The sequence below is a fragment of the Lycium barbarum genome, chromosome 7 (assembly GCF_019175385.1).
Source record: "Lycium barbarum isolate Lr01 chromosome 7, ASM1917538v2, whole genome shotgun sequence".
In the NCBI taxonomy this organism is placed as follows: domain Eukaryota; kingdom Viridiplantae; phylum Streptophyta; class Magnoliopsida; order Solanales; family Solanaceae; genus Lycium; species Lycium barbarum.
Genome location: NC_083343.1, coordinates 129,996,826 through 130,068,914, shown reverse-complemented (window position 1 = coordinate 130,068,914; position 72,089 = coordinate 129,996,826). Strand labels below are relative to the sequence as shown.

The following is a 72,089-nucleotide window of genomic DNA, read 5'->3' as shown; positions in this document are numbered from 1 at the left end:
TCAACTTGTATTCTTGAAGTCTTTAGAAAGTAGAATCATGTTCAAAGAAATAAGATTGAGGATTAGGAACTAACTCTATTTTCTCATGTTCATATTGAGTCCATATTTCGAGATTTTCAACTATGAAATCATGTTCGTCATAATCATCACAAAATTATTCTCATTAGAATAGTTACAATACTTATCGTTCGATAAACGAAACAATTAAGAAAATCCGGGAATAACGGGCCCACCTCGGGTCAAATGAGGTGGCGTACACGATTTACATACGTTACATTTCATGACGTCACTTGTGAGAGTTTTAAGGTAGTCGGGTCCTATTTGTGCAAGTTCTAGATCTTTAGGCAATTTTTTCAACATTTCATTTAATATTTAATTCAATTCTACTAAATGAAAAAGGGTCAACTTCAAACTCGGATTTCTAGGAATAGGATTGTCCCCGAGGCTCGTATCCACCCTATTATGTCTAAGGCATGCCAAAGAAGGAAGGGTGAAGCCTTACATACCTTTTCCGCTTCATACACGTCTCCAAAATCAAGTTTCAAGTTCGCCAAAATCTACAATTTGGTCACAATTACAAAATGTTAATTGTAAGGCTTTAAGATTTCAATCTTAACCAATACTTGTCTACAAAAATTTGGGCAGCATCTCCCCTATACATACAACATCCCCGAGATTTAACTCGGCTCAAATATCAAGAACCATACCAACAACAATATCAATAATCATCACAAAACACAATATAGCATAACTAGTCTCCTTTCCAACATAGTGTAATAGTTTTCATTCCAACTTCACATTTTCAATTCAATACCAACATTCTCATATTCATTTACTAATCAAGGTCACTCCAATACAATTCGGAACATTTCATATCATTTTACAAAATATTCACAAAATATACAAAATATACAAATTTCCCACCAAACCATAATCCATCCAAAACTTCTAATCTTCAACATACATATTCATAACATATTTCCACCTTCCAATCTCATCAACCATAATCATAATTCACATCTTAACAACTTCATTTCCATAATATCACAAAATCATTCTAAAGTGACATAATCTTCTACATTCCAATTCAATACCAACTTAAACCATTTAACCTTCATTTACATTATAAGAATCACAACAACATAACTAACATATTAAACAAAATTAGTTCATTTCCATTTTTCTATCTCCACACCACATGGCCATAATTCCCACTTCCAACTTCAACCAAATTCATTCAACTTTCATTTCCAACATAAGGTCCACCACAACTACAACTAGAATACAACATAAAATTCAACTTATCTTATTTACACAACATTACATACACATGCACACATGCAAACCCACTTTGTAAACTTCCATATTTTCATAAATTCTACTCATTTCTACATACTACAACATAAACCAACCTTCATAACATAATAAAAAGGGATTAATTCTTATCTTTTTCTACAATCTTCTTCACTTGACCAAGTTGTCAACTTGAAGAAACAAGTGCTCTTTCTTCCAAAATAATTACACCAAGTTGTAAAGGACCCTTGAATTAGTGGAAATACCACAAGAAAATAATTTTTGGAGAAAGATTTCAAAGGGGCAAAAATTCAAGAGCTTGGCCGTATGGCCATTTTATTTTGCTCTTCTTTGTTCTTGTTTTTCACCTTCTAAATTTTTCTTGAAAGTTCTATGATAATGATCCCCTTTTATCTAATTAGCACATGGAAAAATTAATTAAATCTCATGGGCTTGCCAAGCCATGGCCTAACACCCCCTTTATTTGGGCCTCAATTTCTTTTTTTTTTGTGTCATGGGCCTAACTCGGTTGGCCCCGAGTTGGGCCTAGCCCACTGACCTTTCGACCTTAAAACGTTCATATCTCCTTGCACCGACGTCACCTGAGAACCCACAACCTATGGTTGGAAAGCTAATTCAATTATTTAAAACTTCTATTTCTTGGTATTTTTCCAAATTCCAAACTTATAATATCGCTTTTTCCCCTAGAAGTCAGATCACCCGAAAACGTTTTCTTAAAAATATTCGTTTGGAGGACTTCCACTTTGATTTGGCCCAAGGGTCCTTCTTGAGTTGTGTTTAACTTCACATATGTGATTCATATGACTTGTAACATGTTTCAAAAAAAAATCTTGACGTGTGGGCCCCACCTCAGCTTACAAATAATCCGACGTTCAAAAATACGGGATATAACAGCCACCTAATTATTTTAACGGTGAATTAGGACACCTAATTATTAACTATGATAAAGCTAAACTAAATTCCGATTAACGGTCTACTCAACTTAATGATTCTAGGTAAGGGTTCTAGATATCCTAATGAGAAGGTCTTAGGCATCCATTAGAATCCGTTAAATACGGTTACCAACCAAACTTATGTTAATATAAAATAGTCAGGAGTATGTAAAATAATAGATTGGTAAAGACTTATGAGGAATTTTATATAAATGTTTTAGTATGAACAATTAGGGAATTTACATTTAGGGGTAATACTAGGTTGAATGATTTGAAAACCATTTGATAGTTAAACGATAGAAATTATTAGAAAACTTTAAAACTTTTATTCCGCTATGTTCCTGGCATCTTAAAGAAAATTGTTATAGAAAATTAAAAAAAAAATGATTATAATTTGGGGATTAACAGGTAGCCCCTTTTTAAAAAAAAGACTGATTTGACTCAAAGTTCCTAAAGTTTAATTGTGAATAAAATAGACTCAAATCTAATGAATGAGCTAAATCTTACAGTTTTCTTTTTTATCACGTTATTTCTGAAAATTATGAGAAAATTTATTTATCTTTGCACAATAACCTATTTTTTTCAAAAGAAATTCAAAAAAAAATATTCAAATCATTATAAATATCTTCAGCTTCCTCTTTAAAAAATATATTATTGATTTTGAAGCTTTTAGAGTCATAAACAAATGTAGTTAAACCATTCAGGAGGTGAGCTCAATTAAGTTGCGAAAATAATAATAATACTTCTCAAGATTTTATAAACTAATATCCCCATTACCCCTCTGACAGTTAAAGTATTCTAATGTTTAAGGCCAGTAGTTCTAAATGAGTAAGATATACAATCAAAACTTAAGAAACAAATGAAAATCCCGGGGTTTTCCCGGTGTTTCCGTTCAGGAGTGTTCGAGAGAACAAGAGGAATGAATGGAAATGCGCGTTCGAGGTACAGTGGTAGCATAGTCTCAAAATGAGACTGCTCAGACAATGAGTCTTTATGAAGACTCCATTTCGCTCCGAAGTGTACATGTAATAAAAAAAGATAAAGATTAGCATAGAATTATCATATGATAAAAGATTTCGTTAAGAGGCATACAGGAAAGAAATAGACTAAAGCTCCAATTTAAAGAAAATTTAGACTAAAGCTCCAACCAGGGAAAGCAGCAGCGAAACATTTCAACAACCAGCAGCTCGTAAATAGACTAAAGCTCCAACTTAAAGAAAATTTAGACAAACAAAGGGACTACTACCGTCCTTATTCCAGTGTCGCATAAGATTAAAAGGGCTACTAGAACCTTTAATCATGGCAGACTATTAATAAGACCATTTTAAGTGAGAAGTAAACAAATAAGACCAGTTTGATTTTAAACTGTTCATGTAAGCTGGACTTCACTCTTCTCAATCCATTCCAAGTACAAACAAGTATAATCACACACTTCCTAATCCTACTCCTAATATACTATTCAGTTTTATAGTTAGATTAATTTCTCATTAGCAACTAAATGATGAAGAATGGACAGAAAGCTGCACATAAACAAGTGAAAACTGTGTCATATAGGTTATTCCTTTTTAGTACGACAAACTTCTATAAAGGAATCAAACCAACTGGTTTTAATAATCCTGTGATGAATCCTAAATTCATAAGTCCATGTATGGTCTCACAAGTTACTGTCATAGACAATTTCAATCTTAAAACTTTATTAATCAGGATACTTTCCCTTGAAAATCATTTCTTTCTTTAAACGGAGATTTCATTATGTGCTAAATGTTTATCATGTTACAGGTCAACACAAAAACAGTACAATCAGTTAATCTTTTTTGAAATCCCTACATGGCAGTTGGCTTCTAAGAGAAAGTTTCAACACGGAATATCAACAAGAGCAAAACTGTATCTAGGTTGTAGATTTTGTATCAAATCAAACATTTCTAGATATCCTTTCCTCTATTATTCAGAGTAAACAAGCAGGAAGTTTGATGTGTAAATGAGATGAAGACTTGCACAAACTCAGCACCTCACTCTATAGTGTAATGAATTAAACTTGGGCATTCCACAAGGCTTCACTCAAAACAGTCTTAGCATGTGGATTAAGAATTAGTTACAAAGTTTAAGTACCACAAAACCAGAAAAAAAAAAAAAAAAAGAGTGAATATTAAACACAGAATCATCAAGACCTCTAGAATTTAGAAAGAACAAAGGTATAAAATATTTATTTTAAGTTCAGTGTCAACAAGGTTGCATTTGAAACTCATTTAAGTCACTATATAAACAGAATCCTCCCCTTTTAAGCCATTTCATAAGCCAAATTAATCAAGACAACAATTGAACCCCAAACCATATTTTAAAGGGAACATAACCTCCATATTGTAGAACAACCCATGACTTTACAAAGTTAAATACTTAAACACCTCGTCAATCAAATTTCTTAACACAGAATCATAAAGAGTTTCTTTTCTTTTTTTCTTTTTTTTTTGGAAAAAGGGGAAGTTTAGACAATACTTCTCTTACAGGTTCATAATCATCCTTTTTTTAGACAAAATAGTAAGACAACAACCAAGAGTAGATTCTCAGTACTTATGACTTGTGTGTATTATGCTTATGAACTGAGTACAACCTCTTATTTCCTTTAAGCTCACACTACGAACACATAACTCTCAAGACTGTTCATTCCTTTCGGTAGATTGACTCTTGTCACTTTAAGAAAATAGACATGACTCACAAATATCATCACTAACATCAAGCAATTCACACATCAAATTAAAAAAGGAGAGTGTTTAATCAGCGAGCCTTATTTTGAGAGGAAAACAAGCCTGTTATATATAAAAAAAAAAAAAATCAAACTCATGAAAATGTAGTCTCATTTTAACCTCCTTAGATGACTTTAAATGAATGAATCAAAATGGACTTCCCAATTGCTAATTCTTCAACTCATATTGACTAAGACTAACACAGATCTATTTTAACTTAGTTTTAATCCAAACTAACTCATTTTTACAAACAGATAGCTTAACAGGATTATGACAACCTACTAAATCATAATCTGATTAGCAATTACACAGAAGTAAATAGATTCTTAAACTTACAGCAAAACAATATGATTTTCTAATCCTAAAATTTATGCTAACATACAACTAGAAAATAAAAATACAGAAATTAAAGGAAATTAAAAGGACATAACAAAAATAAGAGAATATTACCCACTGTTTTATCAAAATAAGCGACAATGAACAAATTTATGCCTTGTGTAATCGGACAAATATTTCTCTAAAGATAATAAAGGATTTACCAGTTCTTGCTTTTAATCAAACGAACAGAGTACAGGACTGGAGGCAGCGATATTACAACAAAAATTAAACAGTACTGAAGATAGCACAACAGGACTATAACTGAACTGAAAAATAATAGCACAATGATACCAACACAACACCAAGAATAATAACACGGAAACAAAACTGAAAATACTAATAACACCACAACCAAACTACAAAAACAATATGAGGGAGAATTACTGACCTTCCTCGAGTGTAGTGAACAGGGGCCTTCGGTCTCGGATCTACACTCGAACGCGAACGACGCTCGACTCTTTTCGATTGCAACCCTCAACACACCCAAACACAACGAAACAAAAGAGAATTTAAAACAAATGGAAATCAAACCAGACTTAACGGAAACTCTACCTAAAATTGATTTCTTAATCAAACGGGACTAAGTAAAAAAATAGACTTAATTCGGAATTTCTGTCTCCAGACCCTTTTTTTTTTCTTTTTCCACCCCCGTTCAACATTGAGATGGGGTTCTTTATATAGAACCCCAAAACCCTAGATCCCATCCCTGTTTTTTGTTGTGAGGCCAGTCGAAATGGAGGGAAAAATCCCTACAATATTGAATCGGCCAATCACGGACAAGAATTCAAAATCACAAATGGACAAATCCCATTAAGGGATCTCAGATGAAAAAGCAGAGAAAGGGGAGCCACTCACCTCTTCAACGGTTGAGGCCTGACGGGGAAGGACGAGCATTAATTCCCCTTCCCCAAAACGACCATGCATGGTCTGTAGGATCGAAGGACCTCTGCGAATTTGCTATTTGCATCGTGGGCCGGGTCGTTGAAATGGGTAATGGGCTGGTTATTAACGGGTAGTGGGCTGGTTCATTTAATGGGTAGTGGGCTGGTTTCATACAATTTAAGTCTTAGCCCAAGTAATTTTAGGACTAATTATGGGCTGAATATTATGGACTGGTCTGAAAATATTTGTGGGTTGATTGGGCTCGGATTTGGACGAATGGGCTTCTAAATTTAAATGAAGGACCCATTTTAATTAACTATATATTAACGCGTGCTAAAATATAAAAAAGTATATATTCATTAGTACTCATATAAAAAAAAATTATATGATATCGTAATAGCCGTGTGATAATATTTTTAAAGTTTAACAATAAGTAAATGCTATTGGTTAATTGCCTAAAAATGAATGTCATGCGTAAGATGTTAAAAGCGATCATGGTGATTGCAATAGTAATAATAATAATAATAATAATAATAATAATAATAATAATAATAATAATAATAATAATAATAATAATAATAATAATAATAATAATAATAATAATAATAGTAGTAGTAGTAGTAGTAGTAATAACGGTAATAAAAATGATAATAGCTAATGAATATAACTGAATTATGAAAAACGGCGATATTAACAAAAGCTAAATTGTAATAAAAAAAATATAAATAATTGTTCTTAAGTTATAAAAATATTAGAAGCGCAAATAGATATTTTGGAAGAAAGACGAGACAAAATTGGGTGTCAACAACTTGACCCTCTTTGGCCGGTAATGATGAAAGAATTTTCGGGCAAAGACGTTGACTTAATAGCCTATTTTGTCCCGACTAAAAGAGTTTGGGAGACGATAAGGATAAAGAAAATTTGAGAGGATTGTGGCTGAACTCCGGTCTCCGAGTTGCCTACATATCTCGGGCTGCACGAGAATCAGACCGTGTGTAGTTCTAGGATAACTATGACACCTATGAATAACGAGTCTCGATTAGTGCGAATCTTTGAAAAATATTGTCCCAGTGTCGAATTATGACGACACTGGGTATTATGATCGAACTTGAGAATTCATAAATATGAATATGCGTGAACTCGATGATCGGTTATTGATGTAGGCGAAATATATGGGGGTAGCGATGAGCGTTCGAGGTAGACCCTTGACCCATGTCGGGAAGTCTGAGTACCCTTTCCAACGAATTGCCCCAGTTCACTGCCGAAGAAATAGTTTCACGTTGCGCTAAAGCTCCTGCGAAACTTAAACTAGATAAAATAGTTAGTAAATAAATATCGGAAGTAAAGCTATGTAAAATAGCCTTAACTAAGGCTGATGCAAATGAGGTTTTAGGCCGATGATTCGTGAAAATGATGCCTTTGGCGATGGTTAATGAAAATGAGGCCTCAAACCGGATATGAATATGAGGCTATTTAAGCCGAATGATTTATGAACAATGAGGTTTTCTAAGCCGGCATAATGAGGTTTTCTTTAAAACCCAATGATTGATGAAAATGAGGTTTTTAAACCAACGTGATTCATGGTGTAAAGCATTTATGCAGTGCATTTAAAGCATTTGTGCGGTGCGTGTGCATTTGAAAGCATTTATGCGAAGCGGCTGAAAGCATTTGTGCAATGTGTGTGCGGTGCAAAGCATTTTGAAGGCAGTTATGCAATGAATGTGCGGTGCATTTGAAAGCAGTATTGCAATATGCGTGCGGTGTACTTGAAAGCATTTATGCAGAGCATTTAAAGGCAGTGGTGCAATGCATATACTGTGCATTTGAAAGCATTCATGCAGAGCATTTGAAAGCGGTAGTGCTATGCGTGTACAATGCATTTGAAAACAGTAGTGTGATTCATGTGCGGTGCGTTCGAAAGCATCTATGCAGTGCGTTTGCAGGGCATTTGAAAGTAGTAGTGTGATGTGTGTGCAGTGCGTTTGAAAGCATTTATGCAAAGCATTTGAAAACAATAGTGCATGTGCAGTGCATTTGAAAGCTGTTATGCGGAGCCTTTGAAAGCATTAGAAGATATTTGTGCGTCGACATATTAGAAAAAAATCATTTGTAAGACTTATGCACTAATTTATCGTAAATTTTGAGAATTTGAGAAGCATAATTTCTCTTAAATGTTATAAGAAAGCTCAAACTGTTCGATGCATAGTCCTTGCAAGGCTGTAAACATTACATATTTCAGCTTCCGCAATTTGAAAACCTGCACTCAAAGAAAATTTATAAGTTTCGGGGGATGTTGATTCGCGTTGACTTTGAAGATGCTGCTCTTGACGCTTCATACTCCCAACTTTGTCTGGACTTGTAACCTCCGCCTATTTCTAAGTCTTGGCCAATTAATAAAACTATTTGATTAAAAATCACATTATTTAAAAGGGAAATGTGCATAAAAAATATGTATATAGTGATAAATAATTTCTGTTGAACTTGGAACTGTGACACATTGTGAAACAAAGCGAACGTCCTTTCTCCAAAGTCTTTCCTTTGTCTGGGGACTCTGTTGACCATACACTCTTTCATGTCTCTCGATGTCGTCTTGCAATGATGCTTTTAAAATTGTCCAGTTTCTGGTATAGGAGGACATTGAACTTTAACATGACGAGACCGAGCCTTATATAGGCTTCCTACGTATCCCACTAAGGGAATCAGGTCAAGCGTAGTTCAAAATATACAAGGCAAAATAAAATTGAGGTTTTCTAATAATGTGACTGAAGCCTATGTAGGCCGCCTACGTATCCCACTGCGGGAATCAGGTCAGGCGTAGTTCATGTTATAAACAAAATGGAAATTTTGGAAATTTCTATCTTAAAAGACCAAACCCGATATAGGTTTCTTACGTATCCCGCCGAGGGAACGTAGCTTTCATCACATAGAAAGACATTACAAGATATTACATATAAAATAAATGAAAAACTCTTAGACGTAATATCTCTTGACGACATCTGCATTGATAGATTTCGGCCACACTTCGTCATCCATTTCTGCTAGAATTAGTGCTTCCCCAGTCAGTACTCGATGAACCATGTAAGGCCCTTGCCAGTTAGGTGCAAATTTTCCCTTAGCTTTATTCTGGAGCGAGAATATGCGCTTCAACACCAATTGCCCCGGTTTGAACTGTCTCGGTCTTACCTCTTATTGAAAGCTTTGGCCATTCTGTTATGATAAAGTTGTCCATGACAAATTGCATTCAGCCTCTTTTCATCAATGAGCATCAACTGTTCATATCGATTTTGTATCCACTTGGCATCACTCAACTCAGCTTCTTGGATAAGTCTCAAAGATGGTATCTCTACCTTTGCAGGTAACACAGCCTCTGTCCCATAGACCAAGAGATAAGGCGTTGCCCTAGTTGAAGTTCTAATAGTGGTACGATAACCGAAGAGGGCCAATGGCAATTTTTCGTGCCAATGTCTGTAATTATCAACCATCTTTCGCAATATTCTCTTGATGTTTTTGTTGGCTGCTTCAACTGCTCCATTCATCTGAGGTCTGTATGGAGTGGAATTGCGGTGAGTGATCTTAAATGTTTCGCAAATCTCACGCATCAGACCACTATTAAGATTAGCTCTATTATCTGTTATAATTGTCTCAGGAATTCTGAATCGACAGATGACGTTATTGCGCATAAAGTCTACCACCACCTTCTTCGTCACTGACTTGTGCGAAGATGCTTCTACCTATTTTGTGAAGTAGTCGATGGCTACCAAAATGAACCTATGTCCATGTGACGCGGCTGGCTCGATAGGACCAATGACATCCATGCCCCAAGCTGTGAATGGCCACAGAGAACTCATCACATTTAACTCATTTGGTGGGACTCGAATCAAATCGCCATGAATCTGACATTGGTGACACTTTTGCACAAAATGAATGCAATCTGATTCCATAGTTATCCAGAAATAGCCAGCTCGTAGAATTTTCTTAGCCGGAGTAAAACCATTCATATGAGGCCCACATATACCGCCATGCACTTCTTCAATCAACTTGACCGCTTCTTTAGCATTAACACACCTTAACAATCCTAAATCTGGAGTCCTCCTATAAAGGATTTCTCCATTCAGGAAAAAGTGGTTCGCTAATCTTCGGAGTGTTCTCTTCTGATCACTGGTTATGCCTTCTGGGTAGTCCCCTGCCTTGAGATACTTCTTAATGTCATAGTACCAAGGTTCTCCATCAGGTTCTTCATCTACATAGAAATAATAAGCTTGATGATCTTGCACATTCACCTTGATAGGATCTATGTAATTCTTGTCCGAGTGCTAAATCATTGAGGACAAGGTTGCCAAAGCATCAGCGAACTCATTTTGAGCCCTTGGAACATGTTTGAATTCCACCTTGATAAATCTCTTACACAGATCTTTCACGCAATGCAGGTACGGAAGTATCTTCACGTTCTTAGTGGTCCATTCGCCTTGTACTTGATGAACCAATAAGTCAGAGTCACCTATAACCAATTCATGTCAACGGCCATTCTGACTCCAAGAATACAAGCCATATATTCTGCCATATTTTTGGTGCACGGAAACCTGAGCTTTGCTGAAATTGGATAATGCTGGCCTAACTCCGAAATTAAGACTGCTCCAACGCCAACTCCTTTGGAATTTGCAGCCCCTTCAAAGAACATTCTCCACCCTGAATATTCTTCTGTGATATCTTCTCTGACAAACAACACTTCTTCATCAGGGAAATAAGTCTTAAGGGGCATGTATTCTTCATCTACAGGATTTTCAGCAAGATGATCGGCTATTGCCTGCCCTTTGACAGCCTTTTGGGTAACATATACAATATCAAACTCACTTAGCAAAATTTGCCATTTGGCTAACTTCCCAGTAGGCATAGGCTTCTGAAAGATATACTTGAGTGGATCCACCCTTAAGATAAGATAAGTAGTATATGCAGATAGGTAATGTCTCAACTTTTGTGCAACCCAAGTCAGGGCATAGCAGGTGTGTTCCAACAAAGTATATCGGGCCTCATAAGGTGTGAACTTCTTGCTCAAGTAGTATATTGCTTGCTCTTTCTTTCCCGTTTCATCATGTTGTCCCAACACGCATCCAAATGCATTTGCTGACACAGACAAATACAATAACAAAGGTCTTCCGGCTTCTGGAGGCACCAAAACAGGCGGATTAGACAAATATTCTTTAATCCTCTCAAAGGCTCGTTGACAATCTTCCGTCCATTTGGTAGCAGTATCCTTCCTCAATAACTTGATTATTGGCTCACATATTACTGTCGATTGTGCTATGAACCGACTAATATAGTTGAGACGACCGAGGAAGCTCATCACGTCCTTTCGACTCTTTGGGGAAGACAAGTCTTGAATAGCCTTTATCTTCGAAGGATCCAATTCTATGCCCCTCCTGCTCACAATAAACCCCAACAGCTTCCCAGCAGGAACACCAAATGCACACTTTGCGGGGTTTAATTTCAAATTGTATCGCCTCAACCTGTCAAAGAACTTTTTCAAATCCGTCAAGTGATCTGAACTCTTTCGTGACTTGATGATGATATCATCCACATAGACTTCAATATCCTTATGGATCATGTCATGAAAAATGGTAGTCATGGCTCTCATATAGGTGGCACCTGCGTTCTTGAGCCCAAAAGGCATCACTCGATAATAGTATACTCCCCAAGGTATGATGAATGCCGTTTTCTCAGCATCTTCTTCATCCATCAGAATTTGGTGATATCCTGCGAAGCAATCAACGAATGACTGCAACTCAGTCTTCGCACAGTTATCAATAAGTATATGAATATTTAGGAGGGGGAAATCATCTTTCGGGCTAGCCTAGTTGAGATGTTGATAATCCACGCATACCCTGACTTTGCCATCCTTCTTTGGTACAGGCACGATATTGGCTAGCCAAGTGGGGTACCTTGCAGCTCGGATGACCTTTGCATCAAATTGCTTGGAGACTTCTTCCTTGACTTTTCAACTCAAGTCCAGTTTATTGTTTCTCTTCTTTTGTTTCACCGGAGGACAAGCATGGATCAATAGGCAACTTATGCGAAACAATGTCTGTGCTTAGACCCGACATATCATCATAAGACCATTCGAACGCGTCTATATATTGTCTCAAAACTTTGTGATGGAGTTAAATGGACGCTAATTCTTTTTTCCCTCACGGTTTCTGAATCTCCCAAGTTTATGGTTTCTGTTTCATCCAAATTTGGTTTTGGTTATCCTCAAAATGTTCAAAATCCTTAGATAACTCTTCAGGTTGCATGTCCTCTTCATATACTTCAGAGTCTTGTTCGGCACTTACTATGGGCTCGCTTGTTTCATTACGTGTCACATTCACAGTATCAGCAGATTTACTAGTTTGATTGCTGAAAAATAAAAGAAAAATTAATTAAATAAAGACGGAATGAGAAATAGAAAATCATAGTTTGGATTTTGCATTTAAGCTTTCAAAAGTTAGAGGCAAAACATAACAAAAGCATAAACACGATTCAGGCCTCAATTTTGAATCGCGTTGTTTCATCAAATACTAATACAAATCATCTACCAAGACTCCCGGAGAACCGGGGCGGGGTACAAGTCCAATTGTTCAAAACATCCCTAGGCTCAGCATCCCAGATAGTTGGAGTTCCAGGGCAATCATCTAGAATCACGTTGCATTCAGCTTCTTCCTCGGCAATGAATAGATTCTTGAGACCTTCTGCGAGGTTGTCTTCAGCTGCTTCCTCTGATACTTGGGTGACAGATGCCTTGAAGAATGACTGATTCAGGAGAGGGACAGGCTTTTGCAAGGGAATATCACATTTTCTTTTGAGACTAGCCAATGAGATTTCTTCAAGAGTGGGTTCGTATCCAAGACCAAAAGTATCCTTCTGACCGGGTAATTAAACTGGTTCTACTATTCCATCCAAGTTCATCCCGAGACCTTGACCAGGCTGGAAACCATTCTTCAACATTTCCCAAGCCACCATCATAAGCACACGTGGCAATTTTACCCTTTCAGCTTGAGTAGTACACATGGTTTCCTTGATATGGAAGACAGATCTATCTAGCCTTTCTACACTTTCAATAACAGGAATTGAGTTTTCGGGATAGATCGGATTATTTCCTTCTCCATGGATCACAATTTCCTGATGATTCCAGAAAAATTTCAAATTTTGATGCAGGGTAAAAGGGACTGCACCCGCAATGTGGATCCATGGCCTTCCTATCAGCAAGTTGTAGCTGGAGGATATATCCATCACTTGAAATTCCACCGTGAACTCCACGGGTCCAATTTCCAATACTAAATCAATCTCTCCTACGACACCTCTTTGAGCTCCATCAAAACCTTTAACTCTCACATGACTGTCGCGAAGTTTCCCAATATCAATTCCTAAAGCTCGGAGAGTAGTGACCGGACATATGTTAACAGCTGCACCCCCATCAATCAACACCTTGGAAATGAACTTGTCCCTGCATTTGACTATAATATTCAGTGCCTTGTTGTGCCCCAAACCTTCAGGTGGCAACTCATCGTCATAAAAAGAGACTTTGTGGGCTTCGAGGACTTCTCCAACCATGACTGAAAATTTCTCACTAGAGGTTTCAACTGGAACATAAGCTTCATTCAGTACCTTTACTAAAGCGTTCCTATGAGTTTCAGAATTCATCAACAATGCCAATAAAGAAATTTGGGCTGGTGTTTTCTTTAGTTGTTCGACCACAAAATATTCCTTAGTCGGCATTTTCCTCCAGAATTCTTCGACTTCAGCCTCAGTCACAGCCTTCTTTTGGCGGTTTTCTTTACTCGGTGCTCCTCGTGCTACCTCCTCGGGGGCATAACACCGCCCAGATTTAGTCAACCCAGCAGCAACAGTTTCTACAATCAATTTTCCCTTTGCTTTGTTCCTTTCATCAGACTGATAATTCCAAGGAACTGCTTTAGTGTTGAAAGAAGGTGCTTGAGCAACTAAGGCCATGATCCTAGGCCTTGGAGTAAGCACTTCCACTTCAATTGGTGTCCTCATTTGGACTGTGATTACAGGAGCAATAAAGGTTGACGATTCAACCTTTTCCTCTTTTTTGACCGGTACAATAGTCCCTTCCAAATCACAATCTTCATCAATGGTAATCATGTTCACATTTGCATCACCATGATTGGGCAGAGGATTGTTGTTTATATTTGGGGGAGCTCCTCTGATCTGGATGACTCCTTCTTTGATTAATGCCTCGATTTTATCTTTGAGAGTAAGGCAATTTTCAGTATCATGTCCGGCAACTCCTGAGTGATATGCACAATGTTTAGTCCCGTCATACCATCCAGGAAGGGGGTTAGGAACTCTTCCCTGAATCGACTGGAGTATCCCTACGGTTCTCAACCTTTCGTATAATTGGGCTAAGGGTTCGGCTAACGGTGTGTAAGTTTTGGTTGGTTTTCCTTCAAAGTTTGGGCGATGTATGGGTGCATTTTATGGACGTTTTTGTGGTTGGTATTGGGGTTGGGGCGAGTAGGTCGGCTGGTATTGTGATGGGCTTTGATAGGCGGGTGCTCGAGGTGGGTAATGTGCTGGCTGGGTATGGTAAACAAGATGGGGAGTGGGTGGAGGTTGATAATAAGGTTGAGGGGCTTGGGTGTATTGGCTATAATATGAAAGCTGGGATGAAGGGTATTGGTAGGTTAACATCTGGTTTGGCCTACATTCTTGGATGGTCATAACCGTGGACATTCCGTCGCTCTTCTTCTTAGCTGAATCTGATTGAATTGCCTTATTTGTTGCTTGCAAGGCTGCCAGATTTGTGATTTTTCCCGTCTTGATACCTTCTTCTATAAAATCTCCCATCCTAATGACTTCAGAAAACTTTTGTCCGATGACACTTATCAGTCTTTCATAGTATGTGGCATCTTTTAAAGATTGTACAAAGAGCGTCGTCATCTCACTTTCCGCCATTGGGGGCTGGACCTTTGCGGCTTCTGCTCTCCAACGCATAGCATATTCTCTGAAAGTTTTTGTTGACTTCCTCTCTAACTTCATCAAATAGAATCTGTCTGGGACAGTCTCAGTGTTAAACCTGAACCTATCCATGAATTCTTGCGCCATCTCTCCCCAGCTATGCCATTTCTGCGGATATTGGCATGTGTACCAATCAAGCGCTTCTCCTGTCAGGCTCTTTATAAACAGTTTCATCCTAATGGCTTGATCATTCCCTACTCTCACAAACTTGTCACAGTACGATCTCAAGTGGGCCCGAGGATTTCCTTTTCCATCAAACATATCAAATTTTGGCACCTTATATCCAGCAGGCAACTCAATGTCGGGATGAATACACAGATCCTCGTACTCAATTCCTTCACATCCCTTGTGGGTTTGGATGCTTCTAAATGCTTCCTTCAGACTACGAATCTCCTTTGCCACATTCTAGTCTGCTTTCGCCCTGGCTTCCCTTTCCATCTCCTCATAAGGATCAGCATCTGGATGCTGCACGGCCTGCAATTACGTAGTGAAAGGTTGGGCTTCTGCTACATATACCGGTGGCACATACTGCGTATTATGGTTAACGGTGTGTGTCAATGGTATGTGTTGGGTTGCTTGGTAACTTTGGGTAAGTGGGGTAGTTTGGATAACTGAAGGCTGAGGAATATAGGGCGTGGTGAAAGGTAACGGATTGGCTTGTTGAAAGTTAACTTGTTGTGGGTTGGATTGTTGCGGGTTATTTTGTTGCGGAATGGTTTGTTGTAGGTTAGTTTGTTGCGGGATGGCTTGTTATGAGTTAATCTGTGCTGGGGTGGTTTGTTGTGGATTAGATTGTTGTGAGATGGTTTGTTGCAGGTTAGTTTGTTGCGGGATGGGGGGTGAATTAGTAGTGCTTGGATTGACTGTGTGAAGTGGAGGGTTTGAGGGAAAAGGCTAAGGGGCGGGCGAGTCAACAGGCGAAAAGGATGGTGGGATTGTCGCACTTGTTCTTTGCTCATGATGAGGAGCGTTGAGGTTAATGGACAGGTTGGTGAGATTTCGCAGTCGCTCAATTTCACTTTGTATGTTGGCCATTTGCTGCATTAATTGGGCGATGAGTTCATCATTCCCTCCTCCCGAAGCCTCAGGTTCATCTCTCGGAACGGTAATAAGTCTCAAGCCAGTCTGTTCAGATGCACCTGAATCATTCATATTGTTGGATGCTCGTGCTTTTGATCTTGTGAAGTACGGGTGATCCGCCAGTTCGCAGTCAACACGAATCAACCTTTGGGGGGAATAATCAAAATAAAAGAAAACCTTCAAAAATGAAGAAAACTGCGTTAGTATAGTGCGAATGATTGCTTCTTTAAATAAAATAATGCGAACATTTGACAAATAATGTTGAAAGAAGCACATATTACATAGCAAACAAATCGCATAGTAAAAGAGAAATCTAGCAGTCATAGAGCGACCTATTATGCACGGGACCTCTTTTGTGCCAGAGGTAGGCCTAGCGAGGATCTGAAGGATAAAACATGTAATTATACGTCATCCCAATGTGCTATTAATTGAAGACCCCCAAAGCATACAATGTTTGAAAATTTAAATCCTGGTACAAAGGAAATTATTACAACTAGTACTTGACTTTTATAAGCTAATTAACATGAGGAAGGCCCTTCGTCATTCTTGAGCCTCTTGGTTGCTTGGATTGATTGACCGATCTTCCGGCGATTCTGGATAATGTATGACATAGCCAGAACCCCTCCCGTTTTGATGCCTTCTTTGATGCAAGTTTCTCCTTGCTGAGCTAGAAGTGTATCTAATTCTTGCATGCTTTGCTCGTAACTAAGTGCCTGCTGCTTCCATTTCTCTGTCTCCTTTTCCTTTTCCTCAAGTTGTGCATGGTACTCAGCTTGAGAGACAAGATTTTTCTTACGCATTTGCCGGAGTAAGATGTGTGCTTCTGCTTCTCCATCCTTAATTCGTCCCTTTAGGCTAATGCCGGGTTTGATTGATCCTTCCAAGTTAGCGGTCAGCCACTCCAAATAGTTATCATCACATCCAGCTTGGTATCTGTTTGGCTCAATTGACTCTGCTTTCATGGTTTTCCTAGATTTCCACATGCTTATAACTTTTTTTGCAAAAGAAATTTTTCCCTCTTTGTAGTCGGCTCGATAATGATCCATGTCTGCCACTAAAGGTATGTTTTGCTTTCTTCCAGATTGTCTTAAAACTTTCAGTGTGGCATAAGGTTGCAAACCTCTAAGTCCCATCAAAACTAAAAATGGTACGATCTTTTTACGAAACACCAAACCCTCGGATGGAAACCAACCGAACATCCATTGAATTGAATCATCGTTCAAACGGCTAAGAAGTCTTACCCACCCTTGTACACAATTTGGCTTTTCAAATGATCTATTAGTCAAGATAGCACCTAGAACATGTCCAAGAATGTGATTTTCACCCGTCGACTTTCGAAGTGCTAGACCTCTGTTGACCTTTTGAAGATGTTCCATCATCCAAATTTGTAAAAGCAAGTTGCATCCCTCAAAATGCTTGTACCCGTGCTTGCAACGTCCTAACGCTCGATAGATATCTGCCACGACTATAGGGACCACAGTGTAGTATTTTCCTTCAATGCCACTAAATAGAGCTTCTGTTACAGTAATGAGTCGGGTGTGAATATCTCTTGTTGTCCCTTTGGGGAACACCATAGTTCCCAAAAAACACACCGCGAAAGCGAAGCACCATTTTTGTTTCCAAGAGTCATACGAGAAAAAATCATCTTGATGATTGGTGAAACTTTGTTGATAGCCAAATCTATGATACAAGTAGTCAAATGGTATCTTAGACCCTTATAAACATTCTACGCCTTTACCCTTCCTGAATCCGAAACTGTCAACAAATTCTTTTGGTAAAGGTTCCTTTGGAATAATCATGCCGCAATTTTTCCATTTTTTCTTCTTATGTAATAAAGTTGCATTTTCCACATAGCCACTTATTTCCTCTAACAATGGAGTCATTTCATTGTTTCCGAATCTAAACACGACTCTCTTCTCACCCCAAAACACAGTTGCCGCTTCGATGATGTCTCTACATGGTTGGATATCCATTAAAGACGGTAAGTGTCCCAGTGCTCCACGTACCACCCTCTGTCCGTAGTCCCCCAAATCAATCCACCATGCCTTTAGTTGAGGAGGAACGCTCAAGACCATGCTAAACCTTGGGTAAGTATTGTACTGACTCATGGCTACCTGCGTTCACAAATGGTTAGTTCTACCCATTACCGTTTTAAGTAGCACATGGTCCACATAATACACATGTTTATCCTTCAAACCAATGCACATGACGTGATAACCGTCGCTCGGGGTCATACACCCACTCGGACATTTGGACGAGGTTGACTAATGGACTTAATACACCTTGGGTATTAAGCCTCCTAAGTTTGCATGATGCATGTCCGTAAAGAGGGGTTTTGGTTGAGCTCTATCTTAGGTTGACTAAGAGTTGGTTTCCTATGACACAAGGCTCTCCCAAGTGGACAACTTGGGAGTGGAAAGTCCGTGGTTGTCGACTGCACCGCCGATCGACTAAATCCACAAGATCGATCCAACTAGAGGGTGATTTAATAGTGCGCGGCCGCGAACCGCGAAACCGCTTTAAGTGTGTGAATGTGTGAATTTTCCAGGAGTGGAGGAAGTATGAACGGAATGCCAGTTAAAGAAAGCAGTAACATATTATTACATAGAAAATTTCACATAAGGAAATAATAAAACAATAATTAAAGTCACTTAAAAGCACATAAGAGAAACAAATTAAAGCAACAATAAAGGCAAAAATAAATAAAAAAAAAACAACCAAAACATCCAACAAATTATTTATTCCTAAGTTTGTTATGGTTACGAACCCAATCCCCAGCAGAGTCGCCAAGCTGTTATACCCCATTTTAAACGGGTCAAATTGGATTACAACATATTGGTGATTCCCAATTAATTATTTTAAGGAGTCGCCACCTAATTATTTTAACGGTGAATTAGGACACCTAATTATTAACTAAGATAAAGCTAAAATAAATTCCGATTAACGGTCTACTCAACTTAATGATTCTAGGTAAGGGTTCTAGATATCCTAATGGGAATGTCTTAGGCATCCATTAGAATCCGTTAAATACGGTTACCAACCAAACTTAGGTTAATATAATATAGTCAAGAGTATGTAAAATAATAGATTGGTAAAGATTTATGAAGAATTTTATATAAATGTTTTAGTATGAACAATTGGGGAATTTACATTTAGGGGTAATACTAGGTTGAATGATTTGAAAACCATTTGATAGCTAAACAATAGAAATTATTAGAAAACTTTAAAACTTTTATCCCGCTAAGTTCCTGGCATCTTAAAGAAAATTGTTATAGAAAATTAAAAAAAAATGATTATAATTTGGGCATTAAGAGGTAGCCCCTTTTTTAAAAAAAGACTGATTTGGCTCAAAGTTCCTAAAGTTTAATTGTGAATAAAATAGACTCAAATCTAATGAATGAGCTAAATCTTACAGTTTTCTTTGTTATCACGTTATTTCTGAAAATTATGAGAAAACTTATTTATCTTTGCACAATAACCTATTTTTTTCAAAAGAAATTCGAAAAAAATATTCAAATCATTATAAATATCTTCAGCTTCCTTTTTAAAAAATATATAATTGATTTTGAAGCTTTTAGAGTCATAAAAAAATGTAGTTAAACCATTCAGGAGGTGAGCTCAATTAAGTTTCAAAAATAATAATAATACTTCTCAAGATTTTATAAACTAATATCCCCATTACCCCTCTGACAGTTAAAGTATTCTATGTTTAAGGCCAGTAGTTCTAAATAAGTAAGATATACAATCAAAACTTAAGAAACAAATGAAAATCCCGGGGTTTTCCCGGTGTTTCCGTTCAGGAGTGTTCGAGAGAACGAGAGGAATGAATGGAAATGCGCGTTCAAGGTCCAGTGGTAGGATAGTCTCAAAATGAGACTGCTCGGACAATGAGTCTTTATGAAGACTCCATTTCACTCCGAAGTGTACATGTAATAAAAAAAGATAAAGATTAGCATAAAATTACCATATGATAAATTCAAAATATTTCGTTAAGAGGCATACAGGAAAGAAATAGACTAAAGCTCCAACTCACAGAAAATTTAGACTAAAGCTCCAACTTAAAGAAAATTTAGACTAAAGCTCCAACCAGGGAAAGCAGCAGCGAAACATTTCAACAACCAGCAGCTCGTAAATAGACTAAAGCTCCAACTTAAAGAAAATTTAGACAAACAAAGGGACTACTACCGTCCTTATTCCAGTGTCGCATAAGATTAAAAGGGCTACTAGAACCTTTAATCATGGCAGACTATTAATAAGACCAGTTTGATTTTAAACAGTTCATGTAAGCTGGACTTCACTCTTCTCAATCCATTCCAAGTACAAACAAGTATAATCACACGTTTCCTAATCCTACTCCTAATATACTATTCAGCTTTATAGTTAGATTAATTTCTCATTAGCAACTAAATGATGAAGAATGGACAGAAAGCTGCACATAAACAAGTGAAAACTGTGTCATATAGGTTATTCCTTTTTAGTACGAGAAACTTCTATAAAGGAATCAAACCAACTGGTTTTAATAATCCTGTGATGAATCCTAAATTCATAAGTCCATGTATGGTCTCACAAGTTACTGTCGTAGACAATTTCTATCTTAAAACATTATTAATCAGGATACTTTCCCTTAAAAATCATTTCTTTCTTCAAACGGAGATTTCATTATGTGCTAAATGTTTATCATGTTACAGGTCAACACAAAAACAGTTCAATCAGTTAATCTTTTTTTAAATCCCTACATGGCAGTTGGCTTCTAAGAGAAAGTTTCAACACAGAATATCAACAAGAGCAAAACTGTATCTAGGTTGTAGATTTTGTATCAAATCAAACATTTCTAGATATCCTTTCCTCTATTATTCAGAGTAAACAAGCAGGAAGTTTGATGGGTAAATGAGAAGAAGACTTGCACACACTCAACACCTCACTCTATAGTGTAATGAATTAAACTTGGGCATTCCACAAGGCTTCACTCAAAACAGTCTTAGCATGTGGATTAAGAATTAGTTACAAAGTTTAAGTACCACAAAACCAGAAAAAAAAAAAAAAAGAAAAAAAAAGAGTGAATATTAAACACAGAATCATCAAGACCTCTAGAATTTAGAAAGAACAAAGGTATAAAATATTTATTTTAAGTTCAGTGTCAACAAGGTTGCATTTGAAACTCATTTAAGTCACTATATAAACAGAATCCTCCCCATTTAAGCCATTCATAAGCCAAATTTATCAAGACAACAATTGAACCCCAGACCATATTTTAAAGGGAACATAACCTCCATATTGTAGAACAACCCATGACTTTACAAAGTTAAATACTTAACACCTCGTCAATCAAATTTCTTAACACAGAATCATAAAGAGTTTATTTTCTTTTCTTTTTTTGGAAAAAGGGGAAGTTTAGACAATACTTCTCTTACAGGTTCATAATCATCCCTTTTTTAGACAAAATAGTAAGACAACAACCAAGAGTAGATTCTCAGTACTTATGACTTGTGTGTATTATGCTTATGACCCGAGTACAACCTCTTATTTCCTTTAAGCTCACACTACCAACACATAACTCTCAAGACTGTTCATTCCTTTTGGTAGATTGACTCTTGTCACATTAAGCAAACAGACATGACTCACAAATATCATCACTAACATCCAATTCACACATCAAATTAAAAGGAGAGTGTTTAATCAACGAGCCTTATTTTGAGAGGAAAACAAGCCTGTTATATATATAAAAAAATCAAACTCATGAAAATGTAGTCTCATTTTAACCTCCTTAGATGACTTTAAATGAATAAATCAAAATGGACTTCCCAATTGCTAATTCTTCAACTCATATTGACTAAGACTAACACAGATCTATTTTAACTTAGTTTTAATCCAAACTAACTCATTTTTACAAACAGATAGCTTAACAAGATTATGACAACCTACTAAATCATAATCTGATTAGCAATTACACAGAAGTAAATAAATTCTTAAACTTACAGCAAAACAATATGATTTTCTAATCCTAAAATTTATGCTAACATACAACTAGAAAATAAAAATACAGAAATTAAAGGAAATTAAAAGGACATGACAAAAATAAGAGAATATTACCCACTGGTTAATCAAAATAAGCGACAATGAACAAATTTATGCCTTGTGTAATCGGACAAATATTTCTCTAAAGATAATAAAGGATTAACTAGTTCATGCTTTTAATCAAACGAACAGAGTACCGGACTGGAGGCAGCGATATTACAACAAAAATTAAACAGTACTGAAGATAGCACAACAGGACTATAACTGAACTGAAAAATAATAGCACAATGATACCCACACAACATCAAGAATAATAACACGGAAACAGAACTGAAAAATACTAATAACACCACAACCAAACTACAAAAAAAAAAAAGATGAGGGAGAATTACTGACCTTCCTCGAGTGCAGTGAACAGGGGCCTTGGGTCTCGGATCTACGCTCGAACACGAACGACGCTCGACTCTTTTCGAGTGCAACCCTCAACACACCCAAACACAACGAAACAAAAGAGAATTTAAAACAAAGGGAAATAAAACCAGACTCAACGGAAACTCTACCTAAAATTGATTTCTTAATCAAACAGGACTAAGTAAAAAATAGACTTAATTCGAAATTTCTGTCTCCAGAGCTCTTTTTTTTCTTCCACCCCCGTTCAACATTGGGATGGGGTTCTTTATATAGAACCCCAAAACCCTAGATCCCATCCCCGTTTTTGTTGTGAGGCCAGTCGAAATGGAGGGAAAAATCCCTCCAATATTGAATTGGCCAATCACGGACAAGAATTCAAAATCACAAATGGACAAATCCCATTAAGGGATCTCAGATGAAAAATGTTACACCTCGTAGTCGTGTACGTGAAATCTATTAGGCGTTAGTTGTTTAAGTCTAGACGTGGAGCATTTATCTCATGGTTACGAGGGTTTGAGTTCATATAATAAGCTATGAAAGACTCTGGGACCAAGTAAATCAAGGAAAATAAGTTTGTCAAAATTTGAAATAGGATTTTGAATCAACTTTGGAAGGGTATATCTCCATGTATATTAGGAGTTTTAAGGTGTTTCAAAATCCTAAAATGAAGTTCGTCGAGTCTAGTTTCTAATGCAATAAAACGCTCATCGATAGGACATCAGAGTAGAGAATTTTAGACTTCCATAAATTAGTGCTTATAATTTGATGGAAATATGACGAAAGTGTGATTAAGGATGTGTTTCTCGATAAATAGGTTCGGGTGAAGGGCAAGCTTCGGCGTAAGGAACCCTTTAAGTGGTGGCTTGACGGATAAGGTATGTAAGGTGTTCGTCTCCCCTATTTCTTTGGCACGAATCCAATGAGAACATAGACATGAGCGTTTCATAACAAATCCACTCTATTCCCATGCTTTGTATTTCAAATCTTAATATCTTGTATCTTAACGATTCTTAAAGTATTATTTTATTTATCACCATCGATTACTCCTTTGGACTCGATACGAATTCCATAAGCTATTCGGAGGCAACCGACCTTATGTCACTCCGAAAGGCCAAGATCAGATCATTGACTTCTCATCCAAAATCAGCTCCAGAATCAGGCTTTCCGTCCGCATCACGGAAGGAAAGCGGAAGGTCTCAGGACATTGCGCTTTCCGTCCGCATCACGGAAGGAAAGCGGAAGGTCTCAGGACTTTGCGCTTTCCATCCGCATCGCGGAAGGAAAGCGGAATCCTGCACAGTTTTTCCGGTCCAGACCAATAATGGTATATACTTTTATATATAAATGTATTGCACTATTTTACTACACCGTGCCGCACTATAGTCGGCCGGGCATGGCGCGTAGATGCGCACACCACTGTAGTGGGCATGTTATGATATTGCCCCGGACGCGGGCTAATGATGATAACACCGAGCCTTAATGGCCGGGAATGATTTTACATATATATAACACCGAGCCTTACGGCCGGGCATGGATACTATCTGTTACATATATATATATATATATATATATATAAGCATACAAATGATTTTATCATGCATTGTATTTTGTGCTACTTCCAGATGTTCGATTTTCTTTTGCCTATATTAATGTCACATTTGATCTTAATTATGTTGTTACCCTCCTGCCTTACATACTCAGTACTTTTATCCGTACTGACGTCCCATTGCACGGGACGCTGCATTTTGTGCTGCAGGCTCTGACAGAGTTATTAAGGAGCAACCGCAGTAGGATTTTCCAGCTTCAGCGGTGTTAGCAAGTACCACTACTCCGGGCTTGCTATCTTTTGGGTACTTTTCTGTTAGTATAATATATGTTCATATGTATACTCTTAGAGGCTCATGGACATTGTGGGATATGTAAATATTATGTATGGACTTGTCGGCCTTGTTTTGGTTTCTTGATATTTTTCTGATAGCCTTGTTGGCTTCATGATATACTTTACGTTGTAGCGACCTTGCCGGTCCGCCTATGTACATATGTGTTTAATTATCGAATATTCCTATGATTGGCCCATTTCCGCGAGCAGGTATTCTTTGAGTTATGGTATGTGATGTCCAAGTAACGGTTAAGTCAGGTGACTTCGGCCTACGGGTCGGAGCCTGTCATACTCCTCGTCGGGGGTGTGACAAAAAAGCAGAGAAAGGGGAGCCACTCACCTCTTCAACGGTTGAGGCCTGACGGGGAAGGACGAGCATTAATTTCCCTTCCCCAAAACGACCATGCATGGTCTGTAGGATCGAAGGACCTCTGCGAATTTGCTATTTGCGTCGAGAAGAAAGAGGAAGGAGAAAGGGAGGCGCGGCTGAGTTCGTGTAGGGTTTAGGGCAACTGAAGTTGTAATGGTTTCGTGGGCCGGGTCGTTGAAATGGGTAATGGGCTGGTTATTAACGGGTAGTGGGCTGGTTCATTTAATGGGTAATGGGCTGGTTTCATACGATTTAAGCCTTAGCCCAAGTAATTTTAGGACTAATTATGGGTTGAATATTATGGACTAGTCTGAAAATATTTGTGGGTTGATTGGGCTCGGATTTGGACGAATGGGCTTCTAAATTTAAATGAAGGACCCATTTTAATTAACTATATATTAATGCGTGCTAAAATATTAAAAAGTATATATTCATTAGTACTCAGATAAAAAAAAATTATATGATATCGTAATAGCCGTGTGATAAAAAAAAATTAAAGTTTAACAATAAGTAAATGCTATTGTTTAATTGCCTAAACATGAATGCGATGCGTAAGATGTTAAAAGCGATCATGGCGATTGCAATAGTAATCATAATAATAAGTATAATAATAATAATAATAATAATAATAATAATAATAATAATAATAATAATAACAATAATAATAATAATAATAATAATAATAATAATAATAATAATAATAATGATAATGATAATAGTAGTAGTAATAACGGTAATAAAAATGATAATAGCTAATGAATATAACTGAATTATGAAAAACGACGATATTAACAAAAGCTAAATTGTAATAAAAAAAAATATAAATAATTGTTCTTAAGTTATAAAAATATTAGAAGCGCAAATAGATATTTTGGAAGAAAGGCGGGATAAAATTGAGTGTCAACAGGGGATTCTTTCCACAACCTCCACCTTGAGGGGGGTAATCGGAGTGACAACTTCCATGGTCGCACCAGAGATGAGCAAAAAGAAATGGAAGAGAATGGCTAGGAAAAATGAAGAAGACGAGTGGAATGAATTGAAGTCAAGATGGTCGGATTTTCCTATGTCAACTGAGCTTTTGTCTGGAGGCTACGTGGCTACAGTTGAGCCATTGATGAAAATAAATGAAGCACAATTTTTGGCTGTTGGATCAAGTCAATTCCAATACACATGACTAGCACAGTAGAAGATAAAGTTTGACAACTGTAAAAGTTACTTTCTTTTCTTTGTCATTTAATTTTCTACACAATGCTTGTATATATATGATACAAAGATCAATGGAAAGGGCATCAGAATTTTCCCAAATATTTCTCATTATTCCTTCAAACCATCTACACATTCTCCCCAAAAATTCATGTCTACTTGTACTTTGTGAACAAGTCTTTCAGATTTCATTAGATATAGCTGACACAACAAAGTATATTTCAATATCTGAGTATCATTTTATTTGCCTTGTGATTAATTTTTTTTTCCAGAGCTTTTGACTCATTATGATAATCTACGCAGCCTTTAAAGTTGATTGAAATGCAACTCACAAAAATGTAAAGTAACAGAATTTTGCTTTAAAAAACTTCATTCATTCTTTTCTTTCACATCAAGAATGGTAAAAAAAAGAAAAAACATTAGGATACTATAAGATGTTGTGTGTGTGTGTTTTTTTTAGCCCATGGACATTCTGAAGAAAAAAGAGCAACAGAATACTAAGAGTTCCATATCACGTTTCGCGAAAAGAAGAAGAAGTTATTTCTAGTGTATGTTGCATTAATTTCCACCAAAAGAGTAAAAAGGCTTCCCTTCACGGGGTGTAACACAAAAAAAATATGCCAATCGAACATACGTATAATGATTCACATTCATGATAAATAAAAAATAAAAAAATAATAGTGAAGCATATTAGATGAAACATCTGAAGTCATTTTCCTTCATAACTAAATTTACGTTTAACTTCATATCACTACTCTAACCAACACTTAAAAAGTTACTCCTATTACTTATCAAACTTGAATACTCAAAAATTTCATCAAAGAAGTATTCAATTTGCTAGACATTATTTCGGATCTTTGTAAATGTTTTCCTCAAAATTATTTTACTCTCCAACCAAACAACTTGAAAAACAATTTTTCGGAAATTATTTTCCTTCCTAACAAACACATTTGGGTGCTCCTAGTGAAAGAAAAAAAAATGCTAAGGATGAGGAAACACGTGGAACTAAAGGGTTCAAACTTGACATTCACTATTTGAAGAATTACTTCAAAGTAAAGGAAAATGTAGAGAAAAAACTAAAAGGAGAATAACATAACCTTTGAGCAAAGAATATAATACCAAATAAAATGCATATTGTCTTTTAAGTCTAAAGTACAGTTCTGGCCCTGCCCGGTTATGGATTTACAAACTTAAAAGATAAAACAGTACGAAAAAAAAAGGCAGCCCGGTGCATTAAGCTTCAGCTATGCGCGGGGTCCGAAGAAGGGCCGGACCACAAGGGTCTATTGTACGCAGTCTTACCCTGCTTTTCTGCAAGAGGCTGTTTCCACGGCTCATACCCGTAAGCTCCTGGTCACATGACAACAACCTTACCGGTTACGCCAAGGCTCCCCTTCAAACAATACTTCCAATGAAATCACGAGTCACACAAATTTGCATATTCATACTTGTTAACCAATAAATTTTCGTTTTTATAAGGTTCTTGTCAATAGATATCATATAAAAAAGAAGAATTAATCTAAATAATCGCTTATTCAATCGCTCAAACTAAAAATAGAGAGCGGAGATATAATATGTATATAACCATATATAATTAGTGTATACTCATTATGTATACCGGCTAGGAATCCAGCCGGCTATTTGCAACATAAAGAGAATTTTTTATCAACCGAGTACAATTAACCAGATAAACGTATGTGAGGTTAAATCAGTATTAGCAACAAGTTATTATGTCTAAAACAATGGTAGGATTTGTATAAAGTGGAAATGCAAGAAAGACTTATGGTAAAACTTAAAAGCAGGACAAAAATAAAAGAGTTTCTACTGGTAACATTTCTTGTGTAGAATAAAGGCAAAAGCAAAAGAGAGATGTTTGGTGATAGCAGCAAAAAGGGAACAAATGACTAGAGGTTTGCCCTTGTGTTTTGCATGACATAAGTGTGAAGAAAATGTATCTTGCGTCTAACTTGGCTCCAAAGCTATCTCATAAAGCGAGGATTGACAAGATCGTATGATACATGCCTAAGACGGGACATTTGGTACATTAACAACATAACATAAAAGCCGAGCATTAGGTAAACTGAGAAATACAAATGGATCTAGCTCTAACATCATGTGAACAACCTAACTCAACGTGAGAATTTAGCATAATTAAGCAAATAAAAGTGTATCCTCTTTAATAGCTTAACCTTTATTTGAAGACATAATTAAGCAAATAAAAGTGCATCCTTTTTAATTGCTTAACCTTTTAAGTAAGATGGTTAGACAATTCAACATGGTATTTGAGAAGGCAAAGGTCATGATGCTTCAAGTGCTTGACCCATCAGAAAAGTCTAGCCCACATGGAAAGGAGTGTGTTGAAGACTCAATTAAGTAAATATGTATCACAATTTCAACTGTATTCTACCTAGTTTTGCTTTTGACCCAGACTAAAGTTAATAAGCCGACAAGCATTTTCGTGATTGCCTAGTACTATCTAATTAATGGTTTAACATATGCACCGACCTTATGTAAGATCTTTACACTATCAGATTTTTCTTTTTGATAAGGTATACTATCAGGTTACCTAAAACGTATTGCAAAAGGCACTACAAGAAAGAGGATATTTGCCAACAAAATCTTTTTTGTTGCGATAGTATTGACTATTATTGTAAAAAGTATTTTTGGCAACATTTTTTTGTTGTTGCATAAACTTTTCCCATCGGCTGTTATTGCAACGACGTGCAACAATTTTTTGCAACAATAGTTAATACTATGGCAACAAAATTAAATTGTTTTGGCTATCAAAAAAAGTTCATTTTTAAAAGTTTCATCATATATGCCAACAATAAAGCTAAGTTGTTGTCAAATATTGAATTTTGCCAACAATATTATTTTTGTTGCCAAATATTGAATTTTTCCAACAATATTATTTTTGTTGCCAAAGAGTCACTACAAAAAAATAGGTAATTTGTGGAGGTTGCAAGTTACAATTCGCGGAGGTTTTAGCCTCTTCTAGGAACTAGCGGAGGCTAAAACCTCCACGAATTGCAACTTTTAACCTCCGCAAATTACCCATGTTTTTTTTTGTAGTGAGTTGTTGTCATTTCTGTACTTTCATGTAGAGAGGTTATATTCCTTATTTTTCGGATCACTAAGTTCACTGACAGCGTAAAATTACTTTTCTATACCATTGAGCTTACACTAAGAATATGAATTCTTGTACATTGTCAGTGTACGCAAGCTACATTCAGCTCATGTATCATGGATGGTTATTAGTAAGTATCTACTAAGTGGTATGATAGTGTAAAATTTATTTTACGTCAGAGTAGAGAAAGATTAGATTCTTAAATATTTTAGGTACGAGAAGCCATTACACATGCACCATGAGGCTTGTAAAGAAATATTTCTCAACAATATGTCTCTCCTAGCAGTATATATTAAATCCATTGGCGACTGGTGAGTGGCATCAACACAATCTGCAAAAACAAGTAGTGCCAATGGACTCCAACATAGCTAAACCAGAAATTCAAGAACTGCCATCAGCACAAGGAGCGGGAAGACCTTTAGCACCTTTAAATGAGTCGGAAGTAAAGAAGAGGCAAGCTATTAAAGATGAAATATATCGAGCCTGTATAGAGAATAAGTGGACAAAAGTTCAGCAACTGTACACCAAAAATAAGTTTGTCCATGAATCCTTACTCACTAGATCAGAAGATACTGCTCTTCACATAGCTATCTCTTATTACAATCCAGATCGAGATGACTCTTTACATCATCCTCATCTTAATTGTATTAAGGAAATGGTTGCCACCATACCAATGGAAAATCGACTAGGTATCTTAAAACAGAAGAATGAAGAAGGGAACACACCTCTTCACCTTGCAGCAGAACTCGGAATTGTCTCGATTATTGAGTGTTTGGTAAACCCAGAAGACCCTTCTCTCATCAGGGAGACCAATTCAAAAGGGGAAACCCCCTTATTCATAGCTGCTTATCAAGACAAGCTAAAAGTTTTTCTCTACCTACAGAAGTATGTTCAAGATGAAAAAGAAGAAGGTCCAATTGAACTTTGTAGAAAGAATGATGGGGTTAGTACGCTACACGCCGCCATCTCTGGGGAGTATTTTGGTAAGAGCCAATCCCCTCAAAATATTTTCTTATTAATTATCAGACATTTCGATTATATACAATCAAACCTCTTTATAACGACGTTGTTTGTCTGGATATTTTTGGGTTGTTATAGCAAAATGCTGTTATAGAGAACATATAATATAACATAGATAAGAGATCGGCTCCAAAAAAACACGAATGTTATAGTAAAATATTGTGATAGATACGTCTAACTGTATATGTTTATAATTTCAGGTCTAACTGTATATATTTATAATTTCTTCTTTCTTGTAGAACAGGATAGTAGTATTAACAACTTCTCTTTTTAACAGAGCTGGCTTTTCATATAATACATTACTATCCGTCACTTGTCAACCATAACAACGAAGAGGGCATGTCTCCTCTACACTTCCTTTCCAGGATGCCTCAAGTATTCAAATGTCGCAGCTATATTCCGCTCATGGATAGCATTATATACTACTGTAAGTCTAAAGTCTCTTTTTGTCAAAATAGTGGCATAGATAAGCATTGTTAACATGGATTTAGGGTGTGTTTGGTACGAAGGTAAATCTTTTCCAAGTTTTTCAGAAAATAAGTGGTTTTTCTACTCATTTTCTTGTGTTTGGTACACAAGTTGGAAAGACTCAAAGCAAAACCACTATCAAGTTTTTGAACAAGGAGTGAAACTTTGGATGGTGGGGAGTACGGGTTGGGAGGTGGGGTAGGTGTTGAGTAGGTCCCTCCGACATGTGGGGCCCACCAGAGTTGAATAGTAAATACTCCTGGTACTGTTCACGCGTAAAAAACACGCGGTGTTACTGTTCACGCATTTTTCTAAAGCTTATAAATAGAGTTCTAAGCTTCATTTGGAAAATATCGCCAAAAATAACTCAAGAACTCAAGTAGAGAAGAGTTAGAGAGAGATTCATTTGTGAGGTTGAGTGTTGTAACACTTGTAATATTTCTTCTTTAATAAGATCTGCAGCAGCAACGTGGACGTAGCTCTCACATTGAGGGTGAACCACTATAAATCTGTGTGTGCTATTTATTCTTCGCTTACATCACGGCGTAAGTAGGTTCTGTCTAAGGAGGTTGGTATTTAAGTGGTCCAGCTGTGACCCTCCAATCTTTCCTGGGAACCTTCTTACAAAGGTCGGATTTGGGATTAAAATCCTAACAACTGGTATCAGAGCAACAGGTTGTGTTGTGATTTAGAAACGATGGGAGGCGAAGATGGTACGACGCACGGCATCGGTAAATTCGATGGTACAGATTTTGCGTTCTGGAGAATGCAAATTGAAGATTATTTATATGGCAAAAAGCTTGATGAACCTCTGAGTCTGAAACCAGAGGAGATGAAGCAAGCAAATTGGGATCTCCTCGACAGACAAGTTCTGGGAGTCATTCGGCTGACGCTGTCGAAGAACGTTGCTCACAACGTGGCAAAGGAGAAGACCACCGCAGATATGATGAAGGTATTGTCTGACATGTATGAGAAACCTTCGGCAAATAATAAGGTATTTCTCATGAAGAAACTATTTCATCTAAAGATGATGGAAAATGCTCATGTTGTTGTACACATAAATGAATTCAATACCATTGTAAATCAATTGTCATCGGTAAAAATTGATTTCGATGATGAAGTACAAGCTCTAATTTTGTTGGCATCCCTACCAAATAGCTGGGAGCCAATGAGAGCAGCGGTTAGTAATTCTGTCGGCAGTGACAAACTAAAGTTCAACGATGTTAGGGATCGTATCCTTGCTGAGGAGGTGCGCAGGACAAATTCTGGAGAGGCATCGACGAGTTCTGCTTTTAATGTTGAAAACAGAAGCAGAAATTATGACAGAAACTACAACCGAAATAGGGGCAAATCGAAGTCAAGGAATGGCAGGGGTCAATCCAGACCAGGACGAACACTTGAGTGTTGGAACTGTGGAAAACCAGGTCACCTCAAGAAGAACTGCAGGGCGCCAAAGAAAGAGGACAACAAGGGGGCTGGAATCAACGCTGCTACGGAAGACATTGGCGATGCGTTGTTGCTATCGGTTGACAGCCCGACAGACTCTTGGGTGCTTGACTCAGGAGCGTCCTTTCATACCACCCCACATCATGATATAATGACAAACTACGTGGCTGGGAATCTCGGCAAAGTTTATTTAGCCGATGGAGAGCCGCTAGATGTTGTTGGCACGGGAGACATTAATTTGAAGATGTCAAATAGATCCTCGTGGAAGATTACAAAAGTTAGACATGTTCCAAAGCTGATGCGAAACCTGATCTCAGTAGGTCAACTTGATGATGAGGGATATGATCTCAACTTTGGTAATGGGTCTTGGAAGGTGGTGAAAGGTGCTATGGTAGTTGGCCGAGGAAATAAGATTGGCACTCTCTACATGACGACTAGCTGTCGTGATACTGTTGCTGTGGTTGACAACACAAAGAAGGTAGATTTGTGGCATTGTCGGCTGGGCCATATCAGCCAGAAGGAGATGAAGTTGTTGGTGATAAATGGCTTAATTCTGGAGCTGAAGACGGTGGACCTCCATACGTGTGAGAGCTACATTCTCGGAAAACAAAAGTGAGTAAGCTTCTCAAATGCAGGCAGGGAGTTGAAGGTCGAGAAGCTGGAATTGGTGCACACAGACGTGTGGGGACCTACCACTGTCCCCTCTCTTGGAGGATCACACTACTACATGACCTTCATTGATGATTCAACCAGGAAGGTATGGGTTTATTTTATGAAAAATAAATCCGATGTGTTTAGTGTATTCAAAAGATGGAAAGCCATGGTCGAGAATGAAACAAACCTCAAGTTGAAGTGTTTGAGGTCCGACAACGGCGGAGAATACACTGATGGTGATTTCAAACGGTACTGTGCCGATAATGGAATCAAGATGATGAAGACTATTCCTGGAACGCCGCAACAAAATGGAATAGCCGAAAGAATGAACCGAACGTTGAACGAGCGTGCTCGGAGTATGAGAATACATTCTGGGCAAATGCAGTCAATACCGCGGCCTTCTTAATTAACCGAGGACCGTCAGTTCCCTTGGATTTCAGAATTCCAGAAGAAGTCTGGAGTGGCAAGAAGGTAAATCTTTCATTTCTGAAAGTGTTCGGCTGCTTATCATATGTTCATAATGATGATACGGCTAGAAGCAAGCTTGATCCAAAATCAAAGAAGTGTTACTTTATTGGCTATGGTGACACCGAGCTTGGTTACCGATTTTGGGATGAACAAAATCGGAAGATCATCCGAAGCAGGAATGTTGTCTTCAACGAAGAGGTACTGTACAAAGACAAGTTGCAAAAAAATTCAGAATGTCAGGACAAGGAATCAGAAATAGTCGATTTGAGGGACTTCCCGACACCTGAGCCGCATCCAGGTACAGCCGAGGCAGAGGAACAAACAATCCGAGAAGGTACTGATGAAAGTGCTGATTCTGAAACAAATGAACAGACGCCAATCACAGAACTACGTAGATCATCCAGGATCAGGAAGCCGATTCACAGGTACTCTCCATCCCTCGACTACATTCTACTCACTGATAGAGGGGAGCCGGAATGTTATGAAGAAGCAATGCAAGTCTATGAATCGACTAAGTGGGAGCTGGCAATGAAAGATAAGATGGATTCACTATCGGCAAATCATACATGGGAGTTATCCGAGTTGCCAAAGGATAAGAGGGCATTGCAAAACAAATGGATTTATCGGATAAAGGAAGAACCCAATGGAAGCAAGCGTTATAAAGCAAGGCTGGTTGCAAAGGGATTTCAACAGAAAGAAGGCATCGACTATACGGAGATCTTCTCTCCCGTAGTCAAGATGGTGAATATCAGAACTGTTCTTGGACTGGTAGCAAAGGAAAATCTATATCTGTAACAGATGGACGTGAAAACTGCATTTCTTCACGGTGATCTAGACGAGGAAATCTACATGCGACAGCCGGAGGGATTCAAAGTCAAAGGAAAGGAGAATCTGGTGTGCAAACTTCAAAAGAGTCTGTACGGACTAAAACAGGCTCCAAGACAGTGGTATTTAAAGTTTGACAGCTTTATGAAGAAAGCTTATTTTTCAAGGTGTGAGGCAGATCACTGTTGTTACTTCAAGAAATTTGAAGACTCGTACATGATACTGCTACTCTATGTCGACGACATGCTAATCGTAGGAGAAAACCTACAGGAGATTGATCGGTTGAAAAAAGGGTTATCGGAACAGTTTGCAATGAAGGATTTGGGAGCTGCAAAACAAATCCTTGGGATGAGAATCGACCGAAGCAAGGAGGGCATCAAACTCTCACAAGAAGAATATGTGAGGAAAGTTATCAAAAGGTTTAACATGCATGATGCCAAGCCAGTCAGCACTCCCTTGGCTGGACACTTTCGGTTGTCAAAGGATCAGTCGTCGACAACCGAGGATGAGAAGAAATAGATGGACAAGATACCTTGTGCATCTGCAATCGGTAGTCTTATATATGCAATGATATGTACAAGGCCAGACATTGCACATGCAGTGGGAGTTGTCAGCCGATTTATGAGCAATCCGGGAAAGCAACACTGGGAGGCTGTGAAGTGGATATTCAGATATCTGAAAGGCAGCTCGAGTTCAGCTCTGTATTTCCGAAAATCAGAAACAGGATTGCAAGGGTATGTTGATGCTGACAACGGTGGTGATGTTGATAGCAGAAAGAACACATCCGGGTATGTTTACACCTTCGGAGGTACTGCAATCTCTTGGGTTTCCAAGTTGCAAAAGATAGTAGCTCTCTCTAGTTGTGAGGCTGAGTACGTTGCTGTGACGGAGGCCACAAAGGAAATGATGTGGCTACAATCTTTTCTGCGGGGAATTGAATCAGGACCACGAGGGAAGTGTGCTATATTGTGATAGCCAAAGTGCCATTCATTTGGCAAAGAACCCGGTCTACCATGCTCGAACGAAGCACATACAACTCCGGTACCATTTCATTAGATCAGCTTTGGAAGATGGAGCGTTAGTACTTGAGAAGATCGCAGGGAGTCAGAATCCAGCAGACATGCTGACAAAGGCAGTGACGATAGACAAACTGAAGCTATGTTCAGCTTCAGTTGGCCTGCACGAAGTATGAAACTAGGAAAGAGCTGCTGCATCGATCAAAGTATAAAGACAAATTAAAATTAGCCTTCAAGTGGGAGAATTGTTGAGTAGGTCCCTCCGACATGTGGGGCCCACCAGAGTTGAATAGTAAATATGCGTGGTACTGTTCACGCGTATAAAAAACGCGATTTACTGTGCACGCGGTGTTACTGTTCACGCATTTTTCCGAAGCTTATAAATAGAGTTGTAAGCTTCATTTGGAAAATATCGCCAAAAATAACTCAAGAACTCAAGTAGAGAAGAGTTAGAGAGAGATTCATTTGTGAGGTTGAGTGTTGTAAACACTTGTAATATTTCTTCTTTAATAAGATCTGCAGCAGCAACGTGGACGTAGCTCTCACATTAAGGGTGAACCACTATAAATCTGTGTGTGCTATTTATTCTTCGCTTACATCATGGCGTAAGTAGGTTCTGTCTAAGGAAGTTGGTATTTAAGTGGTCCAGCTGTGACCCTCCAATCTTTCCTGGGAACCTGCTTACAAAGGTCGGATTTGGGATTAAAATCCTAACAGTAGGCGGGTGGGGGGTGCAAAAAACCAAAATAAATAAATAAAATGAAAACTAAATTTAAAGTTGCATCCTACATTCCCAGTAATTGCAGATGGAGGAATTGGTCGGCCTTCTATCAGGCTGTATGACCAGTGCTGTTGATTTCTGTTTTATTAACCTACTTTTGTGATACCAAGTTTGATTGTTACTTGAATTTTGTTGGAAATTAAATCACATTCTACCTTCTCACTGCTTTATAATTCTGTATTCTGCTCTATATTTGTGTACACATGTTAAGGTCGGAAGAGGATCTTCAGATTAATGAAGTATAGCAGACAGTGACAACCTACAATTATTTGGCTTATGAGAGTTTTAGTATAATGTTCTCTTAGTTGTATGCAATCATTTAGCTTGGAATCCAGCCTTGAGCAGAAATGCAGTACTTCCCTGAACACAATTAATATAATGTATTACTAGGAAGAGCTGTTACTAGGAAAAGTATTGAGTGAACTTGAAAACTAGGATCTCCAGCACAACTGCTTCATCTTTAATCGTATTATACTAAAAGTGGGAAGCTCTTACCTTCAAAGTTAGTTTACCATTTTACCCCTAAACTAAATCAAAATTTAATTAAATATCTAATTAATTACTCATTTTTATTCACGTAAAGGCAGTAGAAAGTTGCACTTTAACTCCTTAGTTATGGCACATTAATTAAATTCATTTTCATAACTACGATAGCCTATTGGCTTTCCTACTCCTTCAAATACAAATCTTCTAAACGTTTCCGTCATTTACTGTAATAAATATTCTTTATTCAATAGCTCCGAAAATGTCTAATTGATTTGATCCTTTTTTACTTTCCCTATTAAAGTCCCCTATCTTTAATTTGTCAAAGAAACAGTTGAATGTTAAGGGTCAGGACAATTCTGGGTTCATTGAGGAGAGTAGGAAACGGATGAATTATTTTTTGCTTAAATTTATTTTATAGGTTGGTTCTTTTCACATTCCCTTCCCTGAGTCCCCTCTTTAAAGTTACAAGTGAAAGGCTATTGAATAAGCAAACGGCAAATCCATCTTTTAATCGATGATCAGTGCAGATAACAATGTGGTTAAGCTAAACAAGAAAGGGACTCGATACTTTGTTACCAGACGAAAAATGAAGCTAAAATATACAGGAAATGCACTTTCAATTCAAGTTGCTTCTTCTTCCATGTCTAGCTCCTCTGCTACATTTTTCTTTTATGTTGTTCACTTTCATTGTTGCCATTTTGATCATACAAATGACTCTACTCTTTCAATTATTTGACAAAATTCAAGTGAAGGCGTTGAGTTGCTAGAAAACGATTGATAGATAATGCTTACAGTGTGAAAAAGAAACTTTTTCTTGATATATTCTATATATGTTTATCGAACAGAGTGGCTGATGTTTGTGTAGAGCACTAGATTAATTTTGTTTAAATTGTTGTGATGTATTACAATGCTTTTACAACAAATTTTACAAAGAGATCGAATAATGGCAATCATTTGTTTTGACATTCTTTTTGTCTACCTTTTGGTCTAGAGTTCTTTAGGTACCTCAAGTAACTCTTCCCTTATAATAGGTGCAGTTCATATTGGGGTGTGTTTTTATGGGAAAATGAGAAAATGTTTTACTTAATGAATTATTTTCTTTTGTCACCATGTATCGTTATTAGTGCATTATTTATATGAACTGACTATTTATTTTCATAGAGTGTTAAATTTAGATTCATGTCAATTGTAAGTGAATTTTATTTGCCAAGACAAGACTTCTAGGCTGCTAGAAGTATCCAATTCACCAATTTTCTTTTGGAAATTTGTTCATATTCATCATCATAAACTGCTTCTTGATAGGTCAGATAATATACTATTTCGCATGGTTGAGTTAGTTCTAAGTCATTTTATTGTTACTGCCTCCAATTTACTAAGACTGTTTTTTCTACTTCTTCTTACTTTTACATTGTTTAATTTAGGGAGAATTCTCTTAAAGCTGAAAGCATAATTTTTAATATAATATTTATGAAATTCCTTAAAATTTTAGATTCATTAAGATAGGGTATACGCGCGACGCTAGTATATCTAAATGTATCCCGAGTCTGTATGTTGTATACCATTATTTTGTGCTTGCTAAAAAGTTATCTTTGATTGGTTTTTAAGTAACCTGATACTGTAAAACTTTTGCACACTGTCAGCATCTATTAATTAATCTTTTTTTTTTTTTTTGAAATGGATATATCAGTTAATCTCTCTTAACATATGAAGAACAGGGGTATGCCTTCCTCAGCCTCTTTATCCTTTGTCTCAGTCTAGCATATTTACTGTTTTCTGTTAGTCATCAACATTCTATCTTTTGTATGTTGGTTCATGTTCATCGTTTGTGGAGGTTATATAGCTAATACTGGGTTCTTTTTCCAGGCATAAATATCAAAGAGATAGAGCTAATGGAATATGAAGCTGTGAAAGAAAATGGTGAAGACAAATAAATGGGAGAAATTTTTCTCCATACTTCCTCCATACAATGTTGCATGCTTGTAGAATAACTAGGAGAATCTTTTTGTTCCTCCATACTGCTGTCTCTGATCTGGAATATGTATATCCTTTGTATATAGCTGTCTCTAATCTGGAATATGATTTGGGCTGTGTGTCTTACATCTATTTTGGGCCAAACGATAAATTATTGAGAAGGCTGCAATTGACTTGGGCCTGGTCCAATTCGTTTGATATACTTGGGCTACTTTGTTGAAGTTATGACCCTTTTTCCCTTTTCTTCTTCTTCATAGTTTCTCTGAAACTGATCTGGATCAATTTTATTTTTATTCTTAACATCCCCCCTCAAGTTGGAGGGAGACGAAGAAACACCCAACTTGCTAAGGATGAGATGGTGACTTGGGCCAGAAAGTGATTTTGTAAAGAGATCGGCCAGCTGGTCCTTTGAAGGAACAAAAGTCAAAGAAATGAGACCGGAAAGGTATTGTTGTCGGACGAAATGGCAGTCAAGTTCCACGTGTTTCGTCCTCTCATGAAACACGGGATTTCGAGCTATATGTATAGCTGCTTGACTGTCGGAATGAATTGGTATGGGAAGTTTAGGTGGAACTGAGAGATCGCTCAGTAGTCTAGTAAGCCAAGTCAACTCAGTCACAAGTCGTCGCATCGACTGGTACTCCGATTCAGCAGATGACAAAGAAATGGAGTCTTATTTCTTGGATTTCCAGGAAATGGGAGATCCACCTAGATTGATGAAGAACCCACTCACTGATTTTCGAGATTCGCGACATGAAGCCCAATCAGCATCGCAAAAAGCTTGAAGATGAAATGAAGGATGAGATGACATAAAGATACCTTGACCTGGGTCATTTCGCAAGTAGCTGAGGACTCTTAAAGCTGCATAAAAGTGATCCACACATGGTGTTTGCATATATTGACTAAGGGTAAGAACTGCAAATGATAAATCTGGTCGAGTGTGAGTGAGGTAGTTAAGTTTTCCTACTATATGTCTATAAACAGTAGGATCTGATAGCAAATTCCCTGATTTTGCAGATAATTTAGATGAAGGATCCAGGGGACAAGAAACATGAGGCATATGTGACACATCAAACTCACTCAACAGATCCAAGGTATATTTCCTTTGACAAACTATAACACCTTGTGTTTCTCTGATGATTTCCAAACCTAGAAAATAGTGTAAAGGGCCAAGGTCCTTGATTTGAAATTCTGAATGTAGAAATCCTTTGAGGCTGTTGATTTCCGTTGAGTGATTTCCCGTGATGAGAATATCATCCACATAAACTCCTACTATAGTAGTATATTCCCCCGATGACTTATAAAATAGGGAATAGTCATTAAGTGATGAAATGAAACCTTTAAACTTGAGAGCCCCTGCTAGCCTAGCATACCATTGCCTTAAGGCCTGCTTTAAACCATATAAGGACCTTTTCAGTTTGCAAACAAGATCAGTAGAAGTAGGAATTAAACCAGGAGGAAATTTCATATACACCTCTTCTTGCAAATCCCCATGCAAGAATGCATTGTTAACATCAAATTGTGAAATTCCCCATCCCTTTTTTACTGCAATAGCAATGAGACACCTGATTGTGGTCATCTTGACTACTGGGGAAAATGTCTCATTATAGTCAATGCCCTCCTTTTGAATATCCCCTCTAATAACAAGTCTTGCCTTCAACCTTTCAATAGTACCATCAGAATTCTGTTTTACCTTGTAAACCCATTTACAAGGTAAAGCTTTCCTTCCTTGGGGTAGATTGACCAATTCCCAAGTTTGATTATCCTGTAATGCCTTAAGTTCAACTTTCATTGCCTTTTTCCAACCAGGATGTGTAGAAGCTTCGTAATAACTATTAGGTTCTTTGATATTGGAGATAGAGTGAAGAAAATGTTGATTTGGGACTGATAAAGCAGTAATAGATATGGTGGGAACAGGAATGGGTTGAGACATACAATTAGTAATATCACACATTGAAATGTTATTGCAGTAATAATCAAGTAGATAAGAAGGAAAAGTTCCTTTGTTTTCTCTAGTGGAAATTCTGGTAGGGAGAACAGAAGGTGTAGAAGTAGGAATGGAAGGTGAGATGGTTTGAGGTAGTGAAGGTGAATTAGTATGGTCTAATATGATAGTAGGTGAAGTGGATGATGAAGTTGAAGGATGATTTGAGGACTGAGTTGTAGATGGTGATGAAGTTGTAGGTGATAATGGTGTAGTGATAGTTTCATTTTGTATGGTTTTCTCATTGGAATTATTTAGTACGTTTGCTTGATTAGGGATATTAGAGAAGGGGAAAGTATGAGAACTTGCAGGTGTAGGACTAGGGAAAATGGTAGTTTGAGTGAATGAAGGATCTGAAAATGGAAAAATATGTTCATAAAAATGCACATTTCTGGACACAAGAATCTTTTTGGTTGCCAAGTCAAGTAATTTGTATCCCTTTTGATTGCTAGGATAGCCTAAGAAAACACAGCATTTAGCTCTTGGTTTGAATTTTCCTCTATTTTGAGATAGAGTAGATGCATAACACAAACACCCAAAACATCTAAGAAATTGATATGTAGGCTTTTTCCCAAAAAGAACCTGATAAGGAGTTTTTTCTTTTAATACCTTTGATGGCATTCTGTTAATCAAGAAAGTAGCAGTTAAAATACATTCTCCCCAATATTCAATAGGAACCTTTGATTGAAATAACAATGCTCTTGCTATCTCAAGTAAATGCCTGTGCTTTCTTTCAACCACCCCATTTTGTTGTGGGGTGGCAACACAAGAAGTTTGATGTACAATACCTTGTGAATTGAGAAAAGTAGAAGCAGCATTGCTACTTCCTAATTCAAGGGCATTATCAGACCTGATCACTTTAACTTTAGTATGGAATTGTCTTTCAACCATTTTAAGAAAGCATTCTAGTACTGTGAAAGAATTACCCTTGGAGCTTAGCAAATATGTCCATGTGGCTCTACTAAAATCATCCACAATTGTAAGAAAGTACTTGTAATTGTTGTGAGTGGTAACTTTATATGGCCCCCAGGTATCTATGTGGATTAAATGAAACACAGATTTAGTGGAAATGTCACTGTTATGAAAAGGAAGCTTTGTTTGCCTAGCTAAGGGACAGACATCACAAAAGCAATCAGAGTTTGAAGGAGTAGAGATAAAATTAATGTTCTTCATTGATGAAAATGGCATATGCCCAAGTCTGATGTGCCAAAGCTTTACATTGGAAATAGCATTGGCACAATTAGGGATAGAAAGTGAAGCTGGAACAGAAACAGTAGAAACATTACTGCTATGACTACCTAAATAGGATAAAGAAACACCCTCATTAGACAATAAACTATTCTTGACACTGGTAGGCTGGAGTAGGTATAAACTTTCTTTGACTTCACCAAAAACTTGTGGCCTCTTCATTAAAGGGCCCTGCAACATACACCCAATAGAAGTAAATAAGAGTGTGCAAGTAAATTGATAGCAAAATCTGTGAACTGAAAGTAGATTGTATCTAAAACTGGGAACATGAAGAACATTTCTCAAGGTAAGATTAGGAAGAATAGTGACTTGACCAATGTGAGTGACAGTAATTTGATGGGAGTTAGGCAGGTTATTACTTAAAGGTTTGTCTAGGAGTGTCATAGTTAGAAAAGCCTTATCATCAAAGCACATATGCTCAGATGCTCCTGAATCAATGATCCAGGAGCTAGAATTGAAAACTGAGAAAGAAGTACCAAAATACTTAGTTATAGTACCAGCAACAGAGTTTGCATTGATTTCTGAATTTCCTCCTGATGTTGACTCTGAAAGTTTTGCCTGTTTGATCATTTGCATCACCTGTGAATGTTGTTCCTTGCTGAGATGTTGATTGAAACAGTTCATCTCCATGTTTTGGTTGTTCATCCTCTCAACTTCTTCTCCTGCTACTGCTGCATTTCCCTTTATGTTCTTAGTAAATTGAAAGTCATCAGGAAATCCTATTAGCCTGTAGCAATCATCAACAGTGTGTCCTATCTTCTTACAGTATGAGCAAGTCACATTAGGGTTATATTTAGATTTCTTTCCCTTAGAATGAAAGTTCATGTTTCTTTGAAAATTGTTCCCAGTTCTTTGTGGTGCTCCCAAATTCCTCTGATTTGCATTAAGCCTTGATGGTGGTCTTGGGTTTTTGTGAAAGTTTTGTGCGGGGTTGTTTACCATGAATGATGCAGAATCAGATGGAATAGAGGGGTTTACATATACCTCTCTCTGATTCTCATCTTGCAAAAGCAGAGAATATGCAACATTGATGTTAGGAAGAGGATTCATCATTAGAATGGTTCCTCTTGCTTGAGAGTACACATCATTTAATCCCATGAGAAATTGGATAAGCTTCTCGTCTTCTAGTGATTTTTGCAGTTTTGCCTTTCCTTCACAAATACACACACATTCACATTTCACACTGATATTTAATGATTCCATTTCATCCCACAACCTCTTGAGTCTGGTAAAGTAACCTGCAATATTGAGTGTTCCTTGACATAAACCACTCAACTGCTTTTGCAGGTGGAAAAGTTTAGCCCCATTAGATTGTCCAAACCTATGTTCTAGGCTCGTCCACAGTTCTTTAGCAGAACTGGAGTAGATTACACTGTCTGCTATGTCTTTGGACAAAGAATTGAGGAGCCAGGAAGTCATCATGTCATTACACCTGCTCCATGGTTGGTAGTCTGCTTTTTTTGAATCTGGAGCAACATGAGCACCTGAGATAAACCCCAATTTGTTCTTTGCTGATAATGCAATGAGTATGGTTCTTTTCCATCCCTGATATCCCCTTCCATCAAAAGGAGTGTTAACAAGAGCCATTCCAGGAGCATCCGAAGAGTGGAGAAAATAAGGATGATTTGAGTCGATTGTGGTTTGATTTGCAGCTGTTACTACTGCTGCTGGTGTATTAACAGCAACTGCATTTTCTGCCATTGTAAATGATTGAGTGAAGTGATTTTTTTATTTTTTTTTATTTTTGGATAGATTGATGTATTTAGTGAAGAACTGATGTATTTTAGAGAGGAATTTAACCTTGCTCTGATACCATGAAAGAAAATGGTGAAGACAAATAAATGGGAGAAATTTTTCTCCATACTTCCTCCATACAATGTTGCATGCTTGTAGAATAACTAGGAGAATCTTTTTGTTCCTCCATACTGCTGTCTCTGATCTGGAATATGTATATCCTTTGTATATAGCTGTCTCTAATCTGGAATATGATTTGGGCTGTGTGTCTTACATCTATTTTGGGCCAAACGATAAATTATTGAGAAGGCTGCAATTGACTTGGGCCTGGTCCAATTCGTTTGATATACTTGGGCTCCTTTGTTGTAGTTATGACCCTTTTTCCCTTTTCTTCTTCTTCATAGTTTCTCTGAAACTGATCTGGATCAATTTTATTTTTATTCTTAACAAGCTGAAGGCAAAGAAGACTTAAAACGTAAACACAGTTGGAATCTCCCAGAGAACTACAAATCACTGGTGGAGTTCTTGGAACCACTTGTGAATAAGACTCGTGGTGGGTAGATTTACAGCACATTGTACGAGTACAAAAACTCGTTAGGTAGGAAATGGCAACAGATACTCCAATCAAAACAAGAATGTTGCTCACTTGATTTTGGGGTTTATAGAAAGCGCTAGACCAATGTCCTTTTGAAAATGCAGTAAGACTGTTTTTGAGAGACTGTTGTTGGCATTTTCTACCTAAGAGTATCACATCACAGGCCCAGACTGATTCTCTTTTCTATCCAGATTATATTATTGGAGTCTATACTGGAAATCGAGAAAACAAGCCTAAAGGTACGTGATTACGTAGAAACATTCTAGCTTATTAACTCATTCATGTTGAGTTAACAAATAGACCAGTCTCTTTTGAAAATGAACCAACCAAATGATTCAGAGCGCCTCAGGAGAGTCTTGTTGGCATTTTGTGACTAAGAATTTTACACATTCAAAGACTGATTCTCTTTTCTATCCAAATACTACTAACATGAATCAAGATGAGATGTCTCAAGGTACGTGATGTGTAATAAACCTTTCAGGTTCAAGTTTATGTGGACTTAAGCAGGTTAATTAAGAGGCAAAAGCAATGAATTATATTTTGATAACTCTTACTAGTACTAACTTATTTTTCTTTTTCTTCACACCAAGGCCATCAAAGTTATTGTCAATATGATCCCGAGAATCCCACAATTAGAGGTGAATGCATATACATGCCTATATACTGCCGTTGAAACTAAATATTACATCAAACTATGATGATTAGATATAGGTCATCAAAATATGCACACAAAATATCAAGAAGAGGAGGTGTATGTGATTACGCAGGAACCTTCCGGTTTATTAACTCATTCTTGTCGAGTTAAGAAGTACACCCAATCTCTTTTTGACAATGAACTAACCAAATGATTTGAGCATCTCATCAGGAGAGTGTTGTTGGCACTTTGTACCAAAGAATTTTACATATTCAAAGACTGATTCGTTTTTCTATCCAGATACTACTGGAGTAAGTGACGCGAATCAAGAGAAGAAGGCTCCGGGTATGTAATTATATACAAACCTTTCAGGTTATGTCGACTTAAGCATGTTACTAAGAGGCAGGAAAACTATGGTATATGATTATTATTACAAGGATAACTCTTGTTAGTGCTAACATACTTTGTTTTTTCTCCACACCAAGGCCATCAAAATGATCCGAATAATTCTCCAACTCAAGGTGAATAAATACACTTGTATATGTAGCAAGAATTCTTTACATGCCTTTTTTCTAAAACATATTTCCTTCACTTTCCCTTTTGGAAAGGCTCTTCATACTTATTCTGTTTTAGATTATTCTTTCCTTCCAATTATGAAAACAGTCACTTAGGGCTATTCACGGTTTTGGTTAAAACCACAATCAAACCGAAAATTTAACCAAACCGAATAAAAAAATCGACATTTGGTTTGGTCTGGTTTTAAATTTTAAAAACCGATAATATTTAGTTTGGTTATGGTTATATTAAAAAATAACCGAATAAATAACCGAATCAACCGATAAATTATATACATAAATTTTATAATTATTTATATATATAATATTAGTTTTTCATAAATAATTATAAATATTTTATACCTTTTAGTCATTAATTTGATTTCTGGTCTACTTATTTCACATGATTGTTTAAGGCCCGTGTTTTTAAGAACGGAAAAGGGCCAAAATTACCCCTGAACTTTGAAAAATAGTTCATCCATACCCTTTGTTATACTTTAGGGCCAATTATACCCTTACAGTTATACTATGGGGTCAATTATACCCTTCTGTCTAACTGTTGCCACGTGGCATCATCCTAGCTCTTCAAAATTATTTTACCCTCAAATAATGTTTTACTCACTAAAATAACTCAATCCGACCCGAAATTTTTTTTTCAGCAAAAATAATACGGATAATTTTTCCAGAAAAAAATATAAAAATTATCCGTATTATTTTTGCTGAAAAAAAAAAATCGGGTCGGATTGAGTTATTTTAGTGAGTAAAAAATTATTTGAGGGTAAAATAATTTTGAAGGGCTGGGATGATGCCACGTGGCAACAGTTAGACAGAAGGGTATAATTGACCCCATAGTATAACTGTAAGGGTATAATTGGCCCTAAAATATAACGAAGGGTATGGATGAACTATTTTTCAAAGTTCAGGGGTAATTTTGGCCCTTTTCCGTTTTAAGAATATGTCCAAGCCCATGTCTTTAAGTCTTTTAACTCTTTAAGTGTTAAGTGTAAACCTACTAACAGAAGCTCACGTTAGAGTCTAATGTCTTTAACTTAAATTTTTAGCCTTTCTTTGTCAGCCATTTGATTTTAGGTTTTTTTTTTTTCGAATTTATACCTTTCTTTTTTTCTTGTCTGAATGGGTCCTAAACTTCTAACATTTTTCATATGAAAAGGACAGAGATTGTAGATTTGGAGGTTCCTATAAAAGATACTTCAGTAACATCAGCATTTGCTGCAACTCAAACACATGGTAATGTCCTAATACTTCTTCCGTGGATAATCCTCCTAAAAAGCATAAAAGAACAACTCCTTGTAGTCAAGACTCTAGCCTTAGGGATAATGATAGAAAAACATCTGAAGTTTGGGATCATTATAGAAAGTTTTTTTAATAAAATGGGAGAATTGAGGGCAAAATGCAAGTACTGCCCCAAAGTTTGGGATCATTACACAAAGTTTTTTTTATTTCATATATTTTAATTTTAATTTTAGGTAGTCTTTATGTTTAATTAATATGTATGTTTGTAACAACAACTAAAAGCTCATATGATCTACTTTATTGCCAGGTATGTATATTAAGATGACAAAAATACTTAGTTAGTTTTTAGCTTTATATGTAATAGTTTAGTAACTTTGGGTAACTTGAGTATGACACTATCACTAATAGTGAAAATGTTTTTATGATGTATGTTCCACCTTAAACTATAAATAAAAGATATCGTTTGAACAAAAAAAAAAGACAAGTCTTTTTCAACTTTTTAATGTTTTAGTGATAAGTCTCATGGCTGCTAGTCATAAACCGAAAAATCCAACCAAACCAAACCGAACCAAACCGACGATAACCAAACCGGTGGTTATTATTTTATTTGGTTTGGTTATGATTTTAGACATTTAAAAACCGACTAAATTGATTTAGTTATGGTTTTAATCAATAACCGACCAAACCGAACCATGAACACTCCTACAGTCACGGACAAAAAAAGAAATCTGGTAATGAAGAATCTGCAGATCATGTAAAGTTACTTTTGTGCTATTAAATACAAATTTCTTATAGCAGTAAATTCAAACATCAACTTCTCGTCATGTTTGTTAAGACTTACTTTCTTTTTATTCAGGTAAATAAGATTTCACTAATGTATTAAGATTTACTAATTAGAGAACTAAAAATGTAAATATAGATTTTACCATACTTTTGGATGTTATTTCTAACCAAGTTGAACCTTTTTTCTACAATCTCTATAAGATTTTTCTCTCTCTATAAAATATTAGCCAAAAGACACCAAATATATTACTGATTTTCCATCGAAATCAAAGGATTGAGCTCTTTGTTTCCAAGTTAAGCGAACATTTTCTATGTGATGAACATTGATTAAAAAAAAATGCACGAAATTCTCCGATATATTTCTGCTAACAACTAATCTCTGGAATTTCAGCTGAAGAGAAGAGAAATGACAAGTGGTTTCCAGCCAATTACACGATCTTTATCGAGTTTCTCAAATGCCTAATGAAGATTGTGCTAATTGTATTGGCTATTGGTAAGAATTATTCTTAAAGCATTTTTCTTTTATCATCTTAACTATTGAGTGCAACAATTGTTACTGCTACTTTTTTCAGTCTGCTATATATCATGCTTTTATAGTATTTTGCTATGACTTATTCGCTTTCATAATTTCTGTTTTGTACTACTTTGAATTGCTTGTCCTTGTGTCGAGGGTCTACCGCAAACAACTTCTCTACCTCCCAAGGTAGGGGTAAGGTTTGCGTACACTCTAGGTTTGCATACACTCTACCCTCCCCAGACCTCATTTTGTGGGATTTCACTAAGTTTGTTGTTGTTGTTGAGTGCAACAATCAGACTTACGATTCTTTCGAAGAATGTAATTCTCATCCCTTCCTGATATATTTTCTGCTTCACCCCTTGTTTGGAAATTAAACTAGGAATTAATAATTACATTGTAAGTACTTCTTTACCCATTGATTGTTGTTTAGAACATCAGAACGGGAAGAAAATTGGAGAGAAATCAATGGAGAGAAAGTGGGAAAGGACCAAAAACTTGTGGGTGCAATAGAAAGATGTCTTCCTCTATTCAAATTTGTTTCCTTTTTCATTTTTAAGTCCAAACAAGAGAAGGGAAAATTTTAAAATTTCTCTTCCTTCCGAAACAAACAATTACAGTTGTAGAGTAGAACATAAAATTCTACGTCAAAGTAAGAAAAGAGGTACAAATTCAAGGCCTATATGATACTACAACAATCCCATCTTTTTCACATTTTAAACTTAAACTAATTCCTGAAACTTAATATTCCTCTTCTTTTTTGTTTTTTCCTTCTTTCCACAGCATGACATTGGGTCTCAAATCTTGTTGCATGCAGGACTCCATAGGATAAAAAAATTCGAGGAAAGGAAAAGGCAACGTGCATGGGCAGTTCAAATTATGAAGTTGATGATTGAGAAAGAAGAGCGTTACAAAGTCTATGCATATACTGGGGAAAAGCCAGAAGATAGGGACCACCATAGTCAAGACGTTGCACCTCCTACAGAACCTCCCCAAATAGTTGAGGATGATGATAAAAAGGACGAAAACCAGAGTAAGATTGCACCGACCAAGCAATCACTAACTTCAAGCACAGACGAGAAAAAGAAAGATGATCACAAGTCCGGTAAAGAATCTTTTTTCTTCCTGGTCATACGTGTGTGGTCCGTGTCATCAAGACTTTTCAAATTTCAATTACAATATGTCAAGATCTATCACGTCAAAATGCTGAAAATTTGTTCTAATATTCCAAACTAGGATCAATTTTCTTCTTTTTACACCAGTTATAAGTGAATCAGAAGCTATACGTTCGCTAAAAGCAACTAGAATAACTATAGTTCTAAATACAGAGTTGCCCAAGACGACCAAGGAGACACCCCTATTAGTGGCATCAAAGATGGGAATTGTAGAGATGGTAAAGAGGATCCTCAATAAGTCCCCAGTAGCCATTCAAGATATGGACTCTGACAAGAAGAATGTCCTGCTTTTGGCTGCAGAGCATAGGCAAACAGACGTCTATAATTGGTTAATACGAGAAAATTATCCACCGTACGTTTATTATCAGGTGGATAAACATGGAAACAATGCAGTGCACTTAGCTGCAATGTCTCAGAAGTTCGAGGTGTGGCGCATCCCTGGTAGTGCTCTACAGTTGCAAGGCGAAAGGAAGTGGTACAAGGTAAGAGATCTTTAACAACCAACCATCTCTTCATACCACAAAGAATTAACTTAAATACACTAACGTATAAAGAATTTTCTTGTCATAATGCAGTATGTCAAGCACTCTATGCCCAAACAATCATATGTTCCCCATAACAAAAATGGTAAGACACCAAGAATGATCTTCAGAGAGACGCATTTACATTTACTCAAAGATGGCACTGAATGGATCATCCAAACCGCCAATTCATGCTCTCTCATTGCCGCACTGATTGCTACAGTTGCATTTGCTACAGCTGCCACGATCCCAGGTGGATCCGATGAGTTTGGACATCCACACTTGCAAAATCAACTTGCTTTTGACCTGTTTTCTATATCGTCACTTGTTTCTCTTTGCTTCTCTGTCACGGCCCTGGTGTTTTTCTTAGCTATCCTCACATCTCGATGCCGATACAATGATTTCGAGAAAGACTTGCCAAGAAAGTTGCACATTGGATTAACTTCGCTTTTTGCATCAATAGCTGCTATCTTGGTCTCATTCTGTGCTGCACATTTCTTTGTCCTCCAGGATAAATTCAAGAAAGTGGCATTTCTAATATACGGGGCGACATGCATACCTGTGGTGTTTTTTGCATTTAATCAATTCCCTCTCTTTGTTGATCTCATGAGTTCATACCAAGAGCTACCACTTCGTAGCTATAAGGAGTTTCGTACCGATTCCTCGGTTGCAAGTAGCTCAGATGAGAAGAAAGTAGATAAAGATAAAGCATGATTGAAACAGGTAGAGATTATGACAAGAGCAAAGCGTTGCACGGTTTCCTAATTAAGATTCCAAATAAGACCGGGTTGTTTTGTGTCAAAAGATGATGAATTCCAAGAAAGATTTGCCTTCATTGAGAGGAGGCGAGGTGGGAGTAATTAATTTTCTACGTATCCTGAATAAACTTACACTTTTGTAAGAGTTGCATGTGATTTCATACACCTTGTTTTCCGGAATAAAGCTAGTTAAGTAGGGTGCTAAAGGTTGTTTGATCCCTTAGCTTAATTCATGTGAACTTAAGGGATTCTTAGGGAACTTATCTTATCTAAATAGCACGAAAAAGGTAGTATCCTATTGAAAAATAAAAATGCTTAGCTTTACAAGGATCATCTTTTATCCAAATATGACTCAAATCCAAATAAAAAGATTACTCCCAGGCATACCTCGCTCAAGCTCTATTTAATTTGGAGAATAACTTATCCATTTAAAGAGTGATTTTTTTGAAAATATATACTAATTTTTATTTTTATTTTGAAAATTAGAGTGATAGAATGTATATTTAAGACACTCCAAGAGTGGCGGAGAAGAGTGATAGAATGTATATTAGAGTGATAGAATGTATATTTACATGGCAAATTTTGAGAGGAATTTCACACAACTAATGTCTGCCCCAGTAAGTGTGCCTCGCCCATGATAAAATTTCTCTAAGTTTTAATGAGTTTTCCCTTTAACAATAAAAATAAATACAGTGGATAATTAAAATTACTTTTGAGTTTTAAGTACTTTTAGATTAAAATTACATAAAGAAAAAAAAAAACATGATTGTTAATCTCATATAGTGAGCATGACAACGATGAAGCAAAATTCTAGAGAGACATTATAAACTCTTGGATTACCTGAAACTTCACTTTTTCTAATTTTGTTTTTGATTCTATATTTATTGTCAAATCTAGAACCCCATTTAATTTTCCAAACATAAAAAGAAAGTTCAATCTTTTGCATATATTAGGAACACAATCAGTGAAAACACTGGGAAAAATAAGATAAAAATCAAAAGCTTTGGCTGGTATCAATATAAAAGGAGAGCTCACACAATTTTTGTCTTTCACATCATACTTGTGCCTTGCACATAATAGATTTTTTAACCCAACTACAGGATTGAAATCTTAAATGGCAATAAATATTTTAAACAAAAGCTCAAAAGTAACATGACTGTATATAGGTCTATGCTAACTTTATAAAGATCCAAACTTCATATCAAAATAAGTACTTACCATTCTCTTGGACATTTGCCTAAAGCTAACAATTTTAAACTCTACTTAGCATGAATACATAATTGAAACTTAATGTAATCCATATTAAATCAACTAAAGCCAATTCATTTACGCAAAAAGAGTAACCTAAACTGAAACTAACAAAAGCATTCAAGAAAAGTGGATTAAGCCATGAAATAAAGCATTACAGCAGATAAGTGAAGAAAAGATTGGACCTTTATTGCTGAAAATTTATTTCAATACACCAAGATCAAAGAAAACTCCATTGCTCACGTACAACAGTGACCGCGACCCGAGCTTCAACCAAACGACCTCGACACCAACTAAAACTTTAAAGAGAAATGGGGGTTAACTGGTGGTTTTGGGGGCTGGTTTCTTTAGCTACTGTCAGTGTTTAAGTGTGTATATGCGATGCTTAATTCATGCAATGATTTCTAACTGTTATGGGAAGATGAGGTCTTCTCCTTTGTGTAGCTAGCCGATTTTTTGGGCGTTCGGTGTTGCGGCTGCTGATAGCTAGGTGTGTTATTGTGTGTAGTGTCTATCCATGGTGGTTTTTAGTGAAGAACAAAGCTGATTTTTGTTTGATGTGTTCAGAAGAAACAAGCAATAATCAAATTGCACGATGAGATAACAGCGGAAGAAATACCTAAGTCGAAACTTCCCACACTATTTGAACTAAGAGAAGACAATAAACACTAGCACAAATGGAAATCTAGGTAGCAGCTATACCAACAATAAAATAGCAAAGAAAGCAAAAATAAATCGAATGGAAGAGACACCAAATTTATGTGGTAAAACTCCTTCAATGTGAAGAGGAAACATCCACGGGACCTCCGGCCCACAAAAGCTTTACTATAAAGAACAAGAGTTACAAAAATGTTCTCCAAATGATTACAACAACAATGTCAAGCACGGAGCAACAATACATAAAAGATATCATCAAAACTAGCGAAGAAATGAGAGAAATCACCCCCAAAACTAAGTTACTGTTCGTACTCGAAAACTGAAACTATAGACCACAATATCCGATCTGCACCGTTGAAATCGAATAAACAGATGGTTAGAACCCCCAGTTCAAATTTCAGCACGATCCAACGGCTAACGAATCGATAAACGCAGCTTAAAGTGAACTGCTGTAGCAGAAAATTTCTGGACGAAAATCTGTTTTTTCTCTCACGTTTTTCTCTCTATATGGCTACTATGAATTCACTCTTGTGTTGTCAAAATAAGACCTAAATTGATCCTATATAGAGAGAGGAAACTTTGGGCAAAATTGGTCTGATTCAAATTGGATTGGGTTTTATTAATTCAATTTCGCATAGGAAGGAAAAATCCAAAAACCTAATTGGATTGGATTTTATTAATTCAATTCCACATACGAAGGGAAAACCTAAAAACCTAACATGATGTTCAATGGTGGCTGGTGGGTGAAGAAAGTGAGAGGAAATTCTTTTTGCTTCAGTGCATTGCGGTTGCTACCAGGTCCATTAGGCTCGTTAGGGGGTGCTATGGAATTAGGTCTCTAAGTCCTATTTTTGTGATACGGCTGATTATGTCCAGGATGAGTGTAGGTCTCTTTCTATATATATTGTTTCTATTTTTGGTTACCTTTCCCAAAAAGCCCTTGCAAAAATTAGATATTCTTATCTTCAAAATGAAATATGCTTTTGAAATGAATTGGGATTGAAATGTGCCATGTGGTGGGCTATCATTAGTTCTTTTTTTTTCCATTAAAAGGATATATAAAAATACCAAGAGAAATATATTAGTCAACTACTTTTTAACTAAAACTAAACAAAAGTTAAATTATTAGACTAAGGGAAAATCCAAAAAAATAATTAACTAAAAAAGCTAGATTAACCTATTTTTGTAGTTTTCTTTCTTCGAAACATAAAACTTGTACTCTAAAAATAGAGGATATTTTTCGTCCTTTTTTCATTGCACAGACAAGCCTACTAAAAATGACATAAAAGTTAAAATATCAAAGATTAGACTAAAAAAAGAAAAATTAGACTCTAAGACTGCCAAAAAAAAAATTAGACTCTAAGACTACAAAAATGCCCCGGAAGGGTAATTGTAATTGCTAATGATATGAATGCTTATGGCACACCCCTTCTTTATCTAAAACTAGTAAAGTTGCTTGCGCTTTGCACAATTATAAAAGTCATTAATGAATGCTGAAAATTCAATAAGCTAATAACGTATTTAGATACGATAGTCTATACCTCTCTTTTATTTTTATGAAAAAGGTAATGCTCATAAATAACATACGCTTGGGTTCATTGATATGTTAGTTTATTAATTTTGTTTATTTAGCGGGTACCTCTAAGTAATGTATAGTTAATTATACTACTATATCTAGGAAGCTTTTTAACTTTTATGTAATTCAGAAAGATTCAAGGAGATCTAGAATATTAAAAGAAACTTAAATTAAAGTATTTAAAGTCTTATTAGTCATATATCAAAATATAAAAATTGTATATAAATGAAATAAAGCATAATCGCCATGAATTCTTTCAACCTTCTTTTTTGAAGTTCTCAGAACTTTGAAATGTCTAAAACCAAAAATATAATCGTCAGTTAGTATTATCAGAAATGATCAAGGTATCTTAGAACTAAGGTTAGACTCGTATCGTTAGGGTTTTAGTGGAAAAACTGAAGGTTTGAACGTTTTGTGAAAATGATTGATAGACCTATTTCAGGCAGCCATAATTTCATGATTAGTTGGGAAATTGGGAAAGTACCTTAATGAAAGTTGTAGTACGTAGAAATACCTTTCTAACGATATAAGGACCATGTTAATCAGAGATCGGAGCAAGGAGATATGATCATCTCAAGATGGCTAATAGTAAGGCGCTTAAAATCTATAGAATTGGCTAAATTTTTTATACATCTGCCTTCCAGTTCAATTTTGTGAAAATCCATTGAGCATTTGAGAAAGCTTAAAACATGAAATTTGTGGCCCTTTGAAACACCTTTATAACGGTATATTATGAAAATTGGTCGGATGGTACTTGTTCATACTTTTGATGATCTTTGTCCTTATTGTGGAGGACCACACTCATGACAAAATTATTTGAATTCTCCTGGGGGCGGATTGTGCGCACAATCCCAAACCTATGAGTGGAATATTTGTGATAAGTGTGGTGTTCAAAATGGTCATTGGGATAATTGTGCTTATTTGTCCTTCCCTTCCCCGAACTCCCACTATGGTGATTCTACTTTTGATTTTGATGATAATAGGGATATGGAAGTGGAAGAAGTCTCAAATGCTCAAAATGAGAGGATAATGCTCATGTTAGAGACCATTCTTGAAAAAGAAGAAAAGTTGAACTTAGCACTCGAGGACTTGAGGCAAACACTTAATGACTTGAGGCAAGCAATTAATCACAATGACAAAGCTATTCACACCTTGGACGATCAAATGAAATTATTGGCTAAGGCTCGTAATGCTCACCAACTTGAGGATGTTGAAAGTAGTCAAGAAAGTGTCGAGAACATGGATTTCTCAATGGGTGCATTTTTACAAGCTTTGAGCGACTCTCACCATGATGAAGAACTTGACAAAGCGAAAATTGTGAGCCAAGATTGGCTTATGAATCAAGCTCAACAACTTGGAGTCTATGGGGATCACCGTGAAGGCATTTCATGGATGATGAAAGAATTTCTAAAAATTCATGTTGAGCAAAGTCAAGAAGTGGAGCGACTTGAAACTGCTATTCGGGAATTGGAGGTCAAATTAATTGCAAAAATTGAGGCATGTAATGCTCAATATCAAAGGGTCATGGATAGTAGTTTGGAGTTGGTTTTCAATAAAGAAGAGGTCAAGATTGATTTTCATGCGCTAATGGTGAATTGTCAACCGACAACCCAAAAATAATGCATGATGCCGAGATTGAAGAAATAATATTAGAGTTGCATACAAAAGTTCATGAAATGGTTTTTGAAGACTCTAGTTCATTTTTGAGTGAGAATGTCAAAAATGGAGTGAATTTGAAATTGAAGCGCATTGGACCACATTCCAACTATTTTTCAACATTGTGCTTGGTTGATAATATGGAAGTTGAACTAACCGAGCCTATGGAGAATTTTGAAAATGAAGAAGAAAGCGTTTTCATTTAGAAGTTTGCTATGTCAAGAAGACAAAATGACATTTCTCACTTAAAGGCCAAAAAGTGTAAAATGCGGTACCCAAGAGTTGGCACCATCGCCCTATGAGCGTCATCTTAATCTTAATTTAAAGTTGGGGCCAAGACTCATCTCCTCCAAGTGGAGAGAGAAGTGATAAAGTTGACATACGTCGTGCCACGACATTAAATGCGGGTAAGAGTTGGGGTGCTAGGATAGCTACTAAATGCAAAAGTAAAATGCATAGAACTATGTTCTTAATTTTGGGTCCAGTGAACCTGCCCCATTTTCTTTTAAAAACAAAGCCACAACTTGTGCTCTTTTATTTTCCCTTCCGTTTAAAAGGATCCCTGTTTAAAACACCAGCACACCTCGCCTATTTTTTCTATTTTCACAAGCACTCTCTCGCCTACTGCTCAACACCACGCACGCTGGTACCAGTGTCCTGGTAAAGCTCTTGTCTATCTTTTTTTTGGAAAAGAAAAAATGATTGAAGTGATGATTCTTGTTATGAATTTTGGACTCAATGTTTGGCTCTTAAGTTCACTAAATAGTCTCTTTAGGGTATGAGTGATTTTCTTTGAGTTCATTTGTTTCAATAGGGCTTTGGATACATATTTCACTTGAGTTTGAGATTTTTGTGAGTTCTTTTGCATTATTTCACTTCACCGGCAGATTTTTGTTCTCTTTTTAGTTTCTTTATGTATTTGAGAGCACAAATCCTTGAAATCTGCTATTGTTGATTGATTGGGATGTGATTAAATGGGAGGGTAATTTCATTGACCCACTGTCTCAAAAAGCTTGTTTAAAATGTTGCACACAAACTGTTTGATAAATTGTTTGAGAGGCATTTTTATCCGCCGGTGAAGTCTGAGTAACCGAGCGACATAAGGAGATGTGTAGAAGTGTGTGTGAGGTAGTTCAGGCTGGTTTTAAGGTGTTTTGCTCATATTGCTCAGCTGTTCATTACAACTATTGAAATTCATGATCTTTCGGCATTGAATTGTTAATGAGTCTTGAGAATGATTTTTTCTTCTCACTGCTTAACTGAGTTATATTGGACTTTTGGTTTAAATGGTGTAATATTGAAGTCTAGGCTACGTATTTGGCTTGAAAGAATTGCAGCACTTAATAATTTTGTGTTTTGGGCATCTGCAATGAATTTTACTACATGAATTGGCTACTTAAATTGAAATAAGGGTGTGGCTTGGTGAAGATTCATTTATCTGGTGGCATTAAACTTTGGTGCAGTGAGTTTTGAAGATGTGTTTGAATGCTATGCTTCACTAAAATTGTTAACTATACCTTGAACTTTGGAAGTGATTATTATTATGCAAGCTGCTTGAAGTGTTGAAACTCAACATTCTTGAAGATTCGACGAGGAATGGATCAAGTCACGGAGGACGAGGTCTTTGATGCTACCATAGTTAACAGGGAGTTACTCTAACTTTGATTTTCTTTTTTTTTTTTTTTTTAGTTGCATTAGGAACAAGGCAACATTTTAAGTTGAGGGAGGCTGTATTTTGATGAATATTTTGTGTTGGGGTGTGATATGTTATGATATATGATAGTTTGGTAAAAGTCTAAGTTTGTGGGGATGGTCCAAAAAGTTGTGATGTGGGAGTTTTAAAAGTGAAAAGGTGAAAAAAAAAGTAGTAGAATAGAAAAAAAAAAAAAATGGAAACTTCCTTGCTATTTTGAAAAAGAAAAAGAAAAAAAAAGAGGAAGGAATAATAAAGAGTTGTGAATAAAAGTGAAGTTTGGGACAAAATATTTTCATCTTTAATCATTTTTACACAAGTTTCGGAGGTAGAACTTTACACCACACTTTGAAGCTAAAGATTTGGTTGAGCACTTTTTTGAACCTTTACTTTATTTCTTTAATTTCTTGCTTTGTAATGAATATCTAAGTATGTAGTATTTATTTTCTTCACTTGAATTTTGTTTATGGAAATATTCTATGATTAAAGTTTGGACGAAACTCTTGTTTTGCTTATGTATTGAATAATTTTTATTACTAATGAAGTGAATTAATGTTGTTTTAATTAATCTTGTTCTTTAATGTTTCTTAAAGGTTTAGCTAATCTTAGACCCGCTCATTTACTTTGATTTGAGCTCGAGAGAGGAAGATTGAGGTTGAGAAAGATTAATTAACAAGAATTTGGGACTTTAAAACGCATCTAATAACTTGAGCTAGCGAAAAAAAAGTTACTTGAGATTATATTGATTGTGCTTAACGTCACACTCTAAGGCTTGAGAAAGCCTTAGAGTGAAATTCATTGATTTGGTCGAGAGACTTTTGATGAGATTTTAGAGATCATTATCTAATTAGCATAAACTCACTCTTAGTTATAAAATCGTGAAATACATTGGATCGTTATTTGAGCGTAATATCCTTTGTATCCATATTTGTGGTCATTGATTATTTTACCCGCTTTCTAGTTAGTTTTATCTTTGTTAGTTGTTAAAACAAAAACCAAATATTGAAAAAGTGTTTGGTTTAGCGTAGTTAGTGATAATTCCTTAGTTGTTTAAATCGCCTACTATATTGTTCCCTGTGGAATTGATCCCGACTTATAGTTGGGTAAATTATATTGCATACGACCGTGTACACGTTCTCTTTGAGGAGTAAATTTGGACGTTATCAGCAGGTGAAGGGCAAAGTGTCGTATATGAAGACATCATGGCAATGCTCCAAACATACTTGGACCAGGAAGCTAAAATAGATGAGGAACGAGAATTAATACATCAATCCACTTTGGAAAATTTGGAAGCTATAAAAAGAATGAACAAATTGTGTCTACTCCCCAAAATGAATTGGTTGAAGAAGAGATTTCAAACATAAAAGATGAGGCCGAATATTCTTGTGACAATGATGAGAGTTGTGGAATTGAAAAAATGGTTCAACTTGAAGAAGAAGAAGAGCAAAATCTTGAAGAAGAAATCTCCAATTCTCAAAAAGAAGAAATTGAGGAAATAATAAATATCATAATGGCGAGGAATGACAAATATGGGTAAGTTGTGGCCAAATCGTGGGAAGAAGTTCAATATGGAGACGATGAAGCTATTCAAAACATGGATTTCACCATGGGAGAATATTTATAAGCTTTGGACGACTCTTACAATAAAGAAAAACTTGACAAAGTAAAAATTTTGAGCCAAGATTGGCTAATGAATCAAGCTCAATAACTTGAAGTCTATGAGGACCACTATCAAGACATTTCACGAATGATGGAAGAATTTCTAAAAATTCATGTTGAGCAAAGTCAAGAAGTAGAGTTGCTTGAAATTGCTATCCGAGAATTGGAGACCGAATTGAATGCAAAAATTGAAGCATGTGATGCTCAATATCAAAGGGTCGTGGATAGTAGTTTTGAGTTGGTTTTCAATGAACAAGTGGTCAAGATTGATTTTGAAGAGCTAATGGTGGATTGTCAACCAACCAACCCAAAAGTAGTGAATGATGCCGAAATTAAAGAAATGATACTAGAGTTGCATAAAAAAGTTCACAGTATAATTTTTGAGGACTCTAGTTCATGTGTGGGTGAGGATGTCAAAATTCATGCAAGTTTGGAATTGAAGCGCATTGGACCGCATTCTAACCATTTTTTAACATTGTGTTTGGTGGATGATATGGAAATTGAACTACTCGAGCCTATGGCGGAAGTTGATGATGAAAACCCATGTGTTTTCAATTTGAATTTTGCTATACCAAGAAAACAAAATGACATACTTCACTTGAAGGCCAAAAAGTGCAAAATGCAATACCCGAAAATGCTTCTTTTTAGGCATAATACATGGGGATCATCTTAAACTTGACACTTTTTAGTTGGTGCACAACATATAAAAATTCGGTCCTAATTACTCTAAAACTTGGCAGTTTATATTTAATAATCTCTTTTGATTATTAAATATTACTTAGGGCTCGTTTGGCACGAGAGATAATGATAAATAGTCCGGGGATTATATTTGAGATGAGTTTATTCCGCGTTTGGTTGGATTAAAATCATGGTATAACTAATCCTGAGATTAATTATCCCGGAATTGTAATGTTATTTTATTCCTATGAGAGGGTTAATAACTAATCCCAAGATAAATTATCCTGGAATAACTTGTTTCCAACCAAACAACCCCTTACAATTTTATCTAATAGAGTAGCTTTTGAGAAAATATTACATTTAGGTTTAGATGTCGTAATCAAACAGAGGAGTTAGAACTTGAATACACAAACTTGAAATGAGCTTGCGTCATGTAATAGTTTTCTTATTTATTTTGTAATTTTTTTATGTTAGACTTTCACTTTGATTTAGATGATCCCGTAGCATGTGAACGTTGGCTGAAAGCGTAAGTCCGAAAAGGATACTATTTCACCAAATTCATTTTAAATTAATTAAATTTGAAGTCCTAAATATTAATTAATACAATTATATCCCATGCTTCATTAAATAAATATTTTAATTATGAAGTGTATAAAAGTCCGTCAAAATTATGGATTTTTTTTTTTATGAATTAACATTTTAATTTATGATTTTCCTTCTAGAGGGATTATCTAAAATCGCATATAAATATTGAGAGCCTAATATAAATTTCTTGATATTAAATAGAAGCTGATTGATACTCTCTCTGTCTCAAATTATTCGTCGTGGTTACTAAATAGGCGTCTCAAATTATTTATCGTTTTAAAAATTCAAGGCATAATTAATTAGTTTTTGCATATTTTACTCTTAGTAGAACTTTGTCAATAAAGAGATGACACACACACACTTACATACATTTATATAGAATAGGAGAAACAAAAAAGGATATGACCACCACAATCAGAATTTTAAAATACAAAATTAAAAAACAAAATGCAACAGTTGAAAAACAAATGGAAGGAGCAAATTCCTCAGCCAAAAAAATAAAAATAAAAATTAAAAGACAAAATTATATATATAAAAAAAACTGCAATAGAGAGAACAATTAAAACGGTCAAGTTAAAAAAATTTAAAACTTCCTGCCGTATGTTTGTACCCGTATTTCCCAGGATCTCAGTTATTCCAAATTACTGCTATATATCCATTTAAAGGAAAAAAAAATACCCTCATGTCGGGCTACAACCCTTCTGACTGGGCAAAACATTCGTGAATCAATCGAGAGACGCTTGATTAGCAGTATATATATACAGAGAGAAGAAGAATTGTTCATAAGCATTCTCCCTCTACTCTGTGTGTATATATGTATTTATATATAGAACTCTGTTTTCGAAAATTTTCAGTTGTTTTATAAGCAAAATACTTAATTCCTCTTTGGATATTTTATTCTTTATTTGATGGATTTTTGCAGATGAAGCATAATTTTATCAAAAGTGACGCAAAAAGATAATTTAACAACAATGACGGATGGGCGGTACGTTTTCCTTTTTTACTTATGATTTGGTTTTTCATCTACTCATCCATTGCCGAAGCCTTCGACTGTACCTAAATCTCAACAACACAGACTGCAATTAGCAAACGAGACAGGGAATTGAAAGAAAATGCATTGTGTGTTAAACAGAGGGAGAGAAATACCCAACAAAATTCATTCAGATGAAAGAAAAAATTGCAAAAGGTGGGTACAACGATAAAAGAGGCTGCTAGAGGAATGTTGAACAACCTTTTCGAAGGTCTGATTAACAAAAACAAGTCGGGCATATGCTCATGCTTTGCACGGGCACGGGCTATCCAGTTATATTAATAACTATATATAAATGAGCATACTTAAAATTTGTCGTCCTCACAGCCTCTCAAATCTGATATGGTGCTTGCACGTGGCTGCTCACCAATTGACTTTTCATGCCATGTTTTCATTTTTTCATTTTTTCATTTTTGCTATTATGCTCATGGACTTCTATCATTGGTCGGTTGTGCAACTTTTTTAAGAACAATTTTTTTGGGTTTTTTTTTATTTTCGTGTACCGTATTAGTATTGGATTTTGATTAAATTCGGATCATGCATTGTAACGCCGATTTCTGGGGGTGACGCTCCCAATAATTTTTTTTATTCTCAGGACTTCAAACTCGTGACTTCTGAATAAGAGTAGAGGGATCCCAATCAACCCACCATGATGCCAACTTTTTAACAATCCATTCAGAGAACTTTTTAACACTCTCTTCATATTGCTTATTTGGTTATTCCTTTGACCGTATTATATGATTGGTTTAACTTCTATATTTAGTTTTAAATATATTGCTATTTTATATTTATTTAATTTTTTTCAAATTTATGCTTATTTAAATAAGTGAATTTATATATAACCAAGAAATCATATTAAATTTGTGGTATTTAATTAAGGATAAATTTAGAAAAAGAATTTCTTACTTTCTATTGGTGAGTGATTTCATAAAGGGTGTGTCCAGACTAAAAAACCATATAATATGGATGGAGGAAGTTCTTTTTTTATGATGCCCCTAAACATACTGGTAAAATTTAGGTAACTTTAGAGCCAAAATTTCCTTTTCAACTGAAACTTTTGTTGTGTCTTACTTTACATTTAAACATTTCTCACGTCATATGTTTCTCTATATGTTTGTCTTTATTTATTTTAAACCTCCAATACCTTACCTCTTTAGTGAGATCATATTTGCTAACAGGTACAAAATGTAAAAATTACCGAACAACGTTGTATAATGTTGAAAATGAAAGTAGCGTTATCTGTAAAGAACATATTCATCAAATTTTGTCTGATTAACTAAGAATTGATTTTTTAATCATAACGTATATATAAAGAACTAACTCGAGATTTATTTTATGAATTTAGATTATTTATTGAGTGTCATTTAAACTATGGTTAAAAGCCGCAATTAACTAGCATAAAGTCTTGAACACAAAATAATAAGTGAAAAATTAATTAATAAATATAAAAATAAATCTATTTCTATCTATAAATAAAAACCACATACTCACAAGTTCATAAAAAGACAAAATTATTTTTCAATTTATAATTTTCACCGAGTTGCAATTATCATATCTTAACATGTTAGTGCATAGAATATCTAATCATCAGGTATTTTCTTATTTTCCTATCAAATTTACTTCTTCATTTAAAATTATCCAATTATATGATGAACAAGCGTTAGTAATTATGAGAACTTATGAACAAGATATAATTAACCTCAATTACATTAAATTAATTATGTAGTAGAAATATGTGAAAAATTATAATTAATTGATAAAAGTTACGTGCTGTTTTTATATTTCGAGTTTGACACAGGCCTCATGCATGTGTATATATATATAACCAATGGTAATATTAATGGTGTTTGGCACCCAAATGCTGAATCTGCATATAAAAACCATATTCAGGAGGTTGATGGAGATGGAGGTTTATTGACATGACTAAGTTCTATGTTTTATTTTGGAACCAACGAAGTAGCATTTTCGGTAGGCCCTATTGATGAAAAATGTCTTTGTAAGTGGGGAATTGTATTGAATTTCTATCAAGTAGCTTTTGCAATAGAGCGTGCAAATAGTTTGTGCAATAGAGTGTTATTAACAACCTAACTTAATTATTCATAAGAACAATAATGCTGTGTTTCGCCAGGAGTTTTTAAATTTTATTAAAAGTATATAAGTGCCAGCTTACGTAATAAATAGCTTTATAAATTAACTGCTCAACTAATATCAGTCATCCAAAGCTATAGTCACTTCTTATTGAAAGATTGCAATCTGAAATTGTCTTTATGAAGCACTTGACACTAACATCGCACATGGACAATAGATGATACTTAAAAGTTGAGATTGGTTATATTAGGTTATGGATAGGCATAAAATATAAGAAGGCCTTCTTAATATGTTTTAAGCTTGGTTAAGGATTATAGCCTCAGGTAGGCTTTGTGAAGTATTTTTTCAAGAAAGATGCTAAAAAGTGTATTTCTTAGGAAAATAGATGTAAACTAAAGTAAAGGAAAAGAAAAAATATTTTCTTTTTCATCCTTTCAAGTATTCGTTTCTTCTAAGTTTGATAAAACTTTGGACGACGATTTTCTTTTCACAAAAAAGAAGCATTATAATTCTGCTGGTTGGTTTTTAGAGTGAAGGGATGAAGGTACATAAAAGATTTAATTTTCATTAACCTTTAGACTTCTAATATGTGGTATTGCGGGTGGGGTAGTGTTTGCTTTTGATTATTTAGTGTTTCGCCGTTTCTCTTACAATTGTGGATCTTTATGTTATTGCATTAAACTCTATCTGGGACAGGCGTGCCAAGAAGTACTCGCATCTATATTTAAATATTACTTTTACATATTTTGTGCTTTGGTGTAAAAAGTATTTTTTATTTCTATTTCAAGAATATCGTATTGTCTTTTGAAGGAAATCTTATTATATTAGAGCTATGAACTATTTCAAAAATTGTACAGAGCATTGACATAACAACGGTCTTGAACTACACTTTGCATAAGGAAATCTTATTATATTCTCTCGATTAGTTTATTGCTGAAGAATCAAAAGGCACTAAACGTACGCTCATCATTTCCGTTTGTTTTCTGGTCAATTAATTCTAGCAATCTCTGGTGGTATAATACTACCACACTAAATAGCAGTATATTGCCAAAAAATACTTTTACTTTAAACTTTTATGTGGCTCTTTGCATAGACAAGCTATACTGTTTTCTTACATTTTTATACATAGTATAATCCTAATTGAAAATATTTCATACACATATCCTAACATATTAAATGGTTATTTTCAGGTTCAGTAGACAGAGATTAGCAGCCTGAAATTTGGGCACTAGGATAGAGAGATGCTTGACGCTTTTTTAGAGATCCATGACGTTACAGCTTTAATTTAGACGGCTTTTCATATGTGGCGATGTTGGTTAGGTGTATTTTTTTCCCCTTCGTTTAGTTTAATTTAAACATCACTTTTTATTAAGATCTACACAATCTCTATTTGTTAAGATTTTCTCCCGCCCCTCAAGCATGCTGACTCGTATCTTGATGTTGAGCTTCAAATAATCATTTCAATCATGCAAGATATACTCCATCCATTTGAATTTATATGAATCTCTTTCCTTATTAGTCCGTGCAAAAAAAAATGATCATTTACTATATTTGCAAGCAGTTTACCATTATGCAATGATTTATAACCACACAAAATAAATATGACTCATTTAACACTACCAATTTAATAGTCTTCTATGATAAAGTTGACACCGAATTCAGAAAGTTTTTTGTTATGATCATTATTAGTGATGACGAGGATGAGAGTAGAGAAGAAGTATTTGAGATGGAGATGCGTCGGATATATTTAATTTGAATGTGTGTATTTATTATATATGAAATGATGTAGTGTGATTATTTTTGCAGATTTATTAGGAGGAGAAAAAGAAGAGGAAGTTACGAGCTAGGGAGGGGGAGAGAAGAAAAGAAGGAACGAGAACAAGAAATAATAGGGAAAAAGAACAGAAAAAGTACGTTCAGTTCTTCTCATTTTTTACTTTATCTTAAACTTTGGATTTGTAGCTTCTTCGTTGTCCTTTTTTTTTAAAAAAAATCCCTCCCTTTTCTTAATTTTTTGGTTTCTTTTCTCTATTAGAAAATACTATAAGAAAAATTTAAAATTTACAAAGTAAGATGTAGAATGCCAGTTTTACATATATAAAGTTGATCAAGTTATGTGATATATTCATGTTGCCAAAATATTAAGTTATACTATATTTTTTTCCCCTCTCATCTTGGTAAATGCTAAAATAATATTAATTGAATTTGTTATTTTACCCCCCCCCCCCCCTCCTCCCCGCAACCACACACACACTCTGTAAGATCTTTAATTTGTCAAGATTAAGGATCATACATTCGCTGTCAATTTAGGGAATGTTTCTTTGTTATTTATGCTCAAATAACTCTAATTAGTTTGATTTTGTTTCCCACCTTTTCTTACCTAAAGTCTCGTATTATTATGATATCATAAGGTGGAAACAAACAAGGAAAAATGAAAAATAATTAAGGAAAATAGTGTAGAAGTTGCAACTTGATTACATAGTTAAAAATTAGAGGCCGAAATTAGTGTCATGCTCCACCTCTGTGTTATTCCCATATGAAATTAGAACCATTTAATGGGGAAACGATCACATCCAGTAATGATTCTTCCAGTAGTTCGCAATGGGGTCTTGGGATATTGCCCCGTGTTCAGGAACTGTTTAAAGGTCAAGATTAATTTGTTGTGGATACCATCTTCATTTCAAAATATTACTCCAGCAAAGTCCACAGCTTCAATGGAAAAAATAAACTTCATACCAGGTTCTCACCTCCTTATTTCACTTTACGGCTTTGTTTTCCATTAAAATTTTCTATAATAGATCTAAGATAATCAATCATATTTATTAAGGAGATTGTTGGTGCAAATTTGAAGGAAGTGGATCAACAAAATAGCGGATTAACGACAACAAGTCAACAACATGGAGAATAATCAGAGTAAGTTCAAATACAATGTCTCCTGAGCCATTAGTAGTGTTGGCAGCAACATCAGTGTATTAAATTGGAGTGTGCATCATTCACAGAAGCTTAGCTAAAGGAAGAAGTTGAAAATTATTGTATTAAATTTTGTTTGAAAGAGAAACAAGACTTTTAAACATAAATGAGACATAATATCTACGAAAAATCATGACTTTTAAAAGGTTCTTGAACACCTTACAACATCTCAAGACTCCATTGAGAATTACCGATGAATCATTACTGGAAGGGATCCTTTCCCGACTTAATGGATCAAATATCAAATTTAAACGTAAAAAGTCCAAGTAAACAACCTATTTATAATACAGGAAAATGAGGTTCCTTAAAAAGTATTTTATCTTATTTCCATTTTCAGAACATCAAATTAAAAAAATGATAGATCTGAACTTGAAATGCTAAAAAAATTCTGTTTATAGAAATTCATATGGTAATTTAAAGATTAATTAATTTACAAAAGGATAAAAGAACTTCATAGTTTTCCGACTATACTATAATGACAGAAAGGTTCTATCAGATAATTATTTAATATTAATATTTATTACATTTACTGCAAAGGACTTTTTAAAATTTATTTATTTGCTTTCGCGCGGTGAATTCAGTAGTCAATACAATATATTCAAACATTTCATTCATTGATATAGTAAAAAACAATACAATACGATACTATTTTTTTTAATCAATTTCCCAGTAATCTTTGGGTATTTGCATTAATCTCCACAAGAAGAACCAATTCAGTACACGAGGTGGATTTGAAAAACCCTGCCTCCAATTTAAACTGCACAAAATAACCTACTATGCAGGTTTCAATATATCTAGCCTACAGCAGTTGGTTATTTACTAGGCTTTAATAAGTTTAATCTTCACCAAAAATTATGCTTCCTGTGTTTGTGTCTTAGTGATGGTACTTGAAGTTGATCCATTCTGTATGGTCCTCTAGCACTATGTGGTAATTCCTCGAGGGTGAAAAAATTGTGATCTTGATGGTTGATACTCCACTTAGCCAAGCATCTGCTACCTGATTTGCCTCCCTATAACAATGTTACAATACGATACTATACAATATGAAAAAAAAAAAAACAATTTGAAATGAGCACCAGACGTTTGGAAGTACCATTCAAGTTCCACAAAGATCAAATTCAAGCAAAGATGAATCGATCAATCCAGATTTTTCTTTAAATAGTTGCATTTGCCAGTCACACCCATCAACTACAACTTATATGAGTGTAACCTATGATGATTTTCTTTTTTTCATATTTCCTTTGTACATCATGTAACTAAAATACAATTGATCTCAAATGACAAACAAACAAAAGAAAGTGGTTTTGTTGATAGGAGCGCACAAATCTTATACTCCCTCCTATTTGTCCATTTAGCTTTTTTTATTTTGGTTCAAAATAAGTATCCACTTACATAGTCAAAAAGTAATTAATTTTTTTCCTTTAGATTTAATATTATTAAGTGCTAAAACGACCGGATCATATTGTGTCAAGTTAATGGCCATATGCAACTTTTAACTAAGGGTAGTTTAGTCAAACTACATATTTTTGTCTAGGAGTTAGTGATTTTTTAAGGGGGATGCTAAAGGCTATATGAATACTTATTTTGAATCTGAGGGAATAGCCTAATTGGTAAGCTTCTAAAATAAGCTTATTTAGTGTTTTCCCAAAAAAAAAAAAAATCTATTGGTGAGAAGTCATTTGTATTTGTCTAATTAATTTAAAAAGCATTTATGAGAATCACTTGTGTTTGGCCAGGTGTTTTTTCCAAAAAAAATGCTTTTTGGGTAACTTTACCTTTTTTAGCTTCCGCAAATCAACTTTTGCTATTCCCCAAAACACTTATTTTATCCAAAAAGCTTGATCAAACATCTCACTTTTTTAAACTAAGCACTTTCCCCGACAAAGAATAAACACTTGGGCCTCTTAAAAGCTTGGTCAAACAGGCTACTTTAGATTTGGTACTCCAAAATAAAATGAGTCGATGTAGAATTTATAAACTGGAAGGGGTTTGAACACAGCTTAACTATCAGCTGTTCACTTTTAATGAGGTGTATTTTGCAAAGTAGTTGGTGACAGTTCAGGTAGGAAAAAACGAACAACTGATAGTTGAGGTGTGTTTTGTAAGCAAGTTGTAATAGTTTAGGTAAGAAACTCTCAGTTCAGATAGACAACTCAAACCAATGTGATACTTGAGGTGTATTTTTGACCATTAACCCTAATAGTAATAATCACTGTCGTCACCCAAATACTTGCTACTCCCTCCGTTTCAATATGATTGAATTTTTGGGTGTGACACACTCCTTAAGAAGTTTAATTAATAGTATTAATGAGATGATCATTTGACTAAATTCTCCTATGTCTTTTTCCAAACTTTTCTTAACAATGAAATAGTGAGTGTTGGGATCTGAAAAAATTATTAAAAAGAAGGGTAACTTTTAAAAAAAAAATTATTAACCTCTTGGACTTTGAACGACTCACTTAATTGGGAGAACTACTTTATTCTTAACGATGATGACCAGGCATTCCAATGTCCAATGAAGCTTAAGGCGAGTAAATACTAATTCTGCTTATTGCTAATTTAAGCAAGGAGAAACGAATGCTACTCCTATTTTTTTTTCCCTTTTCTTAAAAAATTCACATTTTTCCAATGTATCATTTATGGGTCTAATGGAATTCACTAGTAAAGGGAAAAAACTCGCAATAGAGGTTTTTTATTTTGATCATATTTTGATTGTTAGTATATACAAAATTAAAAAGGACAGCTACTACAAAAAACATATTCCCAGTATAAGAACCGCCACTACAAAAGATATTACACAGCCATGATTACTATAAAGTTTCTGTGAACCTGTATATAAATCTCTAGATTCGTCCCTGTATAGTAATTCAAAACTTCATAAATGACTATATAAAAAGGTGGAAATTTTTAACTAAGGAAGTTCAAAACTCTATGAATTTTTTAAAACTTCACGAAGAACTTGTTAAATTAACTTACGGAAGTTCAAAAATCCATAAAATTCCTGAAGCGGCTGTAAGCCTGTAATGGATCACTATTTTTTAATTACTTTTTAAATCGTGGCTGAGTATTAAAAAACGATTTAAAGTGGCTAAGACGCCCAGTACTTGCGATATAATGCCTCTCTTGGACCTGTATATCTCACTGGCCCACAAACAACAATGTTACTTGATTTCTGGTTTAACTAACCAAAATAACCATCTTGATAACTATTGACTTTGAATAATCAAATAATTTGAATGTATTGTCTTTGCATGACCATTGAGTAGTATTGTGTTTGCATTAAAACAGCTGAGTATATACATACCTGGTGGTTCAAAAATAGAAGACCCAAAAAAAAAAAACTATCTTTTCGCCAAAATTCAAACTGCAAAACCTCAAAGAACAAGAGACGAGTTCATTAACTGAATGGTTACTCAACTATCTGAAATTAACTACTAAAGTTATATTTTTTTCGTTTGTAATAGAAGCGCCACTTGACTATGCCTGTATCACTCGGAAGGGCACTCAATAGCCAAAATACTTATTTTACCTTCAAAACTATGAACCTTTGCCTTTTCTTAGAACTTTCTTGCTATTATGATAGTTTTCTCCTTTTAATATCACTTATAGAACAAAAAAATCTTATTGATAAAGTAAAAAAGGCGGAAAAAATATTCAAGCATATATAACGCTGAAAAAATAAAATACTTGAGAAAATATTAATTACAATAATTTGTTCGTTTCAGTAATTTTGTTAATAACAACAATAATTCAAAAATATATTTACACAATCGTGAATAATAGAGAATAAAAGCTTTGAAACAAATTTGTTCCCACTGTTTACGGGTTCTTCGACATATTTCATAAGATCTGATCCGGTTGTGTTTTAGGACTTTGATTCTTTTCACCATCTATACATTTTCCCCAACTACTCATGTTTAGGTGTATTTTATAAACAAGTCTCTCAGATTTCATTAGATATAGCTGACTGACTGGAAAGAGTTAGCATACCGATGGCATAAACTTAGATAGGAGGTTATGGAGAACACGAATTATAGCAGAAGGCTTGTAGGTAGTTGTGTTTGCCACGCTTCATATTACTCGCGTAGTTTCTTGTCCTCTAATTCTTGTTATTATCTGTTGCGTCTTGTATCTCAATTGATATATGATTTTGTGTTAGTTGCTTTTTTTTTTCCAAATTGCTTTGTCAAGCTTTATTTAGTATTTTTCCATGACTTTGTTACTGCTATAATTTCTTTTTCTGGACTGATGTGGTTGCTTTTCTTTGAGCCAAGAGTATTTTGGAACAACCTTTCTACCTCCATGGTAGAGATAAGGTCTGCGTACAGTTTACCCTTCTCAAACCCACTTTCTGGCATTATACTTGGTATGTGTTGTTGTTGTTTAGCTGACTGAAAAGAGTATATTTCAATATTACATAAAATACTGAAATATTATTTTTAACCAGTGATGAAGAAAGCTGGAGTTTTTGGCTCATCAAGTATTTGATAATCTATAAAGTCTTTAAAATCGGTTGAAACGTAACTTATAAGAATATAAAGAAACTGTCGAAAACTTATATTCATTCTTTTCTTTCACATTAAGAGCTGTAAAAAGGAGAATAGGATACCATAATGATGTTAACCTTTAAACATTCCAAAAGGAAAAAGAGCAACTAAGTACGGAGAGTTCCCTATCAAGTTTCGCGAAAAACTAAGTTCGAAATAAGTTATCTATCGTCGCACAGAGGCTTGCCTAGTGCGGGTTATCTCTCATGTGGTGTTTGCGGGCAGAGTTTATCCTGTGCACACCCAAAAGATATCGGCTGCGGGTTGCCTTGTCAAAATATATATATATATATATATATATATATATATATATATATATATATATATATATATATATATATATATATATATATATATATATATATATATATATATTATTTTCTAGTATATGCTTGCATTTTCAACAAAAGAAAGAAAAGGGATCTCCCATATTGGGCAAAAGACATTTTCCTTCGTAACTATCTCGATGTTTAACTTCATATCACTATACTCAATAATTTCATTAAAGCACCATCGAATTTCTAAATATTATTTTGAATATCTATGGATGCTTTCCCGAAAGGCGTTTCTCTCCAACCAAACACTTAAAAATATTTTTCGGAAAATGTTTTTCATCAATAACAAACATTTTGCATCGCTCCTTGGTTAAAAGACCAAAATAGTTGATAAGATGGACTCTCCTTGACCTTTTAATCTTTACGCCGCAGAAAAGAAAGGGCTGTAAACTGTAATGTGCAAGAGAAAACCACTAACAATGAGGAAAAAAAGGTGCAACCAGAGTATCACATACTATTTGAAGAATGACTTCAAAGTAAAGGAAAATGTAGAGAGAGAAAAATAAAAAGGAGAATAACATAACATTTGAGCAAAGAATATAGTACCAAATAAAATACACGTCTTTTAAGTCTAAAGTCAAGTTTTGGCCCTGCCCTCTTATGGATTAATAAACTTAAAAATAAAACAGTACTTCCCATAAAATTTACGAGTCACACAATTTGCATATTCATACTTGTCACCCAATAAATTTTCATTTTTATATAGTTCTTGTCAATAGATATCATGCAAAAAAGAATTAATCTAAATAATTGCTCACCCAACCGCTTAAACTAGAAATAGCCGGCAGATGTATAATATGTGTATAACGGTATATAGTCAGTGTATAGTCCATGTATATTAGCTAGGAAAAGTAAACAGTAAATCCAGCCGGCTATTTGGGTATAGAGCGCTATAAGGATCTCTAGATTTTAAAGGAGGCAAGTTCTGGAATTCCAGCATTTGCAAGACTATAATACAATAATCTCGTATTGCAACATAAAGAGATAATTTTAATCAAATTGGTACAGTTAACTAGATTAATATATGTGAGGTTAAATCAGTATTAGTAACAAGTTATGTCTAAAAACAATGGTAGGATTTGTACAAATGGGAATGCAAGAAGACTTGTAAAAGCAGGACAAAAATAAAAG

General features: G+C 35.5%; 2 protein-coding genes and 1 long non-coding RNA gene across 3 annotated transcripts; all 3 read left to right on the top strand.

The window, feature by feature from the left end:
• The first annotated feature begins 29,558 nt into the window (after positions 1–29,558).
• LOC132602651 (uncharacterized) lies at positions 29,559–43,132 on the top strand. Its single transcript, XM_060315452.1, has 5 exons — positions 29,559–30,330; positions 30,645–30,794; positions 38,375–39,390; positions 39,500–39,576; positions 43,002–43,132. Exons 1-3 carry the CDS (start codon positions 29,700–29,702, stop codon positions 38,440–38,442), a joined length of 849 nt encoding a protein of 282 aa, XP_060171435.1. The 5' UTR covers positions 29,559–29,699; the 3' UTR covers positions 38,443–39,390; positions 39,500–39,576; positions 43,002–43,132.
• Positions 43,133–46,030: 2,898 nt separating this feature from the next.
• Positions 46,031–50,192, top strand: LOC132601955 (uncharacterized). The gene is made up of 5 exons (XM_060315002.1): positions 46,031–46,479; positions 47,660–47,761; positions 48,600–48,887; positions 49,111–49,439; positions 49,533–50,192. Exons 1-5 carry the CDS (start codon positions 46,395–46,397, stop codon positions 50,190–50,192), a joined length of 1,464 nt encoding a protein of 487 aa, XP_060170985.1. The 5' UTR covers positions 46,031–46,394.
• A 5,559-nt stretch (positions 50,193–55,751) lies between these two features.
• On the top strand, positions 55,752–57,630 carry LOC132602650 (uncharacterized). The gene is made up of 2 exons (XR_009567854.1): positions 55,752–56,033; positions 56,837–57,630. It is a non-coding gene; the product is annotated as an uncharacterized LOC132602650 (long non-coding RNA).
• Positions 57,631–72,089: the final 14,459 nt, after the last annotated feature.

Bases quoted from the DNA above. Each gene is read 5' to 3' on its own strand.
- LOC132601955 (XM_060315002.1), top strand. From the start codon at position 46,395: ATGAAAAGGACAGAGATTGTAGATTTGGAGGTTCCTATAAAAGATACT. The intron at 46,480-47,659 runs GTAATGTCCTAA...CTGGAATTTCAG, and splicing joins TGCTGCAACTCAAACACATG to CTGAAGAGAAGAGAAATGAC. The intron at 47,762-48,599 runs GTAAGAATTATT...TGTTGCATGCAG, and splicing joins GCTAATTGTATTGGCTATTG to GACTCCATAGGATAAAAAAA.
- LOC132602651 (XM_060315452.1), top strand. From the start codon at position 29,700: ATGGACTCCAACATAGCTAAACCAGAAATTCAAGAACTGCCATCAGCA. The intron at 30,331-30,644 runs GTAAGAGCCAAT...TCTTTTTAACAG, and splicing joins CATCTCTGGGGAGTATTTTG to AGCTGGCTTTTCATATAATA. The intron at 30,795-38,374 runs GTAAGTCTAAAG...TTCTTTTTCCAG, and splicing joins GGATAGCATTATATACTACT to GCATAAATATCAAAGAGATA.